The 72,089-nt window shown below is 44.9% G+C and overlaps 3 protein-coding genes and 1 pseudogene across 7 annotated transcripts in view; all 4 read right to left on the reverse strand.

Moving 5' to 3' along the window:
* Nucleotides 1-37,127: 37,127 nt before the first annotated feature.
* On the reverse strand, nucleotides 37,128-39,431 carry LOC125516035 (uncharacterized). Of its 5 annotated transcripts, none has more exons than XM_048681520.2 (3): nucleotides 39,150-39,429; nucleotides 38,999-39,070; nucleotides 37,128-38,635 (listed from the first exon to the last, which is right to left on the reverse strand). In XM_048681520.2, the coding sequence occupies exon 3, from the start codon at nucleotides 38,491-38,493 to the stop codon at nucleotides 37,351-37,353; it is 1,143 nt and encodes a 380-aa protein (XP_048537477.1). In that variant the 5' UTR covers nucleotides 38,494-38,635; nucleotides 38,999-39,070; nucleotides 39,150-39,429; the 3' UTR covers nucleotides 37,128-37,350. The 5 variants fall into 5 exon arrangements, with proteins under 5 accessions (XP_048537477.1, XP_048537478.1, XP_048537476.1 ...); XM_048681521.2 differs by having other exon boundaries at nucleotides 38,994-39,070; XM_048681519.2 differs by having other exon boundaries at nucleotides 38,917-39,070.
* Nucleotides 39,432-48,760: 9,329 nt separating this feature from the next.
* On the reverse strand, nucleotides 48,761-49,837 carry LOC125516508 (putative F-box protein At3g16210; annotated as a pseudogene).
* Nucleotides 49,838-63,757: 13,920 nt separating this feature from the next.
* On the reverse strand, nucleotides 63,758-65,787 carry LOC147963898 (serine/threonine-protein phosphatase 7 long form homolog). Its single transcript, XM_087529748.1, has 6 exons — nucleotides 65,648-65,787; nucleotides 65,154-65,556; nucleotides 64,594-65,073; nucleotides 64,215-64,513; nucleotides 63,858-64,122; nucleotides 63,758-63,781 (listed from the first exon to the last, which is right to left on the reverse strand). Exons 1-6 carry the CDS (start codon nucleotides 65,785-65,787, stop codon nucleotides 63,758-63,760), a joined length of 1,611 nt encoding a protein of 536 aa, XP_087385874.1.
* A 4,408-nt stretch (nucleotides 65,788-70,195) lies between these two features.
* LOC125515704 (uncharacterized) overlaps nucleotides 70,196-72,089 on the reverse strand; it is a 5,771-nt gene continuing 3,877 nt past the window's right edge. Inside the window, exon 3 of the mRNA XM_048681216.2 lies at nucleotides 70,196-70,612. The gene's annotated coding sequence lies outside the window, so the exon portion shown is untranslated. The remainder of the gene's footprint in view (nucleotides 70,613-72,089) is intronic.

Genomic DNA, 72,089 nt, shown 5'->3' on the forward strand with positions numbered 1-72,089 from the left:
CATTTCTAGTTAGATAAGTACCTATTTAATCATAAATACATGGTTTGGTGGCGATACATCGAGGTTTGGGCGGTGGCCGAGGCCCCCAACTCTAGAGCGCGTAAACTCGCATGCCTGTCACGTGGTCACCGCGTGACCGTAATGTTGCCATGTGTTCTGGGCGGCCTAGGCATGTCTAGTGGGTTGGCCACTCCCCAGGTTGGTGCTAGGAAGAAAATTACAACATAAGATTCTCATGAGGAGACTGATCGATGCTCAAACATGAATTAGTAGCCAAGTGTTTGATTAGCGGTACGGGAAATGCACATGGCCAATGGGCGTGAGTTTTGGCTGAGGATGATCATCTACTAAGGACAATGTCTTCACAAATTTTTAGCTCAAAAGGAGGATCCTAGGTGGTACTTGCTTTGCAAAGTACCACGCTGGACAAAAATATGAATGTTGAAGCTGGGCTCAAAATAATGAATGGAGTGAGCTGAAATTTTGTGGAGGATGGTTATTTGGGCATAGGAAAGCATTGTAGAAAATTGATACCATTTGGACATGCCAAAGTAGTACTTCCTTCACAATGCTCTTCTATGGACAGAAACTTGGGAAAACTAGTGAGAAAGATTGGATGAATGAAATGAGCTCAAAATTGGTGTAGGTAAGTTACTTAGGTATGGTCATGCTCTGGTAAATTTTCAGATCATTTGGGTAAGCCTAGATAGTACTTACTTCACAAAGCTTCTCTCGAGGTAGAAACTTTGAAAATTTCCCGAGAAAGATTTACTAGGAAAATTGAGCTGAATATTATCATGTGGCAATGATTTGGGTATGGAAGAGTGCCCAAAAAGTTTGAGGGTAATAGGAGGGGTCTATATAACACTTGCTTTGCAACGTGCCAATTTGGCCATAAAATATAAATTGAACCTGCGCTCACATAGATGATTTGACTGATCTGCAATTTGGAGGAGGTTGATAATTTGGGCATATGAAGGAACTGTATAAATTTCTTGTCATTTAGAGATATAAAAAAGGTACTTCCTTCACAATGCTTCTAGGTGGACAAAAACTTTGGAAATTTGCCGAGGAAGATTTGCTAGGCAAATGGAGCTGAATTTTGTCATGCGGTAATAATTTGGATAGGAAAGAGTGCCCAAAAATTCCGAGGGCAATCAAGAATATATAAATAGCACTTCCTTCATAAAGTGTTGTTGTGAACAGAATAGGAAAATGAATATTGTTGAATTAGTTTTGAACTAGGCAAGGAAGGATTTTTACATATTTGATGAAGATATGCCCCAAAGAATTTATGAGATTTTTTTGGGAATTTTGGGAATGATAGAAATATAGGTTGCTTCACAACCTAGGGCAAAAACTACCACATGGACATGACACATAGGCAAAACTGATGAGATGGCGCCTAGTCATCACAACCCACCACAATCTACAAGGCTATGACCATCTATATTGGTCATTAACAACTAGAAATAAGGCAGCGGACTAGCACTGTTTGCTTTGTGACCATTTCGTGTAAGGAAATTACGACCTTTCTGACCAAAATGGTCGCAATGGTTTAGGGTTTGGAGCCCCCTGAACAGCTTTTGACCAATTGGTCTAAAATGGTCATAAATTTATGACCAATTCTTCGAGGGTCACTGATAGAAGGTCATAAGTTGACATATTTCTTGTAGCGAGATCGGATATGAACTCCTTCATCCAGACTCCTTCATTTGCGGCTTTCGAAGCAGCTATGTACTCTGCTTCACATGTAGATCCCGCCACAACGCTTTGTTTAAAACTGCACCAACTGACAGCTCCTCCGTTCAGTAAAAACACGTATCCGGTTTGCGATTTAGAATCGTCCGGATCAGTGTCAAAGCTTGCATCAACGTAACCATTTACGATGAGCTCTTTGTCACCTCCATATACGAGAAACATATCCTTAGTACTTTTCAGGTATTTCAGGATGTTCTTGACCGCTGTCCAGTGATCCACTCCTGGATTACTTTGGTACCTCCCTGCTAGACTTATAGCAAGGCACACAGGTCTGGTACACAGCATTGCATACATGATAGAGCCTATGGCTGAAGCATAGGGAACATCTTTCATTTTCTCTCTATCTTCTGCGGTGGTCGGACATTGAGTCTTACTCAACTTCACACCTTGTAACACAGGCAAGAACCCTTTCTTTGCTTGATCCATTTTGAACTTCTTCAAAACCTTGTCAAGGTATGTGCTTTGTGAAAGTCCAATTAAGCGTCTTAATCTATCTCTATAGATCTTAATGCCCAATATGTAAGAAGCTTCACCGGGGTATTTCATTGAAAAAATCTTATTCAAGTATCCCTTTATGCTATCCAGAAATTCTATATCATTTCCATGAAGGAAATATGCCCTAGAGGCAATAATAAAGTTATTATTTATTTCCTTATATCATGATAAATGTTTATTATTCATGCTAGAATTGTATTAACCGGAAACATAATACATGTGTGAATACATAGACAAACAAAGTGTCACTAGTATGCCTCTACTTGACTAGCTCGTTAATCAAAGATGGTTATGTTTACTAACCATGAACAAAGAGTTGTTATTTGATAAACGAGGTCACATCATTAGTTGAATGATCTGATTGACATGACCCATTCCATTAGCTTAGCACCCGATCGTTTAGTATGTTGCTATTGCTTTCTTCATGACTTATACATGTTCCTATGACTATGAGATTATGCAACTCCCGTTTGCCGAAGGAACACTTTGTGTGCTACCAAACGTCACAACGTAAATGGGTGATTATAAAGGAGCTCTACAGGTGTCTCCAAAGGTAGATGTTGGGTTGGCGTATTTCGAGATTAGGATTTGTCACTCCGATTGTCGGAGAGGTATCTCTGGGCCCTCTCGGTAATGCACATCACATAAGCCTTGCAAGCATTGCAACTAATGAGTTAGTTGCGGGATGATGTATTATAGAACGAGTAAAGAGACTTGCCAGTAACGAGATTGAACTAGGTATTGGATACCGACGATCGAATCTCGGGCAAGTAACATACTGATAACAAAGGGAACAATGTATGTTGTTATGCGGTCTGACCGATAAAGATCTTCGTAGAATATGTAGGAGCCAATATGGGCATCTAGGTCCCGCTATTGGTTATTGACCGGAGATGTGTCTCAGTCATGTCTACATTATTCTCGAACCGTAGGGTCCGCACGCTTAACGTTACGATGACAGTTATTATGAGTTTATGCATTTTGATGTACCGAAGTTAGGTCGGAGTCCCGAATGTGATCACGGACATGACGAGGAGTCTCGAAATGGTCGAGACATAAAGATTGATATATTGGAAGCCTGTGTTTGGATATCGGAAGTGTTCCGGGTGAAATCGGGACTTTACCGGAGTACCGGGAGGTTACCGGAACCCCCCGGGAGCTATATGGGCCTTAGTGGGCTTTAGTGGAAAGGAGAAAGGGGCAGCCCAAGGTGGCTGCGCGCCTCCCCCCCTAGTCCTATTAGGACTAGGAGAGGTGGCCAGCCCCCCTCTCTCTCTCTTTCCCCCCTTAAGGAATCCTATTCCAACTAGGATTGGGGGGGGGGGGATCCTACTCCCAGAGGGAGTAGGACTCTCCTGGCGCGCCCTCCTTGGCCGGCCAGCCCCTCCCCCTTGGATCCTTTATATACGGGGGCAGGGGGCACCTCTAGACACACAAGTTGAACCTTGAGATCGTTCCTTAGCCGTGTACGGTGCCCCCTGCCACCATATTCCACCTTGATCATATCGTTGTAGTGCTTAGGCGAAGCCCTGCGTCGGTAGAACATCAAGATCGTCACCACGCCGTCGTGCTGACGGAACTCTTCCCCGATGCTTTGCTGGATCGGAGCCCGGGGATCGTCGTAGAGCTGTACGTGTGCTAAGAACTCGGAGGTGCCGGAGTAACGGTGCTTGGATCGGTCGGATCGGGAAGACGTACGACTACTTCCTCTACGTTGCGTCAACGCTTCCGCAGTCGGTCTGCGTGGGTACGTAGACAACACTCTCCCCTCTCGTTGCTATGCATCACCATGATCTTGCTTGTGCGTAGGAAATTTTTTGAAATTACTACGTTCCCCAACAGTGGCATCCGAGCCTAGGTTTTATGGTTTGATGTTATATGCACGAGTAGAACACAAGTGAGTTGTGGACGATATAAGTCATACTGCCTACCAGCATGTCATACTTTGGTTCGGCGGTATTGTTGGACGAGACGACCCGGACCAACATTACGCGTACGCTTACGCGAGACCGGTTCCCCTGACGTGCTTTGCACATAGGTGGCTTGCGGGCGACTGTCTCTCCAACTTTAGTTGAACCGAGTGTGGCTACGCCCGGTCCTTGCGAAGGTTAAAATGGAGTCGAATTGACAAACTATCGTTGTGGTTTTGATGCATATGTGAGATTGGTTCTTGCTTAAGCCCGTAGCAGCCACGTAAAACTTGCAACAACAAAGTAGAGGACGTCTAACTTGTTTTTGCAGGGCATGTTGTGATGTGATATGGTCAAGACATGATGCTAAATTTTATTGTATGAGATGATCATGTTTTGTAACCGAGTTATCGGCAACTGGGAGGAGCCATATGGTTGTCGCTTTATTGTATGCAATGCAATCGCGATGTAATGCTTTACTTTATCACTAAGCGGTAGCGATAGTCGTGGAAGCATAAGATTGGCGAGACGACAATGATGCTACGATGGAGATCAAGGTGTCGCGCCGGTGACAATGGTGATCATGACGGTGCTTCGAAGATGGAGATCACAAGCACAAGATGATGATGGCCATATCATATCACTTATATTGATTGCATGTGATGTTTATCTTTTATGCATCTTATCTTGCTTTGTTTGACGGTAGCATTATAAGATGATCTCTCACTAAATTATCAAGAAGTGTTCTCCCTGAGTATGCACCGTTGCCAAAGTTCGTCGTGCCCAGACACCACGTGATGATCGGGTGTGATAAGCTCTACGTCCATCTACAACGGGTGCAAGCCAGTTTTGCACACGCAGAATACTCAGGTTAAACTTGACGAGCCTAGCATATGCAGATATGGCCTCGGAACACGGAGACCGAAAGGTCGAGCGTGAATCATATAGTAGATATGATCAACATAATGATGTTCACCACTGAAAACTACTCCATCTCACGTGATGATCGGTTATGGTTTCGTTGATTTGGATCACGTGATCACTTAGAAGATTAGAGGGATGTCTATCTAAGTGGGAGTTCTTAAGTAATATTATTAATTGAACTTTAATTTATCATGAACTTAGTCCTCGTAGTATTAGCATATCTATGTTGTAGATCAATAGCTCGCGTTGTTGCTTTCATATGTTTATTTTGATATGTTCCTAGAGAAAATTGTGTTGAAAGATGTTAGTAGCAATGATGCGGATTGGATCCGTGATCTGAGGTTTATCCTCATTGCTGCACAGAAGAATTATGTCCTTAATGCACCGCTAGGTGACACACCTATTGCAGAAGCAGATGCAGACGTTATGAACGTTTGGCTAGCTCAATATGATGACTACTTGATAATTTAAGTGCACCATGCTTAACGGCTTAGAATCGGGACTTCAAAGACGTTTTGAACGTCATGGACCATATGAGATGTTCCAGAAGTTGAAGTTAATATTTCAAGCAAATACCCGAGTTGAGAGATATGAAGTCTCCAACAAGTTCTATAGCTAAAAGATGGAGGAGAATCGCTCAACTAGTGAGCATGTGCTCAGATTGTCTGGGTACTACAATCGCTTGAATCAAGTGGGAGTTAATCTTCCAGATAAGATAGTGATTGACAGAATTCTCTAGTCACCATCACCAAGTTAGTAGAACTTCGTGATGAACTATAATATGCAAGGGATAGCGGAAACAACTCCCAAGCTCTTCGTGATGCTGAAATCAACAAAGGTAGAAATCAAGAAAAACATCAAGTGTTGATGGTTGACAAGATCACTAGTTTCAAGAAAAGGGCAGAGGGAAGAAGGGGAACTTCAAGAAGAACAGCAAGCAAGTTGCTGCACAAGTGAAGAAGCCCAAGTCTGGTCCTAAGCCTGAGACTAAGTACTTCTACTGCAAAGGGACTGGTCACTGGAAGCGGAACTACCCCAAGTGATTGGCGGATAAGAAGGATGGCAAAGTGAACATAAGTATATTTGATATACATGTTATTGATGTGTACTTTACTAGTGTTTATAGCAAACCCTCAGTATTTGATACTAGTTCAGTTGCTAAGATTAGTAACTCGAAACGGGAGTTGCAGAATAAACAGAGACTAGTTAAGGGTGAAGTGACGATGTGTGTTGGAAGTGGTTCCAAGATTGATATGATCATCATCGCACACTCCCTATAATTTCGGGATTAGTGTTGAACCTAAATAAGTGTTATTTGGTGTTTGCGTTGAGCATGAATATGATTTGATCATGTTTATTGTAATACGGTTATTCATTTAAGTAAGAGAATAAATTGTTGTTCTGTTTACATGAATAAAACCTTATATGGTTACACACCCAATGAAAATAGTTCGTTGGATCTCGATTGTAGTGGTACACATAATCATAATATTGAAACCAAAAGATGCAAAGTTAATAATGATAGTGCAACTTATTTGTAGCACTGCCGTTTAGGTCATATTGGTGTAAAGCGCATGAAGAAACTCCATGCTGATGGACTTTTGGAATCACTTGATTATGAATCAGTTGATGCTTGTGAACCATGCCTCATGGGCAAGATGACTAAAGACTCTGTTTTTCGGAACAATGGAGCGAGCAACAGATTTGTTGGAAATCATACATACTGATGTATGTGGTCTGATGAATATTGAGGCTCACGACAGGTATCATTATTTTCTGATCTTCACAGATGATTTGAGCAGATATGAGTATATCTACTTAATGAAACATAAGTCTGAAAAATTTGAAAAGTTCAAAGAATTTCAGAGTGAAGTTGAAAATCATCGTAACAAGAAAATAAAGTTTCTACGATCTAATCGTGGAGGAGAATATTTGAGTTACGAGTTTGGTGTACACTTGAAAAATTGTGGAATAGTTTCGCAACTCATGCCACCCGGAACACCACAGCATAATGGTGTGTCCGAACGTCATAACCGTACTTTATTAGATATGGTGCGATCTATGATGTCTCTTACCGATCTACCACTATCGTTTTGGGGTTATGCATTAGAGACAGCTGCATTCACATTAAAAGGGCACCATCAAAATCCGTTGAGACGACGCCTTATGAACTGTGGTTTGGCAAGAAACCAAAGATGTCGTTTCTGAAAGTTTGGGGCTGCGATGCTTATGTGAAAAAGCTTCAACCTGATAAGCTCGAACCCAAATCGGAGAAATGTGTCTTCATAGGATACCCAAAGGAGACTGTTGGGTACACCTTCTATCACAGATCCGAAGGCAAGATATTCGTTGCTAAGAATGGATCCTTTCTAGAGAAGGAGTTTCTCTTGAAAGAAGTGAGTGGGAGGAAAGTAGAACTTGACGAGGTAACTGTACCTGCTCCCTTATTGGAAAGTAGTACATCACAAAAAACTGTTTCTGCGACACCTATACCAATTAGTGAGGAAGCTAATGATGATGATCATGAAACTTCAGGACAAGATACAACTGAACCTCGTAGATCAACCAGAGCGAGATCCGCACCAGAGTGGTACGGTAATCCTGTTCTAGAAATCATGCTGCTAGATCATGATGAACCTACAAACTATGAAGAAGCGATGGTGAGCCCAGATTTCGCAAAGTGGCTTGAAGCCATGAAATCTGAGATGGGATCCATGTATGAGAATAAAGTATGGACTTTGGTTGACTTGCCCGATGATCGGCAAGCAATTGAGAATAAATAGATTTTCAAGAGGAAGACGGACGCTGATAGTAGTGTTACTATCTACAAAGCTAGAATTGTCGCAAAAGGTTTTCGACAAAGTTCAAGGTGTTGACTACGATGAGAGTTTCTCACTCGTATCTATGCTTGAGTCTGTCCGAATCATGTTAGTAATTGCCGCATTTTATGAAATCTGGCAAATGGATAAACAAAACTGCATTCCCTAATGGATTTATTAAAGAAGAGTTGTATATGATGCAACCAGAAGGTTTTGTCAATCCGAAAGGTACTAACAAAATGTGCAAACTCCAGCGATCCATCTATGGACTGGTGCAAGCATCTCGGAGTTGGAATATACGCTTTGATGAGTTGATCAAAGCATATAGTTTTATACAGACTTGCGGTGAAGCCTGTATTTACGAGAAAGTGAGTGGAAGCACTACAGCATTTCTGATAAGTATATATGAATGACATATTGTTGATCGGAAATAATGTAGAATTATTCTGTAAAGCATAAAGGAGTGTTTGAAAGGAGTTTTTTCAAAGAAAGACTTCGATGAAGCTGCTTACATATTGAGCTTCAAGATCTATAGAGATAGATCAAGACGCTTGATAAGTTTTTTCAATGAGTACATACCTTGACAAGATTTTGAAGTAGTTCAAAAATGGAGCAGTCAAAGAAAGAGTTCTTGCCTGTATTACAAGGTGTGAAGTTGAGTAAGACTCAATGCCCGACCACGGCAGAAGATAGAAAGAGAATGAAAGTCATTCCCTATGCCTCAGTCATAGGTTCTATAAAATATGCGATACTGTGTACCAGATCTATTGTATACCCTGAACTGATTTGGCAAGGGAGTACAATAGTGATCTAGGAGTAGATCACTGGACAGCGGTCAAAATTATCCTTAGTAGAATAAGGAAATATTTCTCGATTATAGAGGTGACAAAAGGTTCGTCGTAAAAAGTTACGTCGATGCAAGTTTTGACACGGATCTGGATGACTCTAAGTCTCGATCTAGATACATATTGAAAGTGGGAGCAATTAGCTAGAGTAGCTCCGTGCAGAGCATTGTAGACATAGAAAATTGCAAAATACATAACGGATCTGAATGTGAAAGACCATTGACTAAGATTCTCTCACAAGCAAAACATGATCACACCTTAGTACTCTTTGGGTGTTAATCACATAGCGATGTGAACTAGATTACCGAATCTAGTAAACCTTTTGGGTGTTGGTCACATGACGATGTGAACTATGGGTGTTAATCACATGATGATGTGAACTATCAATATTAATCACATGGTGATGTGATCTAGATTATTGACTCTAGTGCAAGTGGGAGACTGAAGGAAATATGCCCTAGAGGCAATAATAAAGTTATTATTTATTTCCTTATATCATGATAAATGTTTATTATTCATGCTAGAATTGTATTAACCGGAAACATAATACATGTGTGAATACATAGACAAACTTAGTGTCACTAGTATGCCTCTACTTGACTAGCTCGTTAATCAAAGATGGTTATGTTTCCTAACCATGAACAAAGAGTTGTTATTTGATTAACGAGGTCACATCATTAGTTGAATGATCTGATTGACATGACCCATTCCATTAGCTTAGCACCCGATCGTTCAGTATGTTGCTATTGCTTTCTTCATGACTTATACATGTTCCTATGACTATGAGATTATGCAACTCCCGTTTGCCGGAGGAACACTTTGTGTGCTACCAAACGTCACAACGTAAATGGGTGATTATAAAGGAGCTCTACAGGTGTCTCCAAAGGTAGATGTTGGGTTGGCGTATTTCGAGATTAGGATTTGTCACTCCGATTGTCGGAGAGGTATCTCTGGGCCCTCTCGGTAATGCACATCACATAAGCCTTGCAAGCATTGCAACTAATGAGTTAGTTGCGGGATGATGTATTACAGAATGAGTAAAGAGACTTGCCGGTAACGAGATTGAACTAGGTATTGGATACCGACGATCGAATCTCGGGCAAGTAACATACCGATGACAAAGGGAACAACGTATGTTGTTATGCGATCTGACCGATAAAGATCTTCGTAGAATATGTAGGAGCCAATATGGGCATCCAGGTCCCTCTATTGGTTATTGACCGGAGATGTGTCTCAGTCATGTCTACATTATTCTCGAACCGTAGGGTCAGCACGCTTAACGTTACGATGACAGTTATTATGAGTTTATGCATTTTGATGTACCGAAGTTAGTTCGGAGTCCCGGATGTGATCACGGACATGACGAGGAGTCTCGAAATGGTTGAGACATAAAGATTGATATATTGGAAGCCTATGTTTGGATATCGGAAGTGTTTCGGGTGAAATCGGGATTTTACCGGAGTACCGGGAGGTTACCGGAACCCCCCGGGAGATATATGGGCCTTAGTGGGCTTTAGTGGAAAGGAGAAAGGGGCAGCCCAAGGTGGCCGCGCGCCTCCCCCCTCCCCTAGTCCTATTAGGACTAGGAGAGGTGGCCGCCCCCCCTCTCTCTCTTTCCCCCCTTAAGGAATCCTATTCCAACCAGTATTGGGGGGGATCCTACTCCCAGAGGGAGTAGGACTCTCCTGGCGCGCCCTCCTTGGCCGCCCAGCCCCTCCCCCTTGGATCCTTTATATACGGGGGCAGGGGGCACCTCTAGACACACAAGTTGATCCTTTGAGATCGTTCCTTAGCCGTGTACGGTGCCCCCTGCCACCATATTCCACCTCGATCATATCGTTGTAGTGCTTAGGCGAAGCCCTGCGTCGGTAGAACATCAAGATCGTCACCACGCCGTCGTGCTGACGGAACTCTTCCCCGACGCTTTGCTGGATCGGAGCCCGGGGATCGTCATCGAGCTGTACGTGTGCTAAGAACTCGGAGGTGCCGGAGTAACGGTGCTTGGATCGGTCGGATCGGGAAGACGTACGACTACTTCCTCTACGTTGCGTCAACGCTTCCGCAGTCGGTCTGCGTGGGTACGTAGACAACACTCTCCCCTCTCGTTGCTATGCATCACCATGCTCTTGCGTGTGCGTAGGAATTTTTTTGAAATTACTACGTTCCCCAACATTCCAATCAATAATATGTCATCCACATATAATATCAGAAATGCTACAGAGCTCCCACTCACTTTCTTGTAAATACAGGCTTCTCCAAAAGTCTGTACAAAACCAAATGCTTTGATCACACTATCAAAGCGTTTATTCCAACTCTGAGAGGCTTGCACCAGTCCATAAATGGATCGCTGGAGCTTGCACACTTTGTTAGCTCCCTTTGGATCGACAAAACCTTCTGGTTGCATCATATAAAACTCTTCTTCCAGAAATCCATTCAGGAATGCAGTTTTGACATCCATTTGCCAAATTTCATAATAATAAAATGCGGCAATTTCTAACATGATTCGGACAGACTTAAGCATCGCTACGGGTGACAAGGTCTCATCGTAGTCAATCCCTTGAACTTGTCGAAAACCTTTTGCAACAAGTCGAGCTTTGTAGACAGTAACATTATCGTCAGCGTCAGTCTTCTTCTTGAACATCCATTTATTCTCAATTGCTTGCCGATCAAAGGGCAAGTCAAGCAAAGTCCACACTTTGTTCTTATACATGGATCCCATCTCAGATTTCATGGCTTCTAGCCATTTTGTAGAATCTGGGCTCACCATCGCTTCTTCATAGTTCGTAGGTTCATCATGATCTAGTAGCATGACTTCCAGAACAGGATTACCGTACCACACTGGTGCGGATCTTACTCTGGTTGATCTACGAGGTTCGGTAGTAACTTGATCTGAAGTTTCATGATCATTATCTTTAGCTTCATCACTAATTGGTGTAGGTGTCACAGAAACCAGTTTCTGTGATGTCCTACTTTCCAATAAGGGAGCAGGTACGGTTACCTCATCAAGTTCTACTTTCCTCCCACTCACTTCTTTCAAGAGAAACTCCTTATCTAGAAAAACTCCGAATTTAGCAACAAAAGTTTTGCCTTCGGATCTGTGATAGAAGGTGTACCGAACAATCTCCTTTGAGTATCCTATGAAGACACATTTCTCCGATTTGGGTTCGAGCTTATCAGGTTGAAGCTTTTTCACATAAGCATCGCACCCCCAAACTTTCAGAAACGACAACTTTGGTTTCTTGCCAAACCACAGTTCATAAGGCGTCGTCTCAACGGATTTCGATGGTGTCCTATTTAACGTGAATGCAGCCGTCTGTAAAGCATAACTCCAAAACGATAACGGCAAATGAGTAAGAGACCTCATAGATCGCACCATATCTAATAAAGTACGATTACGACGTTCGGACACACCATTACGCTGTGGTGTTCCGGGTGGCGTGTGTTGCGAAACTATTCCGCATTGTTTCAAATGTAGACCAAACTCGTAACTCAAATATTCTCCTCCACGATCAGATCGTAGAAACTTTATTTTCTTGTTACGATGATTTTCAACTTCACTCTGAAATTCTTTGAACTTTTCAAATGTTTCAGACTTATGTTTCATTAAGTAGATATACCCATATCTGCTTAAATCATCTGTGAAAGTGAGAAAATAACGATATCCGCCACGAGCCTCAACATTCATTGGACCACATACATCTGTATGTATGATTTCCAACAAATCTGTTGCTCTCTCCATAGTACCGGAGAACGGTGTTTTAGTCATCTTACCCATGAGGCACGGTTCACACGTACCAAGTGATTCATAATCAAGTAGTTCCAAAAGTCCATCAGTATGGAGTTTCTTCATGCGCTTTACACCGATATGACCTAAACGGCAGTGCCACAAATAAGTTGCACTATCATTATCAACGCTGCATCTTTTGATTTCAACATTATGAATATGTGTATCACTACTATCGAGATTCATCAAAAATAGACCACTCTTCAAGGGTGCATGACCATAAAAGATATTACTCATATAAATAGAACAACCATTATTCTCTGATTTAAATGAATAACCGTCTCGCATCAAACAAGATCCAGATATAATGTTCATGCTCAACGCTGGCACCAAATAATAATTATTTAGGTCTAATACTAATCCCGAAGGTAGATGTAGAGGTAGCATGCCGACCGCGGTCACATCGACTTTGGAACCATTTCCCACGCGCATCGTCACCTCGTCCTTAGCCAATCTTCGCTTAATCCGTAGCCCCTGTTTCGAGTTGCAAATGTTAGCAACAGAACCAGTATCAAATACCCAGGTGCTACTGCGAGCATTATTAAGGTACACATCAATAACATGTATATCACATATACCTTTGTTCACTTTGCCATCCTTCTTATCCGCCAAATACTTGGGGCAGTTCCGCTTCCAGTGACCAGTCTGCTTGCAGTAGAAGCACTTAGTCTCAGGCTTAGGTCCAGACCTGGGTTTCTTCTCCTGAGCAGAAACTTGTTTGCTGTTCTTCTTGAAGTTCCCTTTCTTCTTCCCTTTGCCCTTTTTCTTGAAACTGGTGGTCTTATTGACCATCAACACTTGATGCTCCTTCTTGATTTCTACCTCCGCGGCTTTTAGCATCGCGAAGAGCTCATGAATAGTTTTATTCATCCCTTGCATATTATAGTTCATCACGAAGCTTTTGTAGCTTGGTGGGAGTGATTGAAGAACTCTGTCAATGACACTATCAACAGGAAGATTAACCCCCAGTTGAGTCAAGTTATTATGATACCTAGACATTTTGAGTATATGTTCACTGACAGAACTATTCTCCTCCATCTTGCAGCTATAGAAATTATTGGAGACTTCATATCTCTCAATTCGGGCATTTGCTTGAAATATTAACTTCAACTCCTGGAACATCTCATATGCTCCATGACGTTCAAAACGTCGTTGAAGACCCGGTTCTAAGCCGTAAAGCATGGCACACTGAACTATCGAGTAGTCATCAGCTTTGCTCTGCCAGACGTTCATAACATCTGGTGTCGCTCCTGCAGCAGGCTTGGCACTTAGCGGTGCTTCTAGGACGTAATTCTTCTGTGCAGCAATGAGGATAATCCTCAAGTTACGGACCCAGTCCGTGTAATTGCTACCATCATCTTTCAACTTTGCTTTCTCAAGGAACGCATTAAAATTCAACGGAACAACAGCACGAGCCATCTATCTACAATCAAACATAGACAAGCAAGATACTATCAGGTACTAAGTTCATGATAAATTTAAGTTCAATTAATCATATTACTTAAGAACTCCCACTTAGAAAGATATCCCTCTAATCTTCTAAGTGATCACGTGATCCAAATCAACTAAACCATGTCCGATCATCACGTGAGATGGAGTAGTATCAATGGTGAACATCAATATGTTGATCATATCTACTATATGATTCATGCTCGACCTTTCGGTCTCCGTGTTCCGAGGCCATATGTGCTAGGCTCGTCAAGTTAAACATGAGTATTCCGCGTGTGCAACTGTTTTGCACCCGTTGTATTTGAACGTATAGCCTATCACACCCGATCATCACATGGTTGTTGGAAATATGCCCTAGAGGCAATAATAAAAGTATTATTATTATATTTCTTTGTTCATGATAATTGTCTTTATTCATGCTATAACTGTATTATCCGGAAATCGTAATACACGTGTGAATACATAGACCATAATATGTCCCTAGTAAGCCTCTAGTTGACTAGCTCGTTGATCAACAGATAGTCATGGTTTCCTGGCTATGGACATTGGATGTCATTGATAACGGGATCACATCATTAGGAGAATGATGTGATGGACAAGACCCAATCCTAAGCATAGCACAAGATCGTGTAGTTCGTTTGCTAGAGCTTTTCCAATGTCAAGTATCTTTTCCTTTGACCATGAGATCATGTAACTCCCGGATACCGTAGGAGTGCCTTGGGTGTATCAAACGTCACAACGTAACTGGGTGACTATAAAGGTGCAGTACAGGTATCTCCGAAAGTATCTGTTGGGTTGACACGGATCGAGACTGGGATTTGTCACTCCGTATGATGGAGAGGTATCACTGGGCCCACTCAGTAATGCATCATCATAATGAGCTCAAAGTGACCAAGTGTCTGGTCACAGGATCATGCATTACGGTACGAGTAAAGTGACTTGCCGGTAACGAGACTGAACGAGGTATTGGGATACCAACGATCGAGTCTCAGGCAAGTAACATACCGTTTGACAAAGGGAATTGTATACGGGGTTGTTTAATCCTTGACATCGTGGTTCATCCGATGAGATCATCGTGGAGTATGTGGGAGCCAACATCCAGATCCCGCTGTTGGTTATTGACCGGAGAGTCGTCTCGGTCATGTCTGCATGTCTCCCGAACCCGTAGGGTCTACACACTTAAGGTTCGGTGACGCTAGGGTTGTGAAGATATGTATATGCAGTAACCCGAATGTTGTTCGGAGTCCCGGATGAGATCCCGGACGTCACGAGGAGTTCCGGAATAGTCCGGAGGTAAAGAATTATATATAGGAAGTGCTGTTTCGGCCATCGGGACAAGTTTCGGGGTACCCGGTATTGTACCGGGACCACCGGAAGGATCCCGGGGGTCCACCGGGTGGGGCCACCCATCCCGGAGGGCCCCATGGGCTGAAGTGGGAAAGAACCCAGCCCAAAGTGGGCTGGGGCGCCACTCCCCAAGGGCCCATGCGCCTAGGGTTTAGGGGAAACCCTAAAGGGGGGCGCCCCCTTGCTTGGGGGGCAAGCCCCCCCACCCCTTGGCCGCCGCCCCCCTAGGAGATCCCATCTCCTAGGGCCGGCCACACCCCTTGGGCACCCCTATATATAGTTGAGGAGAGGGAGGACTTCATACCTCAGCCTTTGGTGCTTCCCTCTCCCCTATTACATCTCTCCCTCGCAGTACACGGCGAAGCCCTACTACTGTGACGCCCTGCATCCACCACCACGCCGTCGTGCTGCTGGATCTTCATCAACCTCTCCTCCCCCCTTGCTGGATCAAGAAAGGAGGAGACGTCATCCACTCCGTATGTGTGTTGAACGCGGAGGTGCCGTCCGTTCGGCGCTTGGTCATTGGTGATTTGGATCACGTCGTGTTCGACTACATCAACCCCGTTCTTTGAACGCTTCCGCTCGCGATCTACAAAGGTATGTAGATGCATCCGAATACTTGTTGCTAGATGAACTCATAGATAGATCTTGGTGAAACCGTAGGAAAATTTTTGTTTTCTGCAACGTTCCCCAACAGTGGGATCAAAGCTAGGTCTATGCGTAGTTCTTCTTGCGCGAGTAGAACACAATTTGTTGTGGGCGTAGATTTGTCAACTTTCTTGCCGCTACTAGTCTTATCTTGCTTCAGCGGTATTGTGGGATGAAGCGGCCCGGACCAACCTTACACGTACGCTTACGTGAGACCGGTTCCACCGACTAACATGCACTAGTTGCATAAGGTGGCTGGCGGGTGTCTGTCTCTCCCACTTTAGTTGGAGCGGATTCGATGAAAAGGGTCCTTATGAAGGGTAAATAGAAGTTGACAAATCACGTTGTGGCTTTCACGTAGGTAAGAAGACGTTCTTGCTAGAACCCTAATTCAGCCACGTAAAACTTGCAACAACAATTAGAGGACGTCTAACTTGTTTTTGCAGCAAGTGGTTTGTGATAAGATATGGCCAAAGTTGTGATGAATGATGAATGATCTATACGTGATGTATGAGATGTTCATGCTATTGTAATAGGAATCACGACTTGCATGTCGATGAGTATGACAACCGGCAGGAGCCATAGGAGTTGTCTTTATTTTTTGTATGACCTGCGTGTCATTGAGAAACGCCATGTAAATTACTTTACTTTATTGCTAAACGCGTTAGCCATAATAGTAGAAGTAATAGTTGGCGAGCAACTTCATGGAGACACGATGATGGAGATCATGATGATGGAGATCATGGTGTCAAGCCGGTGACAAGATGATCATGGAGCCCCAAGATGGAGATCAAAGGAGCTATGTGATATTGGCCATATCATGTCACGTTTATTATTTCATTGCATGCGATGTTTATCATGTTTTGCACCTTGTTTACTTAGAACGACGGTAGTAAATAAGATGATCCCTCATTAAAATTTCAAGAAGTGTTCTCCCCTAATTGTGCACCGTTGCTACAGTTCGTCGTTTCGAAGCACGCCGTGATGATCGGGTGTGATAGATCCTTACGTTCACATACAACGGGTGTAAGAAAGTTTTACACATGCAAACACTTAGGGTTAACTTGACGAGCCTAGCATGTGTATAGACATGGCCTCGGAACACAGAAGACCGAAAGGTCGAGCATGAGTCGTATAGAAGATACGATCAACATGAAGATGTTCACCGACGTTGACTAGTCCGTCTCACGTGATGATCGGACACGGTCTAGTTAACTCGGATCATGTAATACTAAGATGACTAGAGGGATGTCTAATCTAAGTGGGAGTTCATTAATAATTTGATTAGATGAACTTAATTATCATGAACTTAGTCTAAAATCTTTGCAATATGTCTTGTAGATCAAATGGCCAACGTTGTATTCAATTTCAACGCGTTCCTAGAGAAAACCAAGCTGAAAGACGATGGCAGCAACTATACGGACTGGGTCCGGAACCTGAGGATTATCCTCATAGCTGCCAAGAAAGATTATGTCCTACAAGCACCACTAGGTGATCCACCCGTCCCACAGAACCAAGACGCTATGAACGCTTGGCAGACACGTACTGATGACTACTCCCTCATTCAGTGCGGCATGCTTTACAGCTTAGAGCCGGGGCTCCAAAAGCGTTTTGAGAGACATGGAGCATATGAGATGTTCGAAGAGCTAAAAATGGTTTTTCAAGCTCATGCCCGGATCGAGAGATATGAAGTCTCCGATAAGTTCTTCAGCTGTAAGATGGAGGAAAATAGTTCTGTCAGTGAGCACATACTCACTATGTCTGGGTTACATAACCGCTTGACTCAGCTGGGAGTTAATCTCCCGGATGACGCGGTCATTGACAGAATCCTCTAGTCGCTTCCACCAAGCTACAAGAGCTTTGTGATGAACTTCAATATGCAGGGGATGGTAAAGACCATTCCTGAAGTATTTGCTATGCTGAAATCAGCAGAGGTAGAAGTCAAGAAGGAACATCAAGTGTTGATGGTGAATAAAACCACTAAGTTCAAGAAGGGCAAGGGTAAAAAGAACTTCAAGAAGGACGGCAAGGAAGTTGCCGCGCCCGGCAAGCAAGCTGCCGGGAAGAAGTCAAAGAATGGACCCAAGCCTGAGACAGAGTGCTTTTATTGCAAAGGGAAGGGTCACTGGAAGCGGAACTGCCCCAAATACTTGTCGGATAAGAAGGCCGGCAACACCAAAGGTATATTTGATATATACGTAACTGATGTGTACCTTACCAGTACTCGTAGTAACTCCTAGGTATTTGATACCGGTGTCGTTGCTCATATTTTTAACACACAGCAGGAGCTGCGGAATAAGCGGAAACTGGCAAAGGACGAGGTGACGATGCGCGTCGGGAATGGTTCCAAGGTCAATGTGATCGCCGTCGGCACGCTACCTCTACATTTACCTTCGGGATTAGTTTTAAACCTCAATAATTGTTATTTAGTGCCAGCTTTGAGCATTAACATTGTATCAGGATCTCGTTTAATACGAGATGGCTACTCATTTAAATCCGAGAATAATGGTTGTTCTATTTATATGAGAGATATGTTTTATGGTCATGCTCCGATGGTCAATGGTTTATTCTTAATGAATCTCGAGCGTATTGCTACACATATTCATAGTGTGAGTACCAAAAGATGTAAAGTTGATAATGATAGTCCCACATACTTGTGGCACTGCCGCCTTGGTCACATAGGTGTCAAACGCATGAAGAAGCTCCATGCAGATGGACTTTTAGAGTCTCTTGATTATGAATCATTTGACACGTGCGAACCATGCCTCATGGGTAAAATGACCAAGACTCCGTTCTCAGGAACAATGGAGCGAGCAACCAACTTATTGGAAATCATACATACTGATGTGTGCGGTCCAATGAGTGTTGAGGCTCGCGGTGGCTATCGTTATGTTCTCACCCTCACTGATGACTTGAGTAGATATGGGTATGTCTACTTAATGAAACACAAGTCTGAAACCTTTGAAAAGTTAAAGGAATTTCAGAGTGAGGTTGAGAATCAACGTGACAGGAAAATCAAGTTTCTACGATCAGATCGTGGAGGAGAATACTTGAGTCACGAATTTGGCACACACTTAAGAAAATGTGGAATGGTTTCACAACTCACGCCGCCTGGAACACCTTAGCGTAATGGTGTGTCCGAACGTCGTAATCGCACTCTATTACATATGGTGCAATCTATGATGTCTCTTACCGATTTACCGCTGTCTTTTTGGGGCTATGCTTTAGAGACTGCTGCATTCACTTTAAATAGGGCTCCGTCGAAATCCGTTGAGACGACACCGTTTGAATTATGGTTTGGGAAGAAACCTAAGCTGTCATTTCTAAAAGTTTGGGGATGTGATGCTTATGTCAAGAAACTTCAACCTGAAAAGCTCGAACCCAAGTCGGAAAAATGCGTCTTCATAGGATACCCTAAAGAAACTGTTGGGTATACCTTCTACCTCAGATCCGAAGGCAAGATCTTTGTTGCCAGAAATGGATCCTTTCTAGAGAAAGAGTTTCTCTCGAAAGAAGTAAGTGGGAGGAAAGTAGAACTTGATGAAGTATTACCTCTTGAACCGGCAAATGGCGTAACTCAAGAAAATGTTCCTGAGGTGCCTGCACCGACTAGAGAGGAAGTTATTAATGATGATCAAGATACTTCTGATCAAGCTCCTACTGAAATTCGAAGGTCCACAAGGACACGTTCCGCACCAGAGTGGTACGGCAACCCTATCTTGGAAATCATGTTGTTAGACAACGGTGAACCTTCGAACTATGAAGAAGCGATGGCGGGCCCGGATTCCGACAAATGGCTAGAAGCCATGAAATCCGAGATAGGATCCATGTATGAAAACGAAGTATGGACTTTGACTGACTTGCCCGTTGAACGGCGAGCCATAGAAAATAAATGGATCTTTAAGAAGAAGACAGACGCGGATGGTAATGTGACCATCTATAAAGCTCGGCTTGTCGCTAAGGGTTATCGACAAGTTCAAGGGGTTGACTACGATGAGACTTTATCACCCGTAGCGAAGCTGAAGTCCGTCCGAATCATGTTAGCAATTGCCGCATTCTACGATTATGAAATATGGCAAATGGATGTCAAAACGGCATTCCTTAATGGTTTCCTTAAGGAAGAATTGTATATGATGCAGCCGGAAGGTTTTGTCGATCCTAAGAATGCTAACAAGGTGTGCAAGCTCCAACGCTCGATTTATGGGCTGGTGCAAGCATCTCGGAGTTGGAACATTTGCTTTGATGAGATGATCAAAGCGTTTGGGTTTACGCAGACTTATGGAGAAGCCTGCGTTTACAAGAAAGTGAGTGGGAGCTCTGTAGCATTTCTCATACTATATGTAGATGACATACTTTCGATGGGAAATGATATAGAACTCTTGGACAGCATCAAGGCCTACTTGAATAAAGCTCTTGTAGCTTGGTGGAAGCGACTGAAGGATTCTGTCAATGACTGCGTCATCCGGGAGATTAACTCCCAGCTGAGTCTAGCAGTTATGTAACCCAGACATTGTGAGTATGTGCTCACTGACAGAACTATTTTCCTCCATCTTACAGCTGAAAAACTTGTCGGAGACTTCATATCTCTCGACCCAGGCATGAGCTTGGAAAACCATTTTCAGCTCTTCGAACATCTCATATGCTCCGTGTCTCTCAAAACGTTTTTGGAGCCCCGGTTCTAAGCTGTAAAGCATGCCACACTGAACGAGGGAGTAATCATCAGCACGTGTCTGCCAAGCGTTCATAACGTCTTGGTTCTGTGGGACGGGTGCGTCACCTAGCGGTGCTTGTAGGACATAATCTTTCTTGGCAGCTATGAGGATGATCCTCAGGTTCCGGACCTAGTCCGTATAGTTGCTGCCATCGTCTTTCAGCTTGGTTTTCTCTAGGAACGCGTTGAAGTTGAGGACAATGTTGGCCATTTGATCTACAAGACATATTGTAAAGATTTTAGACTAAGTTCATGATAATTAAGTTCATCTAATCAAATTATTCAATGAACTCCCACTCAAATAGACATCCCTCCAGTCATCTAAGTATAACATGATCCGAGTTAACTAGGCCGTGTCTGATCATCACGTGAGACGGACTAGTCAACGTCGGTGAACATCTTCATGTTGATCGTATCTTCTATACGACTCATGCTCGACCTTTCGGTCTTCTGTGTTCCGAGGCCATGTCTGTACATGCTAGGCTCGTCAAGTCAACCTAAGTGTTTGCATGTGTAAATCTGTCTTACACCCGTTGTATGTGAACGTTGGAATCTATCACACCCGATCATCACGTGGTGCTTCGAATCAACGAACTGTCGCAATGGTGCATAGTTAGGGGCAACACTTTCTTGAAATTATTATGAGGGATCATCGTATTACTACCGTCGTTCTAAGTAAACAAGATGTACAAAACATGATAAACATCACATGCAATCAAATAATAATAGTGACATGATATGGCCAATATCACATAGCTCCTTTGATCTCCATCTTGGGGCTCCATGATCATCTTGTCACCGGCATGACACCATGATCTCCATCATCATGATCTCCATCATCGTGTCTCCATGAAGTTGCTCGCCAACTATTACTTCTACTACTATGGCTAACACGTTTAGCAATAAAGTAAAGTAATTTACATGGCGTTTCTCAATGACACACAGGTCATACAAAAATAAAGACAACTCCTATGGCTCCTGCCGGTTGTCATACTCATCGACATGCAAGTCGTGATTCCTATTACAAGAACATGATCTCATACATCACATATATATCATTCATCATTCATCACAACTTTGGCCATATCACATCACAGAACACTTGATGCAAAAACAAGTTAGACGTCCTCTAATTGTTGTTGCAAGTTTTACGTGGCTGCAATAGGGTTCTAGCAAGAACATTTTCTTACCTACGTGAAAGCCACAACGTGATTTGTCAACTTCTATTTACCCTTCATAAGGACCCTTTTCATCGAATCCGCTCCAACTAAAGTGGGAGAGACAGACACCCGCCAGCCACCTTATGCAACTAGTGCATGTTAGTCGGTGGAACCGGTCTCACGTAAGCGTACGTGTAAGGTTGGTCTGGGCCGCTTCATCCCACAATACCGCTGAAGCAAGATAAGACTAGTAGCGGCAAGAAAGTTGACAACATCTACGCCCACAATAAATTGTGTTCTACTCGTGCAAAGAGAACTACGCATAAACCTGTTGGAAATATGCCCTAGAGGCAATAATAAAAGCATTATTATTATGTTTCTTTGTTCATGATAATTGTCTTTATTCATGCTATAACTGTATTATCCGGAAATCGTAATACACGTGTGAATACATAGACCATAATATGTCCCTAGTAAGCCTCTAGTTGACTAGCTCGTTGATCAATAGATAGTCATGATTTGCTGGCTATGGACATTGGATGTCATTGATAACGGGATCACATCATTAGGAGAATGATGTGATGGACAAGACCCAATCCTAAGCATAGCACAAAGATCGTGTAGTTCGTTTGCTAGAGCTTTTCCAATGTCAAGTATCTTTTCCTTTGACCATGAGATCGTGTAACTCCCGGATACCGTAGGAGTGCTTTGGGTGTATCAAACGTCACAACGTAACTGGGTGACTATAAAGGTGCATTACAGGTATCTCCGAAAGTGTCTGTTGGGTTGACACGGATCGAGACTGGGATTTGTCACTCTGGATAACGGAGAGGTATCACTGGGCCCACTCGGTAATGCATCATCATTATGAGCTCAAGGTGACCAAGTGGTTGATCACGGGATCATGCATTACGGTACGAGTAAAGTGACTTGCCGGTAACGAGATTGAACAAGGTATTGGGATACCGACGATCGAGTCTCAGGCAAGTAACATACCGATTGACAAAGGGAATTGTATACGGGGTTGATTAATCCTCGACATCGTGGTTCATCCGATGAGATCATCGTGGAGCATGTGGGAGCCATCATGGGTATCCAGATCCCGCTGTTGGTTATTGACCGGAGAGTCGTCTCGGTCATGTCTGCTTGTCTCCCGAACCCGTAAGGTCTACACACTTAAGGTTCGGTGACGCTAGGGTTATGAAGATGTGAATATGCAGTAACCTGAATGTTGTTCGGAGTCCCGGATGAGATCCCGGACGTCACGAGGAGTTCCGGAATGGTCCGGAGGTAAAGAATTATATATAGGAAGTGCTGTTTCGGCCATCGGGACAAGTTTCGGGGTTATCGGTATTGTACCGGGACCACCGGAGGGGTCCCGTGGGCCCACCGGGTGGGGCCACCTGTCCCGAGGGGCCACATGGGCTGTAGGGGGTGCGCCTTGGCCTACATGGGCCAAGAGCACCAGCCCTACTAGGCCCATGCGCCTAGGGTTTCCACCAGGAGGAGTCCAAGTGGTGGAAGGCACCCCGAGGTGCCTTGGGGGGGAGGGAAACCCTCCCCTGGCCGCCGCACCTAGGAGATCAGATCTCCTAGGCTGCGCACCACCCCCCCCTTGGCCCTCCTATATATAGTTGAGGAGAGGGAGGACTTCATACCTCAGCCTTTGGTGCTTCCTCTCTCCCCGTTACGTCTCTCTCTCGTAGTATAGGCGAAGCCCTGCTACTATGACGCCCTGCATCCACCACCACGCCGTCGTGCTGCTGGATCTTCATCAACCTCTCTTCCCCCCTTGCTGGATCAAGAAAGGAGGAGACATCATCCGTTCCGTACGTGTGTTGAACGCGGAGGCACCGTCCGTTCGGTGCTTGATCATCGGTGATTTGAATCACGTCGTGTTCGACTACATCATCCCCGTTCTTTGAACGCTTCCGCTCGCGATCTACAAGGTACGTAGATGCATCTAATCACTCGTTGCTAGATGAACTCCTAGACGGATCTTGGTGAAACCGTAGGAAAAATTTTGTTTTCTGCAACGTTCCCCGACAGTGGCATCATGAGCTAGGTCTATGCGTAGTTCTCTTGCACGAGTAGAACACAAAGTAGTTGTGGGCGTTGATTTTGTTCAATATGCTTGCCGTTACTAGTCTTATCTTGATTCGGCGGCATCGTGGGATGAAGCGGCCCGGACCGACCTTACACGTACTCTTACGTGAGACAGGTTCCACCGACTGACATGCACTAGTTGCATAAGGTGGCCAGCGGGTGTCTGTCTCTCCTACTTTAGTCGGATCGGATTCGATGAAAAGGGTCCTTATGAAGGGTAAATAGCAATTGGCATATCACGTTGTGGTCTTTGCGTAGGTAAGAAACGTTCTTGCTAGAAACCCATAGCAGCCACGTAAAACATGCAAACAACAATTAGAGGACGTCTAACTTGTTTTTGCAGGGTATGCTATGTGATGTGATATGGCCAAAAGGATGTGATGAATGATATATGTGATGTATGAGATTGATCATGTTCTTGTACAAGGAATCACGACTTATATGTCGATGAGTATGACGATCTACAAGGATGATCATGGAGCCCCAAGATGGATATCAAAGGAGCTATGTGATATTGGCCATATCATGTCACTATTATTATTTGATTACATGTGATGTTTATCATGTTTTGCATCTTGTTTACTTAAAACGACGGTAGTAAATAAGATGATCCCTTGCAAAAATTTCAAGAAGTGTTCTCCCCTAACTGTGCACCGTTGCTACAGTTCGTCGCTTCGAAGCACCACGTGTTAATCGGGTGTGATAGATCCTTTCGTTCACATACAACGGGTGTAAGAAGTTTTACACATGCAAAAACACTTAGGGTTAACTTGACGAGCCTAAGCATGTGAAGACATGGCCTCGGAACACAGAGACCGAAAGGTCGAACACGAGTCGTATGGAAGATACGATCAACATGGAGATGTTCACCGACGATGACTAGTCCGTCTCACGTGTTAATCGGACACGGATTAGTTGACTTGAATCGTGTAGCACTTAGATGACTAGAGGGATGTCTAATCTGAGTGGGAGTTCATTAATAATTTGATTAGATGAACTTGATTATCATGAACTTAGTCTAAAATCTTTACAATATGTCATGTAGATCAAATGGCCAACGTTGTATTCAATTTCAACGCGTTCCTAGAGAAAACCAAGCTGAAAGACGATGGCAGCAACTATACGGACTGGGTCCGGAACCTGAGGATCATCCTCATAGCTGCCAAGAAAGATTATGTCCTACAAGCACCGCTAGGTGATCCACCCGTCCCACAGAACCAAGACGCTATGAACGCTTGGCAGACACGTACTGATGACTACTCCCTCGTTCAGTGCGGCATGCTTTATAGCTTAGAGCCGGGGCTCCAAAAGCGTTTTGAGAGACATGGAGCATATGAGATGTTCGAAGAGCTAAAAATGGTTTTTCAAGCTCATGCCCGGATCGAGAGATACGAAGTCTCCGATAAATTCTTCAGCTGTAAGATGGAGGAAAATAGTTCTGTCAGTGAGCACATACTCACTATGTCTGGGTTGCATAACCGCTTGACTCAGCTGGGAGTTAATCTCCCGGATGACACGGTCATTGACAGAATCCTCCAGTCGCTTCCACCAAGCTACAAGAGCTTTGTGATGAACTTCAATATGCAGGGGATGGTAAAGACCATTCCTGAAGTATTTGCTATGCTGAAATCAGCAGAGGTAGAAGTCAAGAAGGAACATCAAGTGTTGATGATGAATAAAACCACTAAGTTCAAGAAGGGCAAGGGTAAAAAGAACTTCAAGAAGGACGGCAAGGAAGTTGCTGCGCCCGGCAAGCAAGCTGTCGGGAAGAAGTCAAAGAATGGACCCAAGCCTGAGACAGAGTGCTTTTATAGCAAAGGGAAGGGTCACTGGAAGCGGAACTGTCCTAAATACTTAGCGGATAAGAAGGCCGGCAACACCAAAGGTATATTTGATATACATGTGATTGATGTGTACCTTACCAGTACTCGTAGTAACTCCTAGGTATTTGATACCGGTGTCGTTGCTCATATTTTTAACACACAGCAGGAGCTGCGGAATAAGCGGAAACTGGCAAAGGACGAGGTGACGATGCGCGTCGGGAATGGTTCCAAGGTCAATGTGATCGCCGTCGGCACGCTACCTCTACATTTACCTTCGGGATTAGTTTTAAACCTCAATAATTGTTATTTAGTGCCAGCTTTGAGCATTAACATTGTATCAGGATCTCGTTTAATACGAGATGGCTACTCATTTAAATCCGAGAATAATGGTTGTTCTATTTATATGAGAGATATGTTTTATGGTCATGCTCCGATGGTCAATGGTTTATTCTTAATGAATCTCGAGCGTATTACTACACATATTCATAGTGTGAGTACCAAAAGATGTAAAGTTGATAATGATAGTCCCACATACTTGTGGCACTGCCGCCTTGGTCACATAGGTGTCAAACGCATGAAGAAGCTCCATGCAGATGGACTTTTAGAGTCTCTTGATTATGAATCATTTGACACGTGCGAACCATGCCTCATGGGAAAAATGACCAAGACTCCGTTCTCAGGAACAATGGAGCGAGCAACCAACTTATTGGAAATCATACATACTGATGTGTGCGGTCCAATGAGTGTTGAGGCTCGCGGTGGCTATCGTTATGTTCTCACCCTCACTGATGACTTAAGTAGATATGGGTATGTTTACTTAATGAAACACAAGTCTGAAACCTTTGAAAAGTTCAAGGAATTTCAGAGTGAAGTTGAGAATCAACGTGACAGGAAAATCAAGTTTCTACGATCAGATCGTGGAGGAGAATACTTGAGTCACGAATTTGGCACACACTTAAGAAAATGTGGAATAGTTTCACAACTAACGCCGCCTGGAACACCTCAGCGTAATGGTGTGTCCGAACGTCGTAATCGCACTTTATTAGATATGGTGCGATCTATGATGTCTCTTGCCGATTTACCGTTATCTTTTTGGGGCTATGCTTTAGAGACTGCCGCATTCACTTTAAATAGGGCTCCGTCGAAATCCGTTGAGATGACACCGTATGAATTATGGTTTGGGAAGAAACCTAAGCTGTCGTTTCTAAAAGTTTGGGGATGCGATGCTTATGTCAAGAAACTTCAACCTGAAAAGCTCGAACCCAAATCGGAAAAATGCGTCTTCATAGGATACCCTAAAGAAACTTATGGGTATACCTTCTACCTCAGATCCGAAGGCAAGATCTTTGTTGCCAGGAATGGATTCTTTCTAGAGAAAGAGTTTCTCTCGAAAGAAGTAAGTGGGAGGAAAGTAGAGCTTGATGAAGTATTACCTCTTGAACCGGTAAATGGCGCAACTCAAGAAAATGTTCCTGAGGTGCCTGCACTGACTAGAGAGGAAGTGAATGATGATGATCAAGATACTTCTGATCAAGCTCCTACTGAAATTCGAAGGTCCACAAGGACACGTTCCGCACCAGAGTGGTACGGCAACCCTGTCTTGGAAATCATGTTGTTAGACAACAGTGAACCTTCGAACTATGAAGAAGCGATGGCAGGCCCGGATTCCGACAAATGGCTAGAAGCCATGAAATCCGAGATAGGATCCATGTATGAAAACGAAGTATGGACTTTGACTGACTTGCCCGTTGAACGGCGAGCCATAGAAAATAAATGGATCTTTAAGAAGAAGACAGACGCGGATGGTAATGTGACCATCTATAAAGCTAGGCTTGTCGCTAAGGGTTATCGACAAGTTCAAGGGGTTGACTACGATGAGACTTTCTCACCGGTAGCGAAGCTGAAGTCCGTCCGAATCATGTTAGCGATTGCCGCATTCTATGATTATGAAATATGGCAAATGGACGTCAAAACGGCATTCCTTAATGGTTTCCTTAAGGAAGAATTGTATATGATGCAGCCGGAAGGTTTTGTTGATCCTAAGAATGCTAACAAGGTGTGCAAGCTCCAACGCTCGATTTATGGGCTGGTGCAAGCATCTCGGAGTTGGAACATTCGCTTTGATGAGATGATCAAAGCGTTTGGGTTTACGCAGACTTATGGAGAAGCCTGCGTTTACAAGAAAGTGAGTGGGAGCTCTGTAGCATTTCTCATACTATATGTAGATGACATACTTTTGATGGGAAATGATATAGAACTCTTGGACAGCATCAAGGCCTACTTGAATAAAAGTTTTTCAATGAAGGACCTTGGAGAAGCTGCTTATATATTAGGCATCAAGATCTACAGAGATAGATCAAGACGCCTCATAGGTCTTTCACAAAGCACATACCTTGATAAGATTTTGAAGAAGTTCAAAATGGATAAGTCCAAGAAAGGGTTCTTGCCTGTTTTGCAAGGTATGAAATTGAGCTCAGCTCAATGTCTGACCACGGCAGAAGAGATAGAAGAGATGAGTGTCATCCCCTATGCCTCAGCCATAGGTTCTATTATGTATGCCATGCTGTGTACTAGACCTGATGTAAACCTTGCCGTAAGTTTGGTAGGAAGGTACCAAAGTAATCCCGGCAAGGAACACTGGACAGCGGTCAAGAATATCCTGAAGTACCTGAAAAGGACTAGGGAAATGTTTCTCGTTTATGGAGGTGACGAAGAGCTCGTCGTAAAGGGTTACGTCGACGCTAGCTTCGACACAGATCTGGATGACTCTAAGTCACAAACCGGATACGTGTATATGTTGAATGGTGGAGCAGTGAGCTGGTGCAGCTGCAAACAGAGCGTCGTGGCGGGATCTACATGTGAAGCGGAGTACATGGCAGCCTCGGAGGCAGCACATGAAGCTATATGGGTGAAGGAGTTCATCACCGACCTAGGAGTCATACCCAATGCGTCGGGGCCAATCAAACTCTTTTGTGACAACACTGGAGCTATTGCACTTGCCAAGGAGCCCAGGTTTCACAAGAAGACAAGGCACATCAAGCGTCGCTTCAACTCCATTCGTGAAAATGTTCAAGATGGAGACATAGAGATTTGTAAAGTACATACGGACCTGAATATAGCAGATCCGTTGACTAAACCTCTCCCTAGGGCAAAACATGATCAACACCAGAATTCCATGGGTGTTCGATTCATCACAATGTAACTAGATTATTGACTCTAGTGCAAGTGGGAGACTGTTGGAAATATGCCCTAGAGGCAATAATAAAAGCATTATTATTATATTTCTTTGTTCATGATAATTGTCTTTATTCATGCTATAACTGTATTATCCGGAAATCGTAATACACGTGTGAATACATAGACCATAATATGTCCCTAGTAAGCCTCTAGTTGACTAGCTCGTTGATCAATAGATAGTCATGATTTCCTGGCTATGGACATTGGATGTCATTGATAACGGGATCACATCATTAGGAGAATGATGTGATGGACAAGACCCAATCCTAAGCATAGCACAAAGATCGTATAGTTCGTTTGCTAGAGCTTTTCCAATGTCAAGTATCTTTTCCTTTGACCATGGGATCGTGTAACTCCCGGATGCCGTAGGAGTGCTTTGGGTGTATCAAACGTCACAACGTAACTGGGTGACTATAAAGGTGCATTACAGGTATCTCCGAAAGTGTCTGTTGGGTTGACACAGATCGAGACTGGGATTTGTCACTCTGGATAACGGAGAGGTATCACTGGGCCCACTCGGTAATGCATCATCATTATGAGCTCAAGGTGACCAAGTGGTTGATCACGGGATCATGCATTACGGTACGAGTAAAGTGACTTGCCGGTAACGAGATTGAACAAGGTATTGGGATACCGACGATCGAGTCTCGGGCAAGTAACATACCGATTGACAAAGGGAATTGTATACGGGGTTGATTAATCCTCGACATCGTGGTTCATCCGATGAGATCATCGTGGAGCATGTGGGAGCCATCATGGGTATCCAGATCCCGCTGTTGGTTATTGACCGGAGAGTCGTCTCGGTCATGTCTGCTTGTCTCCCGAACCCGTAGGGTCTACACACTTAAGGTTCGGTGACGCTAGGGTTATGAAGATGTGAATATGCAGTAACCCGAATGTTTTTCGGAGTCCCGGATGAGATCCCGGACGTCACGAGGAGTTCCGGAATGGTCCGGAGGTAAAGAATTATATATAGGAAGTGCTGTTTCGGCCATCGGGACAAGTTTCGGGGTTATCGGTATTGTACCGGGACCACCGGAGGGGTCCCGTGGGCCCACCGGGTGGGGCCACCTGTCCCGGGGGGCCACATGGGCTGTAGGGGGTGCGCCTTGGCCTACATGGGCCAAGGGCACCAGCCCTACTAGGCCCATGCGCCTAGGGTTTCCACCACGGAGGAGTCCAAGTGGTGGAAGGCACCCCGAGGTGCCTTGGGGGGGAGGGAAACCCTCCCCTGGCCGCCGCACCTAGGAGATCAGATCTCCTAGGCTGCGCACCACCCCCCCTTGGCCCTCCTATATATAGTTGAGGAGAGGGAGGACTTCATACCTCAGCCTTTGGTGCTTCCTCTCTCCCCGTTACGTCTCTCTCTCGTAGTATAGGCGAAGCCCTGCTACTGTGACGCCCTGCATCAACCACCACGCCGTCGTGCTGCTGGATCTTCATCAACCTCTCTTCCCCCCTTGCTTGATCAAGAAAGGAGGAGACGTCATCCGTTTCGTACGTGTGTTGAACGCGGAGGCACCGTCCGTTCGGTGCTTGATCATCGGTGATTTGAATCACGTCGTGTTCGACTACATCATCCCCGTTCTTTGAACGCTTCCGCTCGCGATCTACAAGGTACGTAGATGCATCTAATCACTCGTTGCTAGATGAACTCCTAGATGGATCTTGGTGAAACCGTAGGAAAAATTTTGTTTTCTGCAACGTTCCCCGACAAAACTTGGCTCTAATACCACTGTTGGGGAACGTTGCAGAAAACAAAAAATTTCCTACGGTTTCACCAAGATCCATCTATGAGTTCATCTAGCAACGAGTGATCGGATCCATCTACATACCTTTGTAGATCGCGAGCGGAAGCGTTCAAAGAACGGGGATGAGGGAGTCGTACTCGACGTGATCCAAATCACCGGAGATTCTAACGCCGAACGGACGGCACCTCCGCGTTCAACACACGTACGGTCGGCGTGACGTCTCCTTCTTCTTGATGCAGCAAGGGGGAAGGAGAGGTTGAGGAAGATGGCTCCAGCAGCAGCACGACGGCGTGGTGGTGATGGAGCTGTAGTACTCCGGCAGGGCTTCGCCAAGCTCTATGGAGGAGGAGGGGGTGTTGGACAGGGAGAGGGAGGCACCAAAAGCAAAGGTAAGAGGTCCTCCATCCCCCCCCACTATATATAGGGGGGCCTAGGGGGGGCTCCGGCCCTAGGAGATGCAATCTCCTAGGGGGCGGCGGCCAAGGGGTGGGGGGCTTGCCCCCCAAGCAAGGGGGCGCCCCCCCTTTAGGGTTTCCCCCACCCTAGGCGCATGGGCCCTAAGGGAAGTGGCGCCCCAGCCCACTTTGGGCTGGATCCCTTCCCACTTCAGCCCATGGGGCCCTCCGGGATAGGTGGCCCCACCCGGTGGACCCCCGGGACCCTTCCGGTGGTCCCGGTACAATACCGGTGAACCCAAAACTTGTCCCGATGGCCGAAATAGCACTTCCTATATATAATTCTTTACCTCCGGACCATTCCGGAACTCCTCGTGACGTCCGGGATCTCATCCGGGACTCCGAACAACATTCGGGTTATTGCATATACATATCCCTACAACCCTAGCGTCACCGAACCTTAAGTGTGTAGACCCTACGGGTTCGGGAGACATGTAGACATGACCGAGATTGCTCTCCGGTCAATAACCAACAGCGGGATCTGGATACCCATGTTGGCTCCCACATGCTCCTCGATGATCTCATCGGATGAACCACGATGTCGAGGATTCAAGCAACCCCGTATACAATTCCCTTTGTCAATCGGTATGCTACTTGCCCGAGATTCGATCGTCGGTATCCCAATACCTTGTTCAATCTCGTTACCGGCAAGTCACTTTACTCGTACCGTAATGCATGATCCCGTGACCAGACACTTGGTCACTTTGAGCTCATAATGATGATGCATTACCGAGTGGGCCCAGTGATACCTCTCCGTCATACGGAGTGACAAATCCCAGTCTTGATCCGTGTCAACCCAACAGACACTTTCGGAGATACCCGTAGTATACCTTTATAGTCACCCAGTTACGTTGTGACGTTTGGTACACCCAAAGCACTCCTACGGTATCCGGGAGTTACACGATCTCATGGTCTAAGGAAAGGATACTTGACATTGGAAAACTCTAGCAAACGAACTACACGATCTTATGCTATGTTTAGGATTGGGTCTTGTCCATCACATCATTCTCCTAATGATGTGATCTCGTTATAAATGACATCCAATGTCCATAGTCAGGAAACCATGACTATCTGTTGATCAACGAGCTAGTCAAATATAGGCTTACTAGGGACATGTTGTTGTCTATTATTCACACATGTATTACGATTTCCGGATAACACAATTATAGCATGAATAAAGACAATTATCATGAACAAGGAAATATAATAATAATGCTTTTATTATTGCCTCTAGGGCATATTTCCAACACTTTACTCGTTCCATAATACATCATCCTGCAACTAACTTATTAGTTGCAATGCTTGCAAGGCTTGAGTGATGTGCATTACCGAGAGGGCCCAGAGATACCTCTCCGACAATCGGAGTGACAAATCCTAATCTCGAAATACGCCAACCCAACAAGTACCTTCGGAAACACCTGTAGAGCACCTTTATAATCACTCAGTTACGTTGTGACGTTTGGTAGCACACAAAGTGTTCCTCCAGTAAACGGGAGTTGCATAATCTCATAGTCATAGGAACATGTATAAGTTATGAAGAAAGCAATAGCAACAAACTAAACGATCAAGTGCTAAGCTAACGGAATGGGTCAAGTCAATCACATCATTCTCCTAATGATGTGATCCCATTAATCAAATGACAACTCATGTCTATGGTTAGGAAACATAACCATCTTTGATTAACGAGCTAGTCAAGTAGAGGCATACTAGTGACTCTCTGTTTTTGTCTATGTATTCACACATGTATTATGTTTCCGGTTAATACAATTCTAGCATGAATAATAAACATTTATCATGATATAAGGAAATAAATAATAACTTTATTATTGCCTCTAGGGCATATTCCTTCAGTAGTTATGTTACTACATCTACTAGTTAGGAAAATTTAAAAACTTAAATTTGAACATGCTTTGCAAAAAGTGTAGGAAAAATGTATAATGGCTATAACTTTTGCATACGATGTCAGAAAAAAACGTATAATATATCAAAATGTTTAGCACGAAAATCCGCATCCGATTTTGACAGCCTATGGCCTGTTTGCAAATTTGTAGAATCCTCAAATTCTAAAAGGAAAAAAAGTTATGCTCAAATTTTAGTTTTTTTATTTTCGTTAAATCTGGTCAAACTACTTATTCAAGAAGTATTAGTGTTACTAAATAATTATTCAAAAATATTAGTGTTACTAAATAATTATTTCGGGTTTTTTGAATTTTGGTCAAATCTGGTCAAACTGTGGTCAAACAATGGTCAAACTACTTATTCAAGAAATATTAGTGTTACTAAATAATTATTGTTTTTAGAACAATAGTTTCAAACTCAAACAGTGAAATGTGTGACTTCATGCTCAAGCTAAACTCCTGAGGGTTAATAGGATTGACATCTTACTATTGTTAGGAAAACAATAAGTGCAGACTTGAAAACGAGGGAGAATAGAACCTGAAAGTTAAGCGTGCTCAGGCTGGGGGAGTGGGAGGATGGGTGACCGTCCGGGAAGTTAGATGATTTGCAATGATGAGGGGTGATTAGAGATTAAATTGAGCAGTGATGAGGGGTGATTAGAGATTAGAGGTTAAAATAATTCAAAATTTTAAAAATCAAGAAAAAAATTTATTTTAAAAAAAATTCTTTTAGTACTGGTTGGTGTTACCAACCGGGACTAAAGATGAACCTCCAGGCAGCAGCCACGTGGAGGGCCTTTAGTCTCGGTTCGTATAAGAACCGGGACTAAAGGGGTGGGGGGGGCTTTAGGGTGTGTTTGGTTGAGGAACCAATTGTCATGGAATGAAATGGTTTCATTTCAGAGGAACGGGTCGGTTCCATTCCTATATTTGGTATGGGCAAAAAAGTAGAATGGGTTGTTTCCGTTCCGGTGTTTGGTTGGAAGAACGGAATGAAAAATGAAACGACATAAAATTCAAAATTTGGGCAACACTTCATTTGTATTTTTAAGAAAGGCAACATATCAGTATATATTGACAAGCTTGACACATAAATGATAGCACACCGAACACAAATCTTCTCTTCCTTGCGTGATCTTCTCTTCCTTGAATCAAAAAGGAAGTTACACGTTAGCATATACTGCAAACACATACTGGATATCATTTATTTGAGTAGATATTGGATCAAAAAACAGCCATGAATCAAAAAACAACCACAAGCCGAACTAGCTCTCTCGGCTGGACAATCTCCATGATTGAAAAAAGTACCAGCTGCATCATATACACGGGGATGTGAGAGAGGCTCATACCTTCAGGAGAGGAGAGTCTGCTGCACCTCTGCGCCAATGTTAGCCTGCCGGAATCCCACCTAGACCTCCGTCCCGCTGCAAGAACGCCGGCACGCAGCTCCAGATCGAGAGAGGGGGGGTCTTCTGCCCCGTTCATGACTCCCCTATGGTGCTGCAGATCCAGAGAGAGGAAAGAAGAGTCTGCCGGCGGCGAGAATCGGAAGGAACCGGGGCGGCGGACTGGATCGAGGGAGGAAGAGAGACGAGGGGCAACGGCGCACCAGGACAGGTGAGGCTCGATTGGGTTTGCGGGGGTGAGACGAGGAGCGGTTCCATGTCGTCCGCCCGATTTGGAGGTTCCACTCGGTTCCGCATCTGGGCTGAATATTCGCTCTGCGGGGACGTGTTGGTTACCGTTCCATGTACCAACCAAACGCGAGAACTAGGCCCAGGAACAAGTCCGACCCATGACATTCCAGTCCATTCCAGGAACCAAACACACCCTTAGTAACGACCCTTTAGTCTCGGTTCCAGAACCGGGACTAAAGGCCCTCTAGAACCGGGACAAAATGCCCTTTTTCTACTAGTGCTGCATGTCTACTCTACAACAAGCAATTTTTTTTTTTTTTTTGCTCAGATGATGATCATTTCTGTAGGAAGAAGTTGCAGAACTGTGAGCTTTTACATGAAGTTCCCTTGGAATATGGGAGACCTGAGCTTGAACCTTGAATGTTGGTTGTTGCAGCAAAAAAGTTTGTTAGTTGGCTTCTAATCTGCCAGTGCGACTTGAAGAAGATTCCTTAATGCCGTTGCCTGAGCTAGTGTCAGATTGTCCACTAGGAAAGTAATTTGGTTGTTAGTGATGTGAGAAGCTGTTTTTACGGCAACCTGTAGAGCTGTAGCCTCCGCCTGAGATTCGACACTTTTGAGATCTGCAGAGATTAAGATACATGTTCATTCATTCATATTCCAGTTTTGCTTGAGTCATTGTTGGAGCCTATAGTGTACTTCCATGCAACATCAGTGTGAACCTTGCAACATGTAATCTAAGCATTTATTTCTAATGAACATCCCTGCTTCTGCTTGTGTGCAGATTATGTCGTCGTTTCCTGTATTAATTCTGTTGGCGAACCTGCAGTATATGTAGAAGATACTAAATCTTGACTTTTTATTATTGCTTGCATAGCTGCGTATACCTACATAGGAGTTTGATGTCTTGCCAAGAAGGTTATGATTCCTGAACTTCCAGATACACCAAAGAAAAGCCGTAATGTTATTGAAAGAGGCATGGGGGTAATTCGAACTTTGGAAGTATTGAACCAAAGTTTTGCACAAATAATTCAAACCTAATATTTCAAGGCTCAGAGAACCAAGCAGCTTTAGCAAAAGGACAAGTGAAGAATATGAGTACATCATTTTCTTCTTGATCACATCTTGCACAATGTTTTATAATATGATAAGAAAATCTACCTGGCCTCGTACCTGTTGGAATTGCTCTTCTAAGAAGCCTCCATGTGAAAGTTTATACTCTGGGTACCATCTCCTTTGATCTATAAGTCTATTTTAAAATTTGCTTTGCACATACAGGTACCTGTCTGGGTGTTGGCGCTCCATGTCCCTGCATATCCTGGAGGCAAGCTCTATATGCGGATTTGGAAGTACATTTTTCTGAATTATGTATCTTCCAACATATGATGTCAGTACCTCCCGATTGAATGATTGGAACTTGCATGATGATGTTAGCTGCCTGCTCATCAAAGAGAGTGCAGGCATGTATCAGTCAAGGGACCAAGTAATGACGGAAACCGAATATATTTTTTCATGGGAACTCTTTTCATCAATATAGCCACAAAAGAAATATAACATTGACAAAAGATCTTTAATAAACATGTTGTTGATGAGAAACTCTTCCTAAAGCCCGGTGTTGCCTTAAGGCGCCATGGGTGGACAAACCCTAGTGCCGACCAACCTCCACCTCCTACAGCACCGTTGTTAGCCAACGCCACCTCTTGTGGACAATGGTGGTTGGCTCTCGTCCTACTCTTGTTGGTTTTGGTCGTTATCCACGAACCCTAGCAGGGACCTCACTGGTTGGCGGGTTTGGCAAATGTGGTGGTGGTGGTGGTGCACAAGCTATTTGAAACTTTCCTGAATTTTGAATTCGCACATGTTGGTTCTAGACATAATACATTAGAAACCCGAGGCCGAAGACATGGGCGATGTGACGAGCGGGAGCGAGGAGTGTCGACCTCGACGAGGTCGACCCAGGACCTCGTCGGAGACAAGGATGGCACTGTGAGCGACAACGAGTTGCGATGTCGGCGGCGGAAGCAGGGAAGAGGCTAGATTGGTGTGAGTGGGGGTGTGTTGGCTCGTCGGCGTAATCTGGCTCCCAGAGAGGTTTAGAGAGATGGTCGGGGGCGCCAGTAGCATGACGGTGGGGAGGCTAGGGGAGAGTGTTGTTGCAACAACGCGAGTGCAGTAGCGCCGCTGGTCATGGGTGGTGGCAGCACACGGCCCGACAGGTGGTGGATCGGACTGCTCATGAGGAGGAAGAAGAAACACAACAGTTATTCCGATAAAGATCCGATGGCGAAAGAATGACTTTTTTCCAAGGGCCAAAAAATTGACTTACACCAAAAAAGTAAATTAGGCGTCTTACAAATAGTTGCCCCATTTATCAATAGACTGCAATCTTACCCATTTGGGACTTGCCCATTCAGTTCCTCAAACTAAACAAAAATGTATTCCCTCAAATAAAAATGTAAACTGTATATCATGTCTAGATTAATACTGTTTCACATCAAACGAGATACACTTTGCACATTTAGAAACAACAGCATATCACATCTAAGTAAGGTTGCCGCGTTACAAACTCACAAGTAAAACAGTGATTGTTTTAACCTGATCTCAAGCATCCACCAGGAAGCAAGAAGCTGAACCTGCGTGCGTTCTTGATCAAATAGGAAGGCAGGTGCATGGCCGACGCCGACCTGGGTATTGGCCCCATCTTCTTGAAGAGATCCCTGAAGGTGTACTCCTCGGGGAGCATGTCGAACAGGTCGGCGCCGGCGCAGACGACCCGCTGGATCCTCGCCGGGTCGAGGAAGCTCTGCCGCCGCACCCGGTCCGCGTGGCTGTACGCTCTCATCTTGAACGCGAACTCGGCGATCTCCCTGAAGCAGAAGCTGCAGTGCCACCCGGCGTCGGCCAGGATCAGGTCGCTCTGCCGGGAGTGCTGGTACGCCGTGCGCTCGCTGAAGATGTGCGCCGTCGCCCTCCAGCTTCCCTGGTCCACGGGGAACTCGAAGGAGTAGACGTAGTTCTCCAGCTGCAGGTGCATCACCGCCGGCACCCCGTCGCACCACCGCAGCAGCTGCACCGTCTCCGGGCTCGGGATCTCGTCCGCGTCCGCCATGATCACCACGTCCCCGCCCGCGACGCCCGACCGCCGCAGCAGCGCGTTCAGCGCGCGCCGGTGCCGGGCCTCCACGTCGAATGGCTGTTCCCGGCGACGAGACCCCGGTCTCGGTGTGGCGATGGGGAGCCTGTCGTAGACGATCTTGGACCTCGCGAACGCAAAGCGCTCCAGGTTCTCGGCGAAGGAGAGCGGCTTGGGGATGCCGGTGAAGGTGGCGTTGGCCTCCAGGATGACCAGCTTGTGGACGTAGGGGAGCAGCTCGCGGTAGCGGATCTCCAGGGTGTCCAGCTCGTTGTTGAAGAGGACGGCGTCGAAGACCCGGCGAGGGGAGGCGCGGGCGCGCCAGCCGTGGAGCGCGCACAGCTCGGCCATGGATGTGTTGGGGGCGTAGTAGTGCGGGATGACGGTGAAGGGCTTGGGCGGCGTGTCCCACAGCGGCCGGAGGAAGTAGGTAATGTTCCGGTGGTGCTGAGTTATGACAGCAACAATGGCCACCGCCGACAGAACCAGAGCAATGGCGGGTATCGCCGACTTCAACTTGGCAGGTAGTATGAGTCGTCGTCTCTTTCCTACGACTCTTGCTGCCAGGTTAAAAGGCCGATAATCCGAGCTTCCGGCCATGCTGATGAAGGATGATACAGATGCACACAAATGGAAATGAAATTAAGTTTCTTTCAGTAGCATAATATGACAGTTGTCCAATTCATGAAGCAATCTCTCTCTCTGTCTCTCTCTCTCTTACTGCGGCGCTGCAGTAAGTAACCTGCGTGATTTGGAGCAAGAAAAGAGCAGGGAATGAGCAATAAAGTGGTACAATTAAGAAGGGCTGCCATGCAACATTAGTAGTATGTCAGACAAAAATGGAAAGCACATATACAGGTAAGATTTTATTATTTTTTTGTTTGGGTAGGCAGCTTGTTACAAAGCCAGATTCAGAAGAAGATATCATGTTCCCCGTAGCGTTAGATGGGGGAAAAGAAGCAGATATGTACAAACAAGAAAGCAGAAAACTAAAGTAAAAGAGGAAAACCGAAGCAATAAAACCTGAGGAGATAAACAGAAGCAGATATGTGGCCTATCTATCTATTGTTCAGAAGGAGAGCTTCTTGAGACCACAAAACCTTACGGAGTTAAGCAACCTTGAGAGTGGTGACCCAATTCGGCCACACAACACACAAGCAGTCAGGCAGGATGGGGGCTGAGGGAAGGAGAAACATAGTTATTGAGAGAGGAGGAAGGATTGAGCACCAATTCAAAATTACTTGCAAAGTAGGTACCTGATGCGGAAGAAAGGATCCCCCAGCGCCAACGGAGGACCGGGCCGCCGCCGGACGGGAGGAAGACGAAGAAGAAGATTTCTAGAATGGAGTACTACTACTCCACTCCACGCCTTGCCTTTGGAGGATCCGTCCGGTCAGCCCGTCTGAAATACGTTTGGACCGACCGAAATGCTCTGACTTGATCTCCCGGCCCGCACCTATTTTATCTTTATTCCCTTTCTACCTCTCTCTCTTGCTCGTCGACCATGCAAAATTCCAAAGCTCGCTTCGACAGGGACTGCCCGGCCAGCACACGCCATTTACTCCTTCCTATGTACGCACTCTCACGTGTGGACTGTGGGCCCCGATCTCTCACGGTCACGGTGGAGTGCAAAACAGCCGCGGTCAGCCGGCCGGCCGTTTCTGCTGCTGATTGGTTCCGCCGGCCCACTCGAAACGGCAGATGAGACAAATTCTGTTTTTTGGGGAGGAAGATGAGACAAATTCAGCCAGGGCTTCTTTTCTAATCTAATCATCCTTCCTTCTCAATCGTTGCCCGGGTTTAGAGCATCTGCTGCAGCCCGACATGGCAGATTCAGGCTCTTAGATGTCTTATAAATGTCCTCGTCCTCAACCGAATATCTCATTAGCAAATCCTCAAGTCTATAAAATTGTAAAATCAAGTCCAATCTTTGCCGGAGTCCGTCCTTATCCTTGTTGTTCCCTTCCGTGCCCATATATGACGGCCGTGAGACCCGCGAAGCGAAGGCCCAGTCGCCATGAAGCCCACATGGGACAGGAGGCACCGCTGTCTCCTGCGCTCTAGTCTTCCTCATCAAAGGTCGCACCCTGGTCATCGCTCGTGGAGGTGAGATCGACGATAGACCCTTGGTGCTTGGAGGCCGGCACCTCCACCACATGGTTGCCGCACCAAGGGGTGCCGGTCACCTGTTGCGGCACCACGGCGGCGTGCAACTCCGCCTCCGTGGCCTCGGCCGCAAGGTGTACCGTAGCATCCTTCGCCCTCTGCCTCGCACGGCGGGCACGTTGCTCCATAACACCGAACGACCCATAATGCATGTCGTCGTTTACCTTCGACTCAAAGCGCAACGCAACGGGAATGACGCGCCATGCCGCCACTCAGGTGTTGGGGGCACCAGACAGACCGCACCGCGTCCAGCGAGGCCGCCAAGACGCGCATCCCACCACCAGGCCCGACGGATCCAAGCGCCATTTGTGCAAACACAATGAATTCCTACCAGATCGAGTATGTCCTTGATTGTGCGCGGAAAGCGAATAGCTAGGGAGTATTTTCAGAGAAAGTTGATTATAAATAGGTCAATGAACCACCTAGCTTTGGTGTTCGGTAAAACCAGACATAACTGTTACTTGATGGTAATGAAGTAACAAAGGCTTATCACATAATAGGCTTTCTGATTTGCAGTAAAAACATACTCCCTTCGTTCCTAAATATAAATCATTTTAGAAATTTTATTAGACTACATACGGAGCAAAATAAGTGAATCTATATTATAAAAAGCGTCTATATATATCCGAATGTAGTCTCTATAGTGGAATCTCTAAGGACTTATATTAGGGAACCGAGGAAGTATATATTACTACAATAGTACTAGGAGTACATGTCACTGTAAATGCAAATATTGCTCTGGCTTTGATTTACCTATCCCTGTCCTGATCACAGCAAACAGACATTTTATGACTAAACTCATAAAAACCCAAAATTTAAAAATTCATCCTAGCCTCCGCAGCATCTCAACGAGAGCCAAGTAGCACCGATTGACCTCTTTATGCGTTAGCAAATACTAGTGGTGCCAGATAAGCAGGTGGAATTCAACGAACATGAGCTTCTCCAAACATTCATTAGCCAGAACTAAGATTATAAATGCTCAACTTCAAACCAGATACTCCCTCCGTTCCTAAATATTTGTATTTCTAGAGATTTCAACAAGTAACTATATACAAAGCAAAATGAGTGAATCTACACTCTAAAATATGTCTATATACATCCGTATGTGGTAGTCTATTTAAAGTCTCTAAAAAGACAAATATTTAGGAACGGAGGGAGTAGAAATTAAACAAAAACACACACAGAATGGGACATCATGGAACATGAGCAGATATCGGAGGTAGAACATCCACCTGCCTGATACTATATACTCCTTCCGTTTCAAAATAGATAACTTAACTTTGTATTAAGTATAAAGTTGGGTCATCTATTTTGGAACGGAGGGAGTATGTAAGATAACCAAACGCTTGCACGCATGCGTACACACTGAAATTTGTTAGAATTATGTCGAATATTATTGTATAAGGTAGGTTACAGTTGGACTTGATTTGGACTGTGTGTAGACAGGGTAGGAGTTGTGTCCTAATAGGACACTTGTATCCTAGACCTCTCATATATAGTGGAGGTAGACACACGATGTAATCTATGCCAACATAATAGCACAGGCACGCAAGGGGAAGCCAGCGGCGTGTGCCGGCGCCCGGGTGGCCGGTGTGCGGTATTGTGACGGTGTCACGGGGAGGAGCGTCTGTAGTAAAGCCCCGGGGATGTAGCCATATTGGTGAACCTCGTTAACAAATCTCGGTGTCGTGCTCGTGTGATTGCTTGGTCTTCGGTATATCGACGGAGCGCCTCGAATTTATTCTAACAAATGGTATCATGAACAAGGTTCGATTTGAGGTTGCGGTTGTTGATTTAGAGGAGAAAAGTTCGACATGGATCGGCTGGTCAACACTGAAGATCGAGCCATCGAGATAAGTCGACGAGTTCATGAAAGCAATCGGATCAGCAGGCAGCGGCAGGAGCGAAGTGTCTCGACGAGATCGGATCTGGCGGCGGCGACAGTGCGGAGTTCGGCAGGAAGGCGCTACACGGCAGGGTGCTACGCGTCTAGGCGCGTGCGACCGCTGAGCGAGCGGGGCGGCTCACGACAGAGGCGCAAGTGCAAGGCGCTCAGGCGGAGGCCCGTGTGGCCCAACGGCCGGCTGCAGTCTACAGATATCTAGGCCTGACCCAGTGCGTCGCCGGCAGAGGCCAAAAGGGATCGTGATTACGTGACTCTTGGAGATTTGCTTTTGAAGAAAAAAGAAACGTCAGGTGCAGACCTGTCGTGGTGTGGTGCGTTCAGGCAAGAGGCAAATCAGTCAGCGAAACAAAAATTCATCAAAGGGAGAACCCATCGGAAGTAGCATAGGCTATGGTAGCAATATAAAAAAAAAAAGCATCGGGAGTTGTGCTTGAAGTGGAGCAGTACATGGAGCATTGTTGATCAAAGGCATCACGGGAGTTACTGCAACTTGGTTATCTTTCATGGGTCGGGCATACAATGACCGTAGAACCAATAGGGTACTAGGTTTGAAGCGCAGAAGTTCGTCGGGACCGAAAGCTTCAGGGTATGGCAGATAAGGATGCGAGATTTATTGGTGCAACAAGGATGCTTGAGGTCATTGCAGGAATTTAAGCCAGTTCAGATGGAAATATTGTGTGATGGATGGGAATTCGTCAAAGATGATTTGGAAGCCTGGAATGTGTTGCACAAAGAGGATCATGTTCTACAGGGCGTCGAGCAAGGCACGAAGTGTGGGAGGACATGATGCAGGGTAGAGCATGGTTGCAGTCGGATTATTTCGACTGGGTCGGACTGGACAGTCTGATGGACTGACGTGGATGTCGGTCAAAGCGGAAGACGACGGTGATTTCAGCGACTACGACATAGGAGCGTGATGCTGATAGTGATCGACTTTTGGGGCGTGGAAACACGTGGTGCAGGCTTGAGGGCTTGTGCGGCTTCGACAAGACTAAGGCGCAGGGTTGATTCAAGGCAGTGTACACATGAGAGCTTGAAGTCGACAGGGCGCGGGGTAGCACAGCTAGCTACATGGAGTCATGTTGAAGGTGGAGCTGGAGTCTAACGGAAGACTTCACTCTGTGCTGATGGAGGGGCTACGGTGTAAGATATTGGAGAATCGAAGCCTATTTCAGCGGGATAGCGAGAGACACATGGATCGGACTGGGGCCCAATGGTCTGATGGAGATGTGATACTCGGCATCGGTCGGTGATGATCGGTGGTTCTCTGTAGTGGGTGTTGAGGCAGTGTGGGCTAGCTACCCGGGAGACTCGACCAGGACAGCAGAGGCTCGACGCGGTGATAGCGGCTGAGGCGTGCGGTAAGCACGGGACACAGCGACAGGCCAAGGCACTGGTGGTCAGACATGTGGTCAGACAAATTGTGCAGGGGTGCTGAAGCAGTGTTGACGAGTACCAGATTCAAGTTGGTGACTGGGTCTATCGGTGCCGGAAGATGGACAGGAGTTGACCATGGAGAATCTGTGAAAGTGACGGAAAGTCTGAAATTGTCAAAAGCGGAGAGAGTACATGGCCGTATATTCTGTGGTGTTCGGTGCACATGGCAAAGTGCGGGTGACAAGTACAGAAGGAGGTGGAGTGCTATAGCTGTGGGACATGTCAGAGACTATCCGGGTGAGACAATTGTGAATTTGACTCAAAGTGACACAGGGCGACGGTGAAATTCCTTCAAGTTTCAGACAAACGGTCATGAAAGAGCGGTGATGTTGAGTTCAGGTAACTCTTATATGTGACACCCAATATGTGAGTTGTTCATTTTCACGCAGATTAATGATCAGTGTGTGATGGCGTTGAGCGGATACTCCGGAAGTTGGGAGCACAAAGTAGAGTAACGAGGAACTTAATTTTTGCTCGAGTGTTGACTGTGATGAAGACGAGAAGGGACTACAGTTGCAGGTGGAGTCACATGGAGTCTGGGAGTAGCAGCAGTGCTCATGGTGTATCTCAAGTCCAATGTACATGGAGGTTTGACGCACGGACGAATTCAAGGTGGTGGAGAATATTCGCCAAGGTGGAGTTTGTTAGAATTATGTCGAATATTATTGTACAAGGTAGGTTACAGTTGGACTTGATTTGGATTGTGTGTAGACAGGGTAGGAGTTGTGTCCTAATAGGACACTTGTATCCTAGGCCTCTATATATAGTGGAGGTAGACACACGATGTAATCTATGCCAACATAATAGCACAGGCACGCAAGGGGAAGCCGGCGGCGTGTGCCGGCGCCCGGGTGGCCGGTGTGCGGTATTGTGACGGTGTCACGGGAAGGAGTGTTCGTAGTCAAGCCCCGGGGATGTAGCCATATCGGTGAACCTCGTTAACAAATCTCGGTGTCGTGCTCGTGTGATTGCTTGGTCCTCGGTACATCGACGGAGCGCCTCAGATTTATTCTAACAAAATGCAAGCAAGATCAATTCGCAAGGGAGCCTGCCACAACATGCTTGCGTGAAAAATAAAGCAGAACAAATTGAATGAAACACAAGTCAAGTACTCATTAACCGAAGCAAGTCAATGTACCTTTCACCATTCATGCCGGTTGACGAATGTCCACAAGAATCAGATAATAGACAGGAGTTACCAAATTAAGAGATTAATTCTTACAAGTCCATTTCACAGCTGATCAGCGCATATGCTACATAGATGGTCAATCTCCTTGGTTGAACACACAAAATGCAAATACCTACAGTCCTACACCAGACAAGCCCTTTCTGCATTTCAGTCGCCAGAATAATGTAAAGAGGCCTGTGGAGCAAGCAATACCATCAGCCAAACAATTTTCTACTAGTCATTCAGGAGAATCCATTGGGAATTATTCTCATGACTTCTGTATGACTCGAATGAGAAACATTAGCTTCACCATTGTGGAAGTTAAATCATCTCAGAGTTATTAGGAAGAAACAACATAAGAAAAAGAAAACACTACGTAATTTGTAGCGTAGTATCACACATTCGACCTCAAATTAAGCAGTTTTTTGCTACATTTGATCTAAGTAGAAGCTAAAAGAACAATGGGCATATGAGAGGCTCATGGTCTTATGGAGTAGAAAAGAAGGGGCAGGTTTCTAGCTAAAGGCATACTTTTTAGAAATGCAAGACCCAGCTAGACACTAACAAATCGGAGCAAGGGATCATGCGTCTCGTCTTATTAACTGAAATTTCCTTAGATCCAAAATGACTGCCATTTTCTTTGTACTCTTCACAGCATCAAGCAATAATTTCAACACTACACCAAAGATTATGCTAGTGAAACTAAAAAGATCTTATTAGGGATGAAGCAGTTTTATGTGACGAATCTAGTCATGATTATGAAGTGCTATTAAACATCCATGATGGCCAAAATTGAAGAACTTAACTCCAGATAAAGCACGGCCAATGTATGTCGGACTGACCAAATTATGTAAGTGGCTAGTGGTCAATTACAAATATATGCAAGTTTAGCGGACAATGAGTGATGTGCTGAGAAAATGTTTAATAAAACCGCCTGAAACTATGAAAATTGCCCAACACTATGCTACTACAATAACTCGAAGTAAAACGATGATTAGCAGTATAAGATTTAACAAAACCACCTACAGTAACCGCCTTCCAGCAATGAACAATCATTAGTTCACTAGGTATCACAATGACCCAAAATAAGCAGCAATGTAAAATGGCATACCTATACAACCATATAAATAAAGGAAATCTGAAACCAGATATGCGGGTATTGTTCACTATCACTTATTTACTTGTGCAGACAGGACAACATGCAAATCACACTAGGACTTGATAGACCCATAACTACAGGAAAAAAATGTAGAAGGCAGCCACAACAAGTAAAACAAAAACAAAAATATAACCCTAAAGCACAATAAGGGTTAGTGCTTCATTTGCTACTACTTAATATGACAACATTCTCATTTCCAAGCAGGCACAAACATAAGCACAATATAGAAAGAGGAAGGCCCTAAGCTATTAGTCATCGGAGGGGCTAGAGGTAGAAGAACCCACATTACCAGAATAAACTTGGGAGTACTAAGGAGTAGGTAAACTGAAAGCAAGGAAGCTGGACGGAAGGGAGGGAATCAAAGGAGCATATCCAGTAGAGGAGGTAGAACATCAGTTGGAGATAAGCTTAATTGTTCAACCAACAGGTCAAATAGCATGTCCAACCAGACAATCATCTTACATATCAACCAAAAGCTCAGCCCCATCGTGTCCAACATCAACACGTGTTCCTACAAACATAAAAAGTCAAACAATGTGTCATGTGGGCAGAGAACATCGCCGCCACAAGGATAAGGTGAAAGAGCTCAAGGCTTGATCCTCAAGTCAGTCCCCCTGATTTCCATATCAAGAATATAAGATTGTTACTGCACCATATCCATATGATACATCTGAAGCTTTCGCATTTAATGGGAGCCCTACTCTATAACCAATACTAGCGATCAATAAGGCTGCTGCCAATACATGGGTGCTTAGATGAGGTTCTAAACACATTAAATAGCTTAGCAACTATACTCCCAAATGCATAGGTGCTTAGCTTATGGTTGCTAAGCTTGCTTCATTTAATGATTTAGCAACTAAAGCTCTTCATGTATTGGTGGGCTTCCTTCCTTTAAATGTTTTTCCTAGGTTCACGCGCTTAGCGTTGTTTCTTCCTAGGGTCACCACACTCATCTCTCTCCTCTTAAATAACATGCCACATCAGATTTTTTTGCCTACGTGGAAGGCTTAGCACCTGTACAAGGTGGAGCATTGGGAGGGGCCTAAAGCAGAAACGTGAGTTTAGGCTCAAAACCCTAAGCACACGAAGCCACGGCATTCCAACAAAAGATAAATAGAAACGAGCACGTGTCAACTAGGTATTAGAAAATCCATTGTTGTAAATTCAAGAAAAGCAACTCAATTTTGATACAGTAATACTCTACTTTCTCTAACAGATAAACATTAACGCACCTATGTCAAATATTTTATTCTTCCTCTATCTCTTCTACTTACAAAGGTTGAAGTTGGCAGTGAGTTCACATCTAGGACCAGCAAACTTCACAAATAAGCAAATGCACTTCTACCCACATGCAGGACCAACAAACTCCAGAAATAAACAAATGCACTGCTAGCTACCCCCCATGCAGGACAAGCGGCCTTCCAAGAAAAAATGCAGTTTTACTCACATGTGGGACCTAACACAAATAAACAAATACACTACTACTTTCATGTGAGACCAACACTTGTAAAAGGTACAAATAACAAATACTGGAATAAGACTCCAACTCAAAACCGCGCTCTTGGTTTTAGTTGCTATTCCCAACCAATACTTCTAGTTCTTCACCATAGCATAAGAGAGAGTGAACAAACTGTAAATTGTAATTCCAACAGGACGATAGACCTCTATTGCTAGTTTGCTACCGGATCCACGACCTCGTGCACTCTCCTTACTAATTTCTATCCTCTTTTGTTTCACAGTTCGAAATGTTGTATCACTTTAAATCTAGCAAAGGACCTACTTTTCTTAATGTTATCCAAGGCTTGCCACATGCAAAACTCTCTTTGTAATATTGTATTTTCGCTATGATTTTAACCATGAACGGCCCAACAGCCACATGACACCAACGTCTTTCAACGATATCCTAAACAAATGGCTTAATTCCTCATACTTTTTTGGTGGCTTCATAGAAATGCATGGGCATTGTGCTAGTTTACTGAATATTCCCATAACAGCGTATACTCATTAATATCATAAAAATGAAGAACATGGATAAACATACTGTTAACTGGTCAGAATGGACAAGTTATCTAGAGCTATCCTGAAGCTCATTCTACGCCATATCGGAAAATAAATCTCATACTAATAAATCTTGGTAACATGTTGGATCATGATTTAAATCATCTTTAAATAATTTTAGCACGAAAAGATGAAAATGAACTCCGCTTATTAGTGTTTACTGGTACAAATAGACTTGCCACATAGAGAGCAATCCTACAGATGATAAATGAATAATTACTCATAATTTCAAACAAAGTGGTTATTTTTTATTTGAACTTTGTTAGAAATATCAGCAGAGGTAACGTACAGAACAAAATAAATATAACTAAGCCTAATCTTCAAAGGGTTTAAGCCAGTTTTCATGTAGTCGACTTCCAGCTGTTGTGTATCTCCTCTTCAGGAAAAAAAATGGCACGTCAGATATGCACTAACATTACCATTTGAGAATTATATCATCCTTCAACAGGCAGGAAACAATAAATTCTATAAAGGGATTTGACAATCTTGTAATCACTGTATATATTTCTGGAACACATACACAGGTAAGCATTGTTTTATCGTATGGATATTCATATAATAAGACAATGATGACAGTTTGCTAGTTCTGACTTAAACCACAAAAATAACTAGAAGAAGCTAACCAATTGCAGCCTAGTGCCTGGCTACAGAACATAAAGAAAATGAAATACCAGAATATATTTTTGTTAGTCAATCATAATCATTACATAGAAGAGACCACACACACATCAGAACAAGACACTGCAGAACATCATCGATGTACATTGAAGAGGCCATGAAGCAACAAAAGAAACAAATTATATGATAGTAATTCAAATTGTTGGCTTAACACGGAATGACGAGAGCGTAATTTCATCAGCCAATTGTTGAATAATAATTTGTTTTTTTTGTATCGACAATGTAATCCATGGTATTACCTGCAGTGTAGACACTTTCGAATGGATGATAGTGAGAACATCTTGCGGTGGTTTCGGCAAGCTTCTTGAAATTCAATGAGTCAAGGTGGATCATGAAGATGCCATTAACTGTCCAAATGAACACGGCATTATTCTGCTCAGCAAACCCTAGTATCGACAGGGCTATGGGGTTTTTATCCTCCGACTTCAGAGAAAGTAGCTTGTCCAGTTGAATAGTTCTTCCAAGCTCCCATGAAGCAACACCATCACAATCTGTCTTCCTCTTCCATAACTGAGCAGCGTAGTCTGACACTGACATGAAGAGGAAACCCAGCCCGCCGCCCTCGGCCCTCATAACCTGGAAGTAGTTGCCCTGGCCATACATATCCACTGGCGGCACTCGTATCACAGCTAGGCTCTGCTTCTCCAAATCAAACTTGAGAATTCCACCAAAATTCCTAGAAAGCATCCGGTGAAGTGAGTCTCCAACCAGCACAGCATCAAGCTCATAAAGCATGGTGTTGGGAGAACCGCTCACATCAGGTTGGTATGGAAGCGGCGTCGAGATACGATCTCCCCATAAGCCGGTCTTTGACGAGTAAACACAGGCAACCGCACGTGTATGTTGCTCGTCATCCGAATGTCTCACCACCAAGACCACCTGGAAGTGTTTGTCTCCGGTGGCGCGAAGCACCGCCCCGTGTGTCCCGTCGAACCCCGGGGGAACGGCAATGCGGTGCTGGTCTCCGGTGACGGGGTCCCACACCACGACCTGGAAACGCTTCATAGGCCAGAAGAGTAGGAGGCCATGGCGGCACCCAAGGGAAAGGCGGTAATCTTCGACGTCGTCGAACGGCAAGGAGAAGCGCCCGGGAGGGACGCAAGTGGGGGCATCCAGAGTTGGTAGGAACTAGGAAGGACAGATCATCGTACTTGTCGAAGAAACCGAGGAGATGAGGGTTGCGGCGGTGGCGGAGGCGGAAGCGGCGGAAGAAGCCGGGGTCGGAGACGATGCTGCGCCAGCGCTTGCAGACGAGGGACGCGCGCGGGAGGGAGGAGGGCTGCGGGGAGAGGCGGAGCAGGATCTCGGAGAGCAGGTCGCTGTCGTCCAGCGGCCCGGCCGCCGGCGAGCGGACGCAGCGGCGGCTGCGCATCTCGCGTGGGGAATGGGCGAATGGGGTAAATTGTCTCTCATGCGACGTCGTTGGTGTGAATTGTCTCTCATGCGACGTCGTTGGTTGTAATAGCTCTTATGCGACTTCTGTGTTGGAAAAAATAGCTCCCATGCGACACTGCTGCCTAATCCAAAGACACATGTTTAAAACTCGAATCAGGTGAGCGGGACCCATAGCGTGGGACCCACTAACTTATCCAACTCAGCATTGGTCAGGTGAACGAGACCCACAGCGTGGGACCCACTAACTTATCCAGGTCAGCATTGGTACAAGAGGACACCGAGCCGTGCCCCGAGCCGTGCAGCACCTGAGCCCATCCTCCCCCCTCCCCCCTCCCCGACCGTTGTTGTTCTTCTTCTCCGGCGACGACGTGCAGCAACGCCGTTCCGGGCCGCAACCTAGCAATGTCGAGCTCCACTTCAGCCTCCCGCCGCTGATGGCCGCGCTATGGCGCAGTGCCCATGACAAGGTGCCCTGCATGTCCACGTATCGCACCCCTGAAGTGGCTAGTCACAACGACCGACAAGAATGGCAACCTTGGGCGGGAATTCGTGAAATGCGAGAGCAAACCAGAGCAGGGAAAGGTGAGATTTTACTTCTCAATATGCCAATTTTGGTTTTTGTCTCCCAATTTCATATTTGCCCAATTTTCCCCATTTTTCATTGGATTTGGGATTTAGGGTTCATCTTTCCAATTTTAGAAATTGAAGCAATGCACCCATTTTGAGTGGCTAGATGAGTACATAGAGCGGATTCAACTGGAGGGTGCATCAGGGGAGCTCGATTTGCCGTTGGAGGCGGAGAAATTGGGCAAGTTTGGATCGGGTGCGCCTGGATCTGGGGCCCCTGGATCTGCCCATTCCATTGGGGCTACTGTGGGGGATGCGGTAGTGACGGTAGAGCTGAAGAAGCTGAACAAGCAGATGAAGAAACTCATCGAATTGCAGAAGTAGGGAAATTTGATGGGGCTGATGGCCGGACTTTTTTATGTTTGTGTAATTGCTCTCGCATTTGTTTATGTGATAATAATTAGTCGTAAGTGAATAGATTGGACATCATTTGTAATCGTGATGATATGTATATTTGAATAAAAGTGTTGCGTTGTACGAATTCAGCATGTCCTCTCCACTCTGTTTCGGCTCCGTTTTTTTAGTTCTTCAGTTCGTCATCAGTTTCAGTTTCAGTGATAGAGGGAGAAAAGGAAAAAAAAGGTTCGTACACAGTTGCCCGAAAAGGCCAGGCCCATATAGAAGTTAGGCAGGGCCGAATAGAACATATCCAGGCCCATTGATAAAAGAAGTGTAGCTAGTGCAAAAAAAAAGTGCACACGGTCATTGACATCGATATATCTTTTCGGCTTTAGGTTATTTCACAAATTTTAAGTTTCCTGCAGTTACCTTTTTTGAGATAACTCATCTGATAATTATTTGAGCTATTTTTATGCATAAGCTATCGTGTCCGATGGTAGGGTCCCATGTTGTTTCGGCTAAAACAAAAGGTTGGTTCTAGTTAGCAGTCTAACTTGCAGTCTTTGTGAACCAAAAAAGTTGCAATTATTTGGTTCTAGTTTATTTCAACCAAGCACCATTTTTAATATTTTTTTTGACTTGTGCTATGGTGTTTTCAAAGTTTTTACTCGTGTGTTTCAAACGAAAAAGGTTGTGCCCCTCTCAAAAAAAGAAGACATCTAGTGTGCCCCTAGTAGCATCTCCTTACAACATAGAGGGGCATCCCCTTGCAACATATAGTGCATAAAACATAAAAGGAAGATAATTAACTAGACACGTGCTAACAACAACTTATATGATTGGATCATGTTTTAGTGCATTTTTTAGTATACATGGCCACATAAATAAAATGCAATGGAGAAACTTTAGGACCGAAAAACATATAGATAGATAGAGGGGCATCGGGTACCCTAGTAGCATAGATAGATAGAACATATAGAGGGGCATCCCCCCACTACATATAGTTCATAAAACATGAAAGGAAAATAATTAAAACTAGATAGATAGAAGACACGGGCACACACGCCCGAACCAACACAAACACAAACTAGATAGATAGAAGACTCGCACTTGAACAACTCCTTGGCCCCTCCTCCTTGGGCCCCTCCTCCTTAGCCGGCGCCCCTCACTCGTCGTTCTCCGGCATCTGGTAGGGGAGGGTGTGCATGCCGTTGGGTGAGGGAAGATGTGGTGGAAGTTGGTGAAGATGTTGTAGGTCGTGAACGCGATAAACTCGCATCCACACCAGAACACCTCGCCGAGGAGGTGGTGAGCGTCGTAGGGGTTGGTGAAGGTGACGTAGAGGCCGATGACGAAGCCGTTGGCGTTGCCATCGTACTGCTTGTGGAGGTGGAACATGGGCGGAGTGCCCGGAGGGAGGTGGCGGTAGCCGGCTTGGAGGAAGAAGCGAGCCAACTCTCTAGGGCCCCTCCACCTTGAGATGGCCCACACCCTCAGGCTATTCTCGACGACGACTCCGGCCGGGTACTGCCTCTCCGGCACGGCGCGAGGGCGACGATAGGTAGGGCCGTTGAACTACATGGTGGCTCGAGTGGTGGATTTGGCTCGAAAAGAAGAAGGGGAGGAGGCTTGAGAGATGAGTGTGAGAGGATGAGGAAATGGTGCCCTTTTATAGCCGCGTTGCAGCCGTGGTCAATGTGTACACGGTGCCTTCTCAATCGTTTTCTCTTCTCCGTTTGCACTGGCATAAGTAATTGCGGGCATTAATTCAAAAAACGGCGGGCAGAGCATCCAAAGAGGCACAGGCCCGTTCATCCGCACATGACACTGAAAAAGGAGCTGCACCACCGTCGCGTCCGTCTCGTTCAAGCATGCATTTGTTAAAATAGCTTAGATGCGACGTACCTATACGCTGCGCCCCTGTCGTGCTTTACTGCATCGATGCGTGCATGCAAGCCCGCATGCAAATGGCTAGGCTGTGTCACACGAGCACAAAATAGCTAGGCTGCGACGTTGCATGGCATGCATGGGACAGGGATGGCCCACATGTCATTGACCCTCTCGCATGCAGCCCATCCCCCCCTCTCGACGGCCGTGCGCACGCACGCCAGGCTCTACCGTGTCCGATCCGCTCGGCCCAACGGTCACTTAGATGCTCCCCCGCTCAACATTATCTGTTCGTCAGAGAGAAAAAACGGTGGTCAATCAGATTGGAGAATCAGGGCTCCCACGGATCGCCCCCGCGGAATCCTTCTAGAAGGCCTATCCGACGGTCGCAGTTTGGCGTTAGGGTTAGATCGACGGTGGACGTTTGGCGCTAGGGTTACATGGGTTTTGGAGGCAGTCAATGGGGTTTTGAAAGGTTTGACCGAACATTCAAATGTGTATAACTAATTCAAAAAAAATCTAAAAAATGAAAAACCTGCGCATATAGCCTTTTTATGTTACATAGTTATGATATAAAATGATAAACTTGATCTAATGATCTTTGCATGAAGAAACCTTCACAAATTGGACTATCTCGACTGAGGTTGCATAGAGTTCAAAGGAGTGAGAACAGGGTTTGAGGTTTTGAAAATGCAAAAAAATCAAAAACATCACCTTAGCTTCATTTTAGAGTGACCAAGGAGGATCTGAAGTTATTTTTGCATTTTAAAATTTTAAACTTGTTTTATTGCTGACTTTGTATTAAAGGGTGTTTTTTCAAAAATAAATTAAATAATATGAATACTTATTCAAAAAAGGTGAGACTTCGTATTGATCCTATATAGGTATAATATAAGCTAAGAAAATCTTTTTTGGGTGATTTTGAGAAGGTCGAAAAAAACTTGCTTAGAAATGGGACCGTTTTCCCTTACTTTGGAGCCTGTTTGGACAACATTTTCAGTGACTATGAGTAAAACGATGCAACATCACATAACAAACAAATGAACTCAAAAAATATTGGAGATAGGTTCAAATTTGAATGTCGGTTCAAATTTGAATTTTATTTCAAGTCAAATCAACATCATAGCACATAAGTTTTCACATGAAAGAACATAAGTTTTCACATCAAATGACAACAAACTTAAGTTTTCACATCAAATTTGAATGATTTCGACTCTATTTGTTTTGCTTCTTTCTACCACTCGATTTCTTCTCCTTTTTTCCACCGTTTGGTTCCACGACGCATAGTTTGTTGATGCTGATGCTCTTGCTTTTTGGCCCTTGGTTTTCTTGCCAACTCCACTAGGCCCCCTCAACTTTTGCACCTGACCATGTCCCACTTCTTCAGTTTGCACTTCTGCAGATTGAGTAGATGGCACACATTGTTCAACTACTTCAGTTTGCAACTCAACACTTGGCAGCACAACCTCCAAACATGGCAACACAGTTGTCAAAGCAGATTCGCATGGCAGCACAACAGTTGCTTCATCTGCAACAGTTTCAGATTGCCCTAGCGCCTGCAAAACAGATTCAATATGCATCACATCGTCCAAAACAGAAACACTTAGCTCATGTTCAGCAGTAACAGTTTCAGTTAGCTCTATATCTTTGTCACCAAACATTATCTGCTTAGTGCTCTTCCTTCTAAAGCCATTGAGTCTTGCTTTTTTCACTGGCCAGCATTGTTCAACAACAAGAGGTGGGGCTTTTTCTGCACGCTTCCTCCTAAAAAGATAAAGCATTTGACTTGGTTAGATACTAGAACAAGTAGCAAAATCAAAAACTTGCAAAAACAGTAACATAAACATACTTTGGCCTCTGAGGAGTGTAGATGCACTTGGATGAACCAATTCTATGCCCAAGTACCCCACACAACTGGCACCTATTTTTGTTAGCTTTTTGAGCCCTTTTGGGCTTATCATTCTTTTCATTTTTCCCCTTCTTACTACAACCACCTTTCTCAAACCAAGCTTTGAATTTGCTCTGTTTAGGCCTCCCAGCCTTTCTTCTAGTGACAGGGGGACACAAGGTAAATTCTATTTCCACCTCAGGCCACTGAGATTGGTCAGTCAGTGCAGGAATTGGACTTGCATATGCAACTTTGAATTTTTGTATTGAAAATATGGGTGCATATTTAACCTGGGTTTAGATGCCAAAAAAAGTATGGAATGCTCACATGGTTTTCCAGTGTGTTGCCACTCTTGGCAAGTGCACTCATGCAGCTCAGTATTTACCACATGCCTCTTGCCACTCTTTGTATCTCTAACTTCAGCACCCCACAAGGAAGATTTCTCAACAGATAGATGTGAAAGATTTCTACTCCTGTTGACCACCTGTTGTATCACTGCTGGAAGCTTGTCCCCTTCCAAAATATTAGCAATTTTTCCTCTCAACTCCCACAAACGCATGATCATGATCCTTATTTGGTCCACCATGTCATGCACAGGCAAGTCTTTCAAATCCTTCACTTTGTTGTTAAAACTTTCTGCCAAGTTGTTATTGATATGATCACATTTTATGGCAGTATTAAAACCTGATCTATACCACAACAGAGAATGGTGGATGTTCAACCATGAAGCAAATTCATTATCACTACATGATGCCAATATCTTACCAAGGTGATAGGAATGTGTCTGTCTGGTGTAGGATCTTGCTGCTGGCCACATGCGCCCAAATTCATCTCCTCTGAATTTTTTTATCAGATTCATCCACATATGTCCAAAGCACTCCCTCTGCTCAGCATGGGGGAAAACATTTTTTACTGCATTTTCCAACCCTTTACATGCATCTGTGTGGATGGCCAAAGGAGAAACTGGCCCTATGCATCTTTTCAGTTGCATCATGAACCATATCCATGATGCCTCTGTCTCTGATTGAAACATTCCTATTGCAATTGGGAACATCCAGTTGTGTCCATCTAGAGCATTGCATGCAGCCAAGTGACCATTCCACTTTCCAGTCAAAAAAGATGAGTCTATGCTCAAATATGGACGACAACCTGCTTTGAATCCATCTATGCAAGGCTTCAAACACATAAAAAACTTGCTGAATAAAACCTTGCCATCCTCTGTTACCTCTGTATTTATCTCCACCACACTCCCAGGTGACCTCTTCTGCACCTCTGCTTTAAAACTATACAACATCCTAAATGTATTTGCCCAGTCACCATACAATGATTTCATGGCCCTTTGTTTTGCTTTCCACACTGTGGTATATTGCAGCTGGATGGGGTACAGCTTCTCCAAGTCAACTTTAAGCCTCTTTGCAGTAGTGTTTGGAGTCTTGGCTAAAATAGGAGTAATCTTCTCTGTAACCCAAAGCTGTGATGTCATCTTTGAAACTCTCTGTGAAGTGGTCATACATGTATGTTGGTGTGATATTTGATTTACCCTTACTGTACTTCCATTAGGTTGTAGTCTGGCAGACAAGTACCATTTGCAAGGATTGCCACCACCATCATAACCTTTGCACCGAGCATAAAATTTCTTTCGATCAGTCCACATAGTCTTGGCATCAAACTCTTTTTTCACTACATAGGTCCTGAAAGACATCCTAAACTCCTTCATGCTTGGCCACAACTTTCCCACCTCAATAACTGGGTTCTCTTTGTCATACAAACAAACCAGCTCATTATCATCTGCATCATCCACATCATCTGCAGCCTCTCTCATCAGTTGTTCTTCATCCTCATTTGCATTTCTAGGGCCTGTGTTACCTTCAGCAGGCAAAGAACTGTCATCCTTCTCTTTATCTTTGTCATCAACTTGAATGCCAAACATTTCGGCCATATCAATGTCAGATATTGGTGTTATGACCAAATCTGTTTTTTCATTCAACTCTACTACATTCCAGTCAACAACAATCTTCCTAGCACCATGGGTTCCCTCCTCTCCATCTGCATCAATCCCTGTATCTTCAGCTACTACAGTCGGTTCAGTCAACAATGCCAACATCTTCTTTTGTGAAACCCACTCATCATCTTCCATCTGTGCAGCCATCTTTGATGGCACATAACCAACTCTGGAATGAGTTTGCAGATCAATTAGCTCTGCATAAAATGTTACTTGTTTGCTTGCCCACCCTTCTTGCTGATCAATTTCAGCAACCATGGATTCTCCATCTTCAATTCTCACATATTCACCATTATAGTTATCGAAATGTTGCAGAGATACCTCTTGTTCTGGACCCCAAACAATACTCTCCCCAATTCTCTCCACCAAATTGCCCACAACCTTCTCCTTCATGCTCTCCAATTCCTAGGGATCAACATCTGCAAAATCGACATCCAACCTCATGGTGGTATCTCTATCAATGTCTTGGACACTGCCATCACTGAGCTTGGCTTTACAGGGAAAAAATTCCACTATAATTGCGAATGTGGTGGAAGAACCTGAACCTCCCCTGTTTTGTCAATGGCAGGCAGCGGCGGCAGTCACTACCAAATCGAGTTCGATTCTAAATCGCCAAGAAAAGAGGGTGGCATTACCGATTTGAAGCACTGTCTCCTCGCTCCATCTCATCCAGCCCTCGCTCCATCTCCTATCCAATCGAGATTCTAAAACGCCAAAAAACAGGGGCAGCATGAGGCCACAGATTTATCCAAAATTCAATGGAATGGGAGTAGTGTTTGGAAAATACTCACTCGCAATAGCCGCTGCAGAGAAAGGCGCTCCACCACCGGGCCGCGGAGAAGAAACAACCCCCGGATCCAATGGAGCCCGATTCTAAATCGCTAATAAACAGAGGGCGGCATGAGGCCACAGATCCCCCAAAATTCTGGGGAATGGGACCAGGGTTTCGGGCTCACCTCGCAATAGCTCTGCCGCTGCCGAGAAATGCGCTCCATCACCGTGGAGAAGAAACCGCTGCCAGAGAAGATGCTTACGGCGGCACCGCTCACCCAGTCCAGCACGGGCGAGTCAAGCACGGTCACACAGTCACCGGTCGAGTCGTGGACGATTGACTCTTGACTACGTGGCCATAGGTGGACCCCACCAGTCAGAGCACATAACCCCCAGTGTCCTAACCAAACCTCGGCCTAACTAACATCCAACTAGCCGCGTAAATGGTGTGTCGCATGGGAGCTATTTTTTTCAATGCAGATGTCGCATGAGAGCTATTACAGCCAACGACGTCGCATGAGAGACAATTCACACCAACGACGTCGCATGGGAGCTATTTACCCGGGCGAATGGCAGTGGACGCGAACCAGCACGCAAGATGTGTCGCTGGCCCATTTCGTTCTGATGGTTCGAGAGCCCATGGCCCATGACTTGCCTTTTGTTTTTTATTATTTTTGCAAAGGCAAACTCTACCAGTTTTTTATTAATAGTAAATGATAATTCTGTAATTCCGCAACTGGTAAAGGGCCGATGGAAATTGTAGAAATAGGAAGCACGCCAGAAATAACAGCGTCCAGGGTGGACTCTGTTGCTAACAGCGTCCAGGTGTGGATGCCAGTATGGATGGCGTCCAATCATGTTGTTCGATTGGTGCTTTGTCTAAGCTTAACCGAGTTGTTTTCCTCGTATAGATAGAGGTTTCATGACTTATTAAACCTAATACGCATGTGGCAGTCGCTCCTTACCTCGCAGGGTTGTAAGCAAGCTCGAGCGTGGACATCATTAATCATCACAAGAGCAAGATCATCTCACCGACTGCTCCTCATTAGAATCAATTGCTCATCATTAGGACCATCCCCTCGACCTATGGATGGTGCATGTGAGTTGTTCCACAACCTCTTTGAATCTTCTTTGTTTGGTATTCTGAACAATTTATTCAATGGTTGCAAGCGTACAATGTATATATGACTTGGTTGTTACTCTTTGGTAATATAGTTGGTAATTCGCTAGTTTATGAGAAAAGATAAATCAACCTTGAGTCAGCGGCCAAGCTTTCTCTTCTACATGTCGGTGCTCCACTGCCAGTACTTTTGGGAGCATGGCGGGCGAGCGTCGTAGCCCAATGTGAACCTACCACACGGGTTGGTGCCGGGCTCAGTCCATGCACAGCTGACAGAGATCCCAAAAGTACATCCGTGTAGGAGCACATTGCCGACGTATGTGTCATGCACCTCCGTGCAGGGACGGAGCTACCTTATCAGCACTGGGGTCAATTGACCCCAATGAAATTAGCAAAACCTTCACTAACTAAGTAGTAATCACTATATATCTATACAACATGATCCCACTGTCATAGAAAAGACCCCATTAAACTTTTTTTCTAGCTTCGTCCCTGCATCCGTGTAGGTGGGTGCAATTGACAAAGAGGCCGAGCAGCAGACGGAGCAGCAGCTGGAAGCCTTCCAGCAGGTGTTCCCATGCATGGTGGCGCCAGTCTATGTCGATCTGACAAAGGAGGAGGACAACGCCACCGCCGCCTATATATACTGCCCGTCGGTGATAGATTTTATAGTTTTTATTTAACTTTTTTAGATTTAATTAATATAAATAGGACTTCTGCTGGCTGTTCTATTTTCTAAGTTTCCAAAATCCAGTGCAAATTTGAAATGCTTTCGTCCGTGTTGGACACACCTACGAACCAGGACAAAAACGAACACCGGCGTCCGCCTAATGAATCCAAATGAACAAAGAACGAAGAAAATCCACGTCGGTTTGGATCGTCTCGTCGAGTTGCCCTTAGGTCGGACGGAGGCCAGGTTCAACCAAACACGGGACGCTGCTAACAATAGCGTCCAGGTGTGGACGTGGTTTGCAACAATGACCAGGCCTGGATGCTGCTGCTAACAATAGTGTCCAGGTGTGGACGTGGTTCGCAACAGCGACCAGGCCTAGATGCTACTAATCATTGCGTCCTTCCTATTTTTCAAAATTCCAACTCATCGTTACTAGTTTGGGAATTACAGAATTATTATTTATTATTAATTAAAAAATCGGGTTCAGAACAGGCATTTCAAAAAAAATCTGAACAGGACAGGCAAAAAAAAATACTGTACCGTATTACATTTGCTTTCGCGGGTACTGCACACATGTACACACATCATTTGCTTCGCTCAAAGACTGATAGCTTTGCCAACCTCCTTTTTTCAAAACTAGCATGTTTTTTACAGCAATTTCGGAAATTAGCAGTGCTAACAAGTTATTTGCAAAACTAGCACCCCGTCGGCCTCCCATTGGCCGAAGAGTGGCTCTTCGGCCAGCCGTTGACCGAAGAGGGCACTTCTGCCTCCTGTTGGCCGAAGTGTGCCCCAACTAGGCCGAAAAGGACTCTTCAGCTTCCCATAGGCCGAAGAGCACTCTTTGGTCAACCGTAGGCCGAAGAGTCCCCGGGCCCCACCTTTTGGCGTGAACGGTTGACCGAAGTTGCATGGTCGCGCTCTTCTGCTTACTGTAGGCCGAAAAGGGTTTTTTTATTATGACTTATGAATGTTTTGTAACCATTTTGCAATGAAAAAAAAATTGCATAGCCCTTTCCGTAAATATTTTCCCGCCAACTCTTTCCCCTCCATATGTTCCCGCCAACCCTTTCCCGCCATATGTTCACGCCACCCGTTTCCCGCCAACCCTTTCCCGCCATATGTTCCCGCCACCCGTTTCCCGCCAACCCTTTCCCGCCATATGTTTCCGCAAACTCTTTCCCTCCATACCCCAGTCGTTCTTTCCCGCCATTTTCTCTCCTCTCTACCTATAAAACCCCCTTGACCCGGAGGTGAATAAGCAGTCCAGTGTAGTCGAGATGTCCCATTATCCTTTCGATCGTAGTTTTCACCCTGAGATGAGCAGCACTCTTCTGAGGCTAGCTACCGATTTCAGGATGGACAATAGGATAGTTCCATGGGAAGAACTCACCGGTAGTGACACCATAATGAATGAGTTGGCTCACCAATTACGTAGGGCTAGGTGGCCTGAAAGGACCTATGAGGAGGTACGTAAAGAACTTCTTAGGTTGAATGAAAGGTGGAAGATGGTAGTGAAGGAAATATGCACTAGAGGCAATAATAAAGTTATTATTTATTTCCTTATATCATGATAAATGTTTATTATTCATGCTAGAATTGTATTAACCGGAAACATAATACATGTGTGAATACATAGACAAACAGAGTGTCACTAGTATGCCTCTACTTGACTAGCTCGTTAATCAAAGATGGTTATGTTTCCTAACCATGGACAAAGAGTTGTTATTTGATTAACGGGATCACATCATTAGTTGAATGATCTGATTGACATGACCCATTCCATTAGCTTAGCACCCGATCGTTTAGTATGTTGCTATTGCTTTCTTCATGACTTATACATGTTCCTATGACTATGAGATTATGCAACTCCCGTGTGCCGGAGGAACACTTTGTGTGCTACCAAACATCACAACGTAACTGGGTGATTATAAAGGTGCTCTACAGGTGTCTCCAAAGGTACATGTTGGGTTGACGTATTTCGAGATTAGGATTTGTCACTCCGAATGTCGGAGAGGTATCTCTGGGCCCTCTCGGTAATGCACATCACATAAGCCTTGCAAGCATTACAACTAATGTGTTAGTTGTGAGATGATGTATTACGGAACGAGTAAAGAGACTTGCCGATAACGAGATTGAACTAGGTATTGGATACCGACGATCGAATCTCGGGCAAGTAACATACCGATGACAAAGGGAACAACGTATGTTGTTATGCGGTTTGACCGATAAAGATCTTCGTAGAATATGTAGGAGCCAATATGGGCATCCAGGTCCCGCTATTGGTTATTGACCGGAGATGTATCTCGGTCATGTCTACATTGTTCTCGAACCGTAGGGTCCGCACGCTTAAAGTTACGATGACAGTTTCATTATGAGTTTGTGTATTTTGATGTACTGAAGGATGTTCGGAGTCCCGGATGTGATCACGGACATGACGAGGAGTCTCGAAATGGTCGAGACATAAAGATCGATATATTGGACGACTATATTCGGACACCGGAATTGTTCCGGGTGATTTCGGATAAAACCGGAGTGCCAGAAGGGTTACCGGAACCCCCCGGGGAAGTAATGGGCCTTATTGGGCCTGAGGGGAGAGAGAGGGCAGCAGCCCAGGAGGTGGCGCCCTCCCCCCCCCCCCCTCATGGGGAGTCCGAATAGGACTAGGAGGGGGGCGCGGCCCCCCTTTCCCTCTCCCTCTCCCTCTCTTTCCTTCCCCCTCCCTATTCCTAGTTGGACTAGGAAAGGGGAGTCCTACTCCCACTAGGAGAAGGACTCCCCCCCTCTCCTTGGCGCACCAAGGGCCGGCCGGCCTCCCCCTTGCTCCTTTATATACGGGGGCAGGGGGGCACCCTAGAACACACAAGTTGATCTTCGTGATCGTTCCTTAGCCGTGTGCGGTGCCCCCCCTCCACGATATTACACCTCGATCATATTGTAGCGGTGCTTAGGCGAAGCCCTGTGACAGTTGAACATCAAGATCGTCACCATGCCGTCGTGCTGACGGAACTCCTCCCCGAAGCTTTGCTGGATCGGAGCCCGGGGAGTGTCATCGAACTGAACGTGTGCTAAGAACTCGGAGGTGCCGGAGTAACGGTGCTTGGATCGGTTGGACTGGGAAGACGTACGACTACTTCCTCTATGTTGCGTCAACGCTTCCGCTTCGGTCTACGAGGGTACGTAGACAACACTCTCCCCTCTCGTTGCTATGCATCACCATGATCTTGCGTGTGCGTAGGAAATTTTTTGAAATTACTACGTTCCCCAACAGGTGGTGGAGCCGAAGAGTGAAACTTTTAGAAGGACTGTAGAAAAGCATCCATTTTTATGGACTGAGGAGAGCGAGGATGAAGATGATATCTTCATGCCGCCGCTTCCGGGTTCCGCATCATCGAAGGGCAAGAGTTCTGCATCGTCGAAGGGCAAGAGTTCTACATCCACGAAGGGCAGGAGTTCTGCATCGTCGAAGGGCAAGAGTTCTGCATCAACGGAGGATGACGATGATGACTTCATGTAGTATGTAAGCTGTATTCCAGTTGTACCTCAACAAGTAGGGCATTATGTTCTACGTTAATTTCATTTTGTAGTATGTAAGCTGTATTTATTAAGTTCAACCGCACCGTTTAATTCAGATGTGCTTGTATCTTAATTATCGGTTGTAGTCTCTTTGGAAATGTAACTGGAATAACAATGCGAATTAATAGTAATATGTCTTTCGCATACATAAAACGATATATGTCTCCTGATCAGATAGAAGCAAGTGCAATAGTAACACATACATGAAGCATGTCTCATACATAAATACTGACTCACATATGCGAATAGTCTGAAACTAACATAGATAATGACTCATACATAGATAATCATATCACTGCGGGGGTCGACGACGAATCTGGGTCTTCCTCGGGCGAGGACCGGAAGGCGATAAGCGCTGAGGCGGTGGACGATGCTCACGATAACCACGACCATAGATAACCTCATCTGTCACTGTCTGTGTCTCCTGCGATGGTGGTGGTGGTGGAGTGTGAAACACCGTGTGCGAGAAGTCATAAGTGTTTTCAGCTTGGTCATCGTCATCGCCATAGCCCTCTAATCCACATCCAGCACCACTAAGTATCGGTGATTGCACTGAATGCATGAACTGTTGCGACTGGTTGCCTACCGCAATATAGTAAAACGGGTAAAATTAATTTGCGAACCTACAATGTTGAAAAGAATGTACAAAGTAGTGTTACCTAGTTCCATTTGATGAGACCAGGAAGAGGTCCCTGGTTGAGAAGGCGATGGCTGATTCCAGGAAGAGCTCCCTGGTTGTGAAGGAGATGGCTGATGCACAGAGAGGCGTGGTTGCTGCACGGAGTGTCGTGGTTCTGAACGCTGCACAGAGTGTCGTGGTTCTGAACGATGGACAGAGGGACGTGGGGGCCGATGTGCAGGACGAGGAACGACAACATCCGTAGATCGCCTACATGTAAGTGATGCGTAAATCCCTCTTAACTTCTCATCCATACGCCTCAACCATGAGAGGTGCTCTGGCTGTGGGATAGTATCCCCCCTCTCAACCTGCCGCATTAAAGCGGAAACCTCCTCTCACGCCTGGACTGTCAAGTCACTCTGCACATGAAAAGTTAACCCATTGTATATGATAAGGTTATGATAGAACTACACATATGAGAAGCATGACACGTACCGCGTGGTGTCTCGTTCCCACAACAGAGGTAGTTGGGTACATATCGCTGGTGAGAGGGCCTTCAATCTGATCAGGAGCAGCTGACGGAACCAAGTAGATCCTCGTTGTATGCCGATAAGTTTGTAAATACAACCCAAACTTGTCCCAGTCAAAGGGCCGAACCTCATTCCAGATATTTGTCGGTGTCGTAGTCCATTCTTGAACGTAAGGGCTAATGCTCTGAAGCCAAACAGCCATGAACTTGTTTCCTCCTACGCGACTGTACCTGAGATTGACAGATTAATCAGATTGACATGCGCGTTGCATGGTTAGATATATTCTGAATGTAGTGCTGACAACTTTAATATTATTACTTACTTGTGAACGTGGTCTGGTATCCGTGGAATATCTGGAATTGCAGGCTCTTGACATAGACCAAACTGTCTCATCATCCTATGAAGAGCCATCTCCTCAACCGTCACGTCGAACACCAACTTGGCCTTGGTCATCCAGTAGTGCCGATCTCTAGTGCATAAGGCAGAGATCCCAACTGGATACCTGGATGTTATAGTCTGATACGAGTAGGGCTCCCAGATAACTTGATCCTCGTGCAAACTATCAAACTGCACCGTGAAGGACGGGTAGCAGCCCTTCACCTGGGTATGTGCAAACTGTCTCTGTACATGACAACAAATTTACATTAGTAATACTATTGCACGGCAAAAATAATCGAAGGAATTACATAATTTAAAACTACCTCTCTCCGTGCCCAAAAATAATCGAAGGAATTACATAATTTAAAATTACATAATCGAAGGAATCCCATAGTAGGCAAGTCGCCGATAGCAGGCACGTAAGCCCCTGCCATGTCCTCCAACCCAAACGGTGTGTCAATGGAGACATAGGGTCGTCCAATAGGGAATCTCTCGTAAGGCCAGAGCTGCAACAATAGTGGACATCCAACCAGACCTGACTTTCTAGACTTCAACAAGCAACCTTTGCACAAGCCTCTGTACGTAGCTGCTAACACGGCAGAACCAAAACTCCTCTGGACAATATCCGCAGGGCAACGTGCGTCAGCTATCTCTCGTGCAATACCGATGAATCGTGCATCAACAGTGGTCACGTGGTTCTCCGTGAACATCGTCTTGCCAAACAACCATAGAATATATGCCTCTAGGGATCGATCAATCTGTGTGTCTGACAAATCTACTGCGGGGTATCCTAATGAGACAATCTACATAGAAAACATACGATTGTGTGAACGATGTACTATTGGTAACTAAAAAAACATAGTCATGTGGCCACGAAGGTTACCTGAAACTGGCTCAACCACCTAAAACGTGGCCCGTGAGGATCATCGTTTAAGCCTGTAGCAGTTGGCACCGCAGCTAGAAAACGGGCCTGCATATTTGCAAGCCAGCCAGGTTCTGCCTCTAAAGGACCTATGGCATCACCGGCCAAAGGTAATCCCAACAAGTAGGAGACATCCTGTAAAGTAGGCGCCATCTCTCCCCAGGGAAAGTGAAAGGTGTGTGTCTCTGGTCTCCATCTATCTACTAAGCAAGTAAGGAGTGACCTATCGTAAGAGAATCGTTTCACTTGCCTCTTTTTCAACTGCATTGGTTCACCTTCCTCATCCAAGTTCGGATGGTCAACCCACTCTTCCAACGTACCCTCAACCAGCCGTGCCAAGGGTAGAAGTCCAGCCCAACTTAACCTACAAAAAAAAGAGAATGTAGCATGAAAAGTAAGTAATTATATGTTTCAATACCTATGTCAAACATGTAAGGCACTATATGTATCAATACCTATCAACCCATGAAGGGTGTATCATCCAGTTAGTCTTCGGGGTGCGAGTGACCAAAACGTCTAAGTTCTTGCCCCCTTGCATAAGTGCAGCCCGGTGACCTCTATCAATCGTACCATTAAGCAACGGATACAAAGACATATCTGCAATCAAAACATAGTCCAGACATTGCAAATTAATACATAGTTTAGACATACAAAGTAAAACATAGTCCAGTCGACATTACAAATTAATACATAGTTCGGACATACAAAGTAAAACATAGTCCAGTCGACATTACAAATTAATACATAGTTCAGACATTGCAAAATAAAAACATAGTCCAGACGATATTACAAATTAAAACATTCTCCCCCACATTATATAGCTTGTGAGTTATTCCTTCCTCGTCCTCCCCTTCGGCCTCGACTGCCACGACCACGTCCGCCTCTTGCTCCTGTTGTTGCAGCCGTCGATGTGGAAGCACTCGTCGATGTGGAAGCACCATCTTTGTTCAGGTCAGGACAATATTTCATCCTATGCCCATAAGCCGCGCATAGCAAACATTGTCTGGTTGCTCCACCAGCTTCAGATTGGTCCATATCATTTCGGATTCGACGGGCCTTACGTCGACCCCTGCTTGTTCGCCGAAGTTCTGGATCCAGGATGTATACTCTCTCACCGTCGTTAACCTTGTTGAAATTGCCAACGACTCTAAACCCTGTCATCTCACCGGTCCATGTGTTCAGTACAGCCTCTTTTAAGTAGTATGGCGGCACAAAGGAGACGGCAGCCAACTCAATCTGGCCACAGGCAGCCAACACATGTGAGCAAGGCAGGTGCAACAACTTTGGTTTGTTGCATGTACACTCACACGTTGGATAAAATTCCGTTCCAATTTTTACCTCATGCGTCTTCACCTCATTCGCAGAACCAAAACCATCGGTAGGTAGCTGAACCTCATACCTCCTTTCCTGATTACCTACGAGTCTCACAATGTGCTTCTTTGCTTTCTCTATCTTCTCTGCCATATACTCCATGACACGGCTACAGTAAGGTGTGTTCTGATTATCTATAATATGCTTCTTTGCTAACTCGTGTCGGTCTCTGAAATATCTCAAAGTGCCATGGAATACAGCCTCCACAATAGCTGTGAGTGGCAATGCTCTATTCCCTCTGAGTACAAAGTTATACACCTCTGCAAGGTTGGTTGTCATGTGGCCATACCTAGCTCCATGGGTGTCATGCAACAAAGACCAATTCACGGGAGGCTCTTTCTCTATCCACTCTGAAAAATCCTTTATTTCCCTCCCCTTCTTTCTCTTAGTATTAGGAGGGTCAATTGCTGGCAAGTCACAGAGACCAACTGGCTCCGCCATGAGTGTTGCTAATTGTTGTTGGTCCTTTTCCATTTTCTTCCTGGCACGGACCTGCTTCTTAGTAAACTCATCAAGTTTTGACCAAATAAATTGGTATTTATGCTCCTGGTTCTGCTTGCACAATTTTTTAAATAAGTTCATCAACCGCTTGTTCTTAAACTGTGAGAAAAAGTTAGCCCCAAGATGACGCATGCACCATCGGCTCTGCAAATCCTTCCAAGGTGTTGGTTTGTCTATTGTTGGGTTCCTTAATGTCTTCACAGCCTTCAATATACCAGCATACCTATCATGAATGACACACACGTTTGGTCGATCCTTCACGATGGCAATTTTCACTTGCCGAAAGAACCACACCCAGCTTAGAAAGTTCTCACCCTCCACAAATGCCATGGCAAGTGGAATGATTTGATTGTTTCCATCCACACCAATGGCAGTCAGGATTTGCCCTTTGTACTGACCAGTCAGAAATGTACCATCCACAAACATCACAGGAGGACAATGCCGGAAAGCTTCAATGCACATAGCGAAAGAGAAGAATACTCGTTTCAACACCTTGAAACTTGGTATACTCAGCAACCTTGTATGTTGTACGTTAACATAAGTGCCGGGATTCCTCTCCTTCAGTACATCCAGGAGATGGACAACATTATCATATGAGTCAAAGAACGTCCCAAACCTTTCCTCCATAGCCTTCTGCTTAGCCCTCCAAGCCTTCCCATAACGAATGTCATAATTCCATCTGACCTTCACTGATGTCTGGATGTGTTTTGCTTCCATATCTTTTTTCTCCACTATCTCAGTATACATGAGTTGCGCAATGAGAGTTGAAGTCAGGTTTGGATGACGAACCAACAAGTTTTTCCTCACACAATTATGTGGGACCACATTCGTGACAACCCAGTGGATGCTATACTTCGGCACGTGCCCGTGCACCTTCGCAGGACAACCTGTTTCAACACACTTCACGGTATAGTTTGTTGGGTTTGATCTGTCTGTCCGGAAAACCCTCTGAGTAGACATAGCCCACTTTATCACTGCATACTTCAATTTTTTCTTTGTATCAAACATAGCCCCTATCTGGACTTGGTTCAGATTATATCGCCATGGAGTCTCATGGCCATCGTTCACAGTAAGGCCGGTGGATATGTCCTGATTCCATGCAGAAGGAATCGGTACCTCCACTTCATCCTCAGAATTTTCAGAATCCAGATCCTCTGCATATCCATCCTCGTCCTCTTCCTCCATCACCCTCTGCATTTCATCGCCTTCCTCATCCCCATCAGCAACACCAGAACCAGCTAATATTATCGACTGAATATTCTGCCCAGTATCATGACCACAAACATTGTCCAACATGTAGTCTGACTCCTTCTCGATTTGGCTAGGATCCACATCTGGTGGCTGTGACCTGGATAAATGAATCTCGTTAGCAACTCGACTACCCTGGCCGGGTTCATACCCCACATGGAGTTGTACGGTATTCTCCTCCTTCGCCACTGGCTGCACTAGGACATATGGGTGGATTCTTCGGTCTCGGCAACGACTTAACAGGGTCAACCAATGCTGGCTCCTATCTATCGGCATCAACTCCCACTTGACATTTTTACAGGATTTGGTCCACAATACATGAATGCTGACGGAACATACTTCAGAATCCAACCCAAAACTAGTAGTCAACCAGTGCTTCAACTATCTAATGTCCACTCTGTCCGGGTCTGAAAGTGTCATGACGCCATTTTTAAACTCGCTAAGATCAACCCCCAACTCATTATATCGAACATTACCAGGGCCATAGTAAACAGTCAAATTTACTGATACAGACATTTTCACCTGTCAGACATTGCCACCTTCTAATTAATCGCAATGAACAAATTGTTACCGGCTACACTAACTATCCGCTAAAATGCCAACACAAACCAATTAACACTAATAAAATGTGACGCGTGATTATACCTTCGACGCGTGTGGCCACCTCACGAAGAACTTGCACCAACAGACAACACCAACACCACCCCCTCGGCGGCACGAAGCTGCACCTCCTCCTCACCAGCCAAACTGCCTCCTCCTCCTCAGCCCACCATGGCTTCTCCTCCTCCTCACCCCATCATCACTCCACCTCACTTGTACGCACAGATAGCTATCCCATTGGGAAAAAATGACCGTAGGCCGGTGGAGATGGCTACGATCTACCGTTTCTGTGCTTTGGATTCGAAAATAGGTGGAGAAACGAAGAGATCAGCCAGGGGGGCGATGTACAGAGAGGAACGAGAGAGACAGAGCAAGAACAGCGAGAGGAGAAAGAAGACCTGGTCGGGCCTTATCCGTAACACTTCGGCCACTGGTTAGCCGAAGACCACTTCGGCCGCTGGCTGGCCGAAGAGGCCGTCTTCGGTCGCTGGCTGGCCGAAGAGGCCCGTCTTCGGCCCAGTTCGCGCACACTTCGGCCTGGCTTAACCGAAGACGTCACTTCGGGCTTCCGCAGGCCGAAAAGGTCCACTTCGGCCAACCGTTGACCGACGGGCTGCTAGTTTTGCAAATAACGTATCGACACTGCTAGTTTCCGAAATTGCTATAAAAAACGTGCTACTTTTAAAAAAAAAATCTTTGCCAACCTCCCGTTGCCAATCGACAAAAACTGTATTATATATTTATGTATGTAGGGTAAGGTGACTATGTATGTACGTACTTCCTCCGTTTCAAACTACTCGTCATAGAAATGGATGTATCTAGAACTAATATATATCTAGATACATCCATAACAGCAACAAGTAATTCCGAACGAAGGGAGTAGGTGTAACTGTGTAAGCACCGCTGCTTTTGAACAAACCAGAAACTATCACGTGTAATATAATTTCCTCAACATCTGCTTAGCTGATGCTGATTGTTTGCGGTTTGCCTATCGTCTTTACCCCCAGTCTGAGAGAGATATCATCAAACGCACCAATATTGCCTATCGCTGTCCTGATCACAGCAGCTAGATTATTCATCTTTTTTGAGAAGTGAGGCTTTATTTCTTAAACACTCTTAAAAGAATCCAAATGTTAGATAGCTCATCCAAACAAAATCAAAATATAGCAATGAAACCAGGCCCGGTTGAATCAAAATATAAGGCAGGCGCAATTCAACACACATGAGCTTCTTCACAACTCCCAGGCCCGACTGATGCAACGGAACCAGACACAAATTCAACCAAAACACACAAAACGGCACATGCTGGAACATAGGCAGAAACCCGACACCAAAATCTCCGCGCCCGATGCAACACGGAAGATAAATCAAAGCGCGAACACACGAGCGCACACTAAAATGCAATGAAAGATAATTTGACAGGTGGACCCGCCAAAACGTTCTTGATACGGAAGCATAGAGCAGATTAAATAAACCACATGGTGAGTACTCATTTAACGAAGCCAGCTGACAAATGTCTACAGAAATTAGATGACAGATAGATGGAATTGAGCAAAACAAGGATTAATTCCTACAAGTGCACTTCACAGCTAATCAGTGCATGCTGCATAGGGAATCGTCGAGCATACAAAATGGAAGAATCTACACCAAACAACCCATTTCTGCACCTCAGACAGCAGAATGTAGCTCTAGATAGATACCTGCAAAGCAAGAAATATCATCAGTCAGACAATTCTTTGCTATTTATACGGGAAAATTCGTTGGGAGTTATTCTCACAACTATTGAAACAGTGAACATTAGTTTCACCATCACTGTGGAAATTGTGCCAAAAGTTCCAAAGGTGAACCATCTCATCAGCAATATTAGACAACATTAGAAACAGAGAACAATAATAGGTAATTTGTAACATAATGGCACATCTTCAACTTCTAACATTAGAAGTATTTGGTGTACTGGTCTGGAGTAGAGCCTAAAAGAACAATGGGCATATGACGGGCTCATGGAGTTGGAAAGCTTCTATCTCATACACATACTTTTTGGAAATGTATGAGCTCAACTAGTCACAAGCAAATAGAATTTCAACAAAATTGTGTGGTACAAGCCAGAAGCAAGGGATCATTTATCATCTTATATCAATTGATACTTCTTTCTTTACACTGCACAACATCAAGCATGTCACAGGCTAAGATAGGTACGGGTCCTAATACCGATGAACGTGACAGTGTTGAGGGTATAGCTCCAAGGAGCAATGGTTGGCCCACCAGGGTGCAAGGATTAGATGTTACTAGTTTTCCTAACATCTACAGGGAAGGCTAAACTTTGATACTATCAATAGAATCCTAACTTTCCTAACAAAACACATCTCTATCTTCCTATCTAAAATGTTCTTTTTCCTAACCATATAGATATCCTTAAGTAATCTGTGACAACGCAATAATTTCACGCCACTTATATTAATAATGCTAGTAAAAAACATAAATATTATTAATGACTAAAGCAGTTTTTGAGATGAATTAGTCATGTAATTTTGATATTGAGTATTAAACGTCCAGGTGGCCAAATTTGAAAAAATTACACATCACACAAAGCATAACTACATATATTGGCCACTGGCCAATTACAATATATTCAAATTGGCAGACAGCAAGTGGCATACTAATAAAATGTTTAACAAAACAACCTAACACTAGAATAATCATCCATGAAACTAGAATAACTGCATGCAAAACGATAAACAGCAGTATAAGTCTTAATGAAGACACACTCTTCAAAGTATTGTCGCAATCATTTGTCCTCACCGAAATATTTAGGTGGCATGGGATTTAGAGACATGGCTATATTCAATCAAGCTATGCTGGGTAAACAATGTTGGCGCCTTTTAACAAATGCGAACTCATTATGTGCCAAGGTATTAAAAGGAAGATACTATCCGGAAGGCGACTTTTGGACAGCTAAATGTCCGAGATCATCTTCTTATACTTGGCGCAGTCTGATATATGGGAGAAAATTGTTGCAGAAGGGCCTACTATGGAGAGTGGGAGATGGCAACACAATTCATACATATGAAGATAATTGGATCCCTGATATTGCCCCTACAACTCTACAACATATTGCCCCTAGAAGTGGTAATGATATGGTGAGTTCTTTGATGATAGAAGGCGAACACAAGTGGAATG

The sequence above is a fragment of the Triticum urartu genome, chromosome 6A, assembly GCF_056163025.1.
Source record: "Triticum urartu cultivar PI428250 chromosome 6A, HENAU_Tu73, whole genome shotgun sequence".
Lineage (NCBI taxonomy): Eukaryota > Viridiplantae > Streptophyta > Magnoliopsida > Poales > Poaceae > Triticum > Triticum urartu.

Excerpts from the sequence above, each read along its gene's own strand:
- LOC125516035 (XM_048681522.2), bottom strand. The coding sequence starts at position 38,493 with ATGGCCGGAAGCTCGGATTATCGGCCTTTTAACCTGGCAGCAAGAGTC.
- LOC147963898 (XM_087529748.1), bottom strand. The coding sequence starts at position 65,787 with ATGTCTTTGTATCCGTTGCTTAATGGTACGATTGATAGAGGTCACCGG. Across the intron at positions 65,557-65,647 it reads CACCCTTCATGGGTTGATAG|GTTAAGTTGGGCTGGACTTC; the intron begins GTATTGATACAT and ends TTTTTTTTGTAG. Across the intron at positions 63,782-63,857 it reads TGGGAACGAGACACCACGCG|AGTGACTTGACAGTCCAGGC; the intron begins GTACGTGTCATG and ends TTTCATGTGCAG.